Source organism: Canis lupus, chromosome 37 (genome assembly GCF_011100685.1).
Source record: "Canis lupus familiaris isolate Mischka breed German Shepherd chromosome 37, alternate assembly UU_Cfam_GSD_1.0, whole genome shotgun sequence".
NCBI lineage: Eukaryota > Metazoa > Chordata > Mammalia > Carnivora > Canidae > Canis > Canis lupus.
In genome coordinates, this window is record NC_049258.1 from 2,949,726 (window position 1) to 3,021,814 (window position 72,089).

The 72,089-nt window shown below is 35.0% G+C and overlaps 1 long non-coding RNA gene across 1 annotated transcript; it reads right to left on the reverse strand.

Annotated features, from left to right (window-relative positions):
- Positions 1-10,049: 10,049 nt before the first annotated feature.
- Positions 10,050-36,876, reverse strand: LOC119867893. The gene is made up of 3 exons (XR_005384942.1): positions 36,667-36,876; positions 11,223-11,322; positions 10,050-10,162 (listed from the first exon to the last, which is right to left on the reverse strand). It is a non-coding gene; the product is annotated as an uncharacterized LOC119867893 (long non-coding RNA).
- Between the last annotated feature and the right edge of the window lie 35,213 nt (positions 36,877-72,089).

Below are 72,089 nucleotides of genomic sequence, written 5' to 3' on the forward strand. Positions count from 1 at the left end.
TGTTTATCAGTAATGAACTCATTTTTAGCGAATAGTACCACATGGTATGGATGTACTATAGTTTGTTTAATGATGCATCTTTTGAAGGGCATCTGTGTAATTTTTGGGTTTTGGCTATTATGAATAAAGCTCCTATTCATCCATACCTGCATTTGCATGAAAACATGTTTTTATCTCTTTGGAAAAAATGTGCAAGAGTGCATTTTGCTTTATTGTGTGGTAGTTGTATGTTTAGTTTTTTAAGAAACTTCGAAATTGTTTCCAGGGTGGCCTTACCATTTTACATTTCTACCAGCAATATATGTATGAGTGATTCAGTTTTTCTATATCCTCATAACATTTGGTGTTGTTACTATATTTTTTATTTTAGCCATTTTGACAGGATTGAAATGATACGATGGTTTTAATTTGCATTTTACTAATAGCTATGGATGTTAAATATCTTTCCATGTGATGACTTGCCATCTGTATATCTTCTTCTGTGAAATCTTTATTCATGTCTTTTGCCCATTTCTAGTTGGATTTCATTTTTCATTTTACTGTTGACTTTTAAGAATTCTTTATGTTTTTTTGTTATGAATCCTTCATCAGATATGTGATTTGCAAATATTTTCTTTCAGTCTGTAAGTTGCCATTTCACCCTTTAGCAGGATATTTCTCAGAGCAAATTTTTAAAATTTTGAGGAGAACCAATGATCTTTTCTATTATTTATTTTTATGGATAATGCTTTTGGTGTCAAATCTGAAAACTTTTTGTCTAGCCTGAGATCCAGAAGATTTTCTCTAGGCTGGCAATTCCTCCTCCTCCTCCTCCTCCTCCTCCTCCTCCTCCTTTCTTCTTCTTCTTCCATTGTCACTTTAACTTAAATTTGGATGTATATATTTAGAGTCCTTATGAAAAATAAAAAAAATTCTATGGGCAGGGAGAGATGTAAGCCATTACTAGATGTATTGAATTAGTTGAGCAAATTATTGTTAGGATTCTAAGAAAATTAATCAAAAACAAATGTTTTGATGATATGATAAAGATAACCTAGTTGGAAAATCAGTTAAGCTCCTGAGAATGGCTTATAGCTTGTGAAGATAAAGTATGATAAAGGTCCTTTAGAAGAGGAGCATAGAATACTATCAAAATCAAACTTTTCTTTTTCTAGAGCTCATCCTGTCTATGTCTACTTGCCATTTCTCAGAAATCTATAAACAATATTCATTGCCAATGGGAAGAAGTATTGTACTGATAATGCATACACATTTTTATTCTTATTAAAATGAGACAGAAAAGTTAACTTTAGAACATTTTATTTCCTGTAACTCAAGTAAATCTATGAAATTTTTTAAATTGCATTTTTTAAACAAAATTTATTTATTTATTCCTCAGACACACACACACAGAGGCACAGACACAGGCAGAGGGAGAAGCAGGATCCATGCAGGGAGCCTGACGTGGGTCTCAATCCCAGGACCCCAGGATCACACCCTGGGCCGAAGGCAGGCACTAAACCGCTGAGCCACCCAGGCTGCCCCTAAATTGCATTTAATAACACATCAATCTACTAAATAAAATGATACTTTATTGTATCATTTTCCTGCTTATAATGGGAATGTCTCCAATGAATGATCATTAACCATTATGGTTACTTTTTATTGGAATAATTTTTAAAAAGATTTTAATTTTTTTATTCATGAGAGACATAAAGAGAGGCAGAGACACAGGCAGAGGGAGAAGTAGGCTCCCTGCAGGGACTTGATGCAGGACTTGGTCCCAGGACTCCAGGATCAGGCCCTGGGCCAAAGGGAGATGCTTAACCACTGAGCCACCCAGGTGCCCCAGAAACAGAAAATTTTTAAGCAATTCATACTATAATGGCATGACTTAAAACTCAAGAATGGATATAGGATATCATCAAATGTAATTTGGGCATATAAAAATCTACTTTTTAATATATATATAATATATGTCTTCTTTTATTATGACATTTCTTTAAAAAAAAAAGATTTTATTTATTTATTCATGAGAGACACAGAGAGAGAGGCAGAGACACAGGCAGAGGGAGAAGCAGGCTCCATGCACCGGGAGTCCGACGTGGGATTCGATCCCGTGTCTCCAGGATCGCCCCCTGGGCCAAAGGCAGGCGCTAAACCGCTGCGCCACCCAGGGATCCCCAAAATAACTTCTTATTATGAAGGCATATTTTCTTGAGATAATTACTTGAAAATATTCGCATTTGTCTTAGCAATTATTGACTTATTCAGACACATAACAAATTCTATGCTATTAGGTAGAATAGCGTACTACTTTTTTTTCTACTTTTTTTCTTTTTGAGAATTTAAATATGTCTTAGCACAAAATTATATATTTTATATCTTATTTTATTTTTATTATTAACATACCTTCATAAAATTCTGTTTATTCTATCTTCATCCTAGGTGTTTTAGTCTTGCAAGTGGACTTTAGAGTCAACATTTTATTATCAATGTATAGTTTATCACAATGCAGAGACTGTAGCCATGGACACTTATAATATATTTAAATTTTGATGTGCCTAGTGCATGATTTTTTTAATGCATTTTTAACCAACAATAAATGGGATGCCTTATTTACAATGCCCTGAATTCAGTGCACTTTATCTAAATGAAGAAAATCAATTAGATATTTAATTATTTAATACACTTTTAGTCTTCTATTGAATCAAAATTATATTAATTCTTACCATTTTAATAATCCAACTCTTCTACTGGTCTGGAGATTACACATTTGTTTTTAATCTTTTCAACCTTAATCAGACTATTAATTAAAATTCATATGTCAATAACTTCAAATGTTTTTAAAAATAGTTCCTTCTAGGAATATTACAAGGGTGGTATGGTAGTTCACTAGTTGCTTTTCAATATCCATACATCCTTTCTAAGGTTAGAGGAAGTTTTATTATAGTCAGAAATTTAGCCTAGACTGCATTCTCATCTGGAGGTTCACCTGAGGGTCCACTTCTAGACTTAATTAATATGTGATTCTTGAAAGGATTCAGCCCCTTGATTGTTGGTATAAAGCCCTTACTTTAGTATCTTCTCTGTTTAATCACAATGCTGGATTTTTGTCATGTTACACTACATGAATTGAACTATATCCTCCCCAAATTATGTCTACCCCAAAGTTATTTGTGAATATAACTTTATTTGGAAATAAAGTCTTTGCAGATGTGTAATCGAATTAAGAAGAGGTTATACTGGGTTACAATGGGCCCAAATTTAAGATGACTGTTGTCTTTATAGGAAAAAGGAGATTGGAACACAGACACAAGCAAGTAGGAGAATATCATGCTAATGTGGCAGCATAAATTTCTCAAGCCAAAGAATAACCAAAATTGCTACAACCACCAAAAGGTATAAGAGGCATACATTGACTATCTTAAAATTCTAAACAAGGGCACTTGGGTGGCTCAGTGGTTGAATGTTTGCCTTTGTCTCGGGTTGTGATCCCAGGGTCCTGGGATGGAGTCCTGCATAGGGCTCTCTGCAGGGAGCCTGCTTCTCTCTCTGCCTGAGTCTCTGACTCTCTCTTTCTCTCTCTCTCTCTCTCTGTCTCTGAGCCTGATGTGGGACTTGATCTTGATCCTGGATCCCGGGATCACGCCGGGAGCCAAATGCAGACACTCAACCTTTGAGCCACCCAGGGGTCCCTAAAAAAAAAAAAAAAAAAAGAAGAATTCTAAGCAAAATGTTTTACAAATGAGGAACTGAGTTTTTAGAAATTAAATTAAATTATTTGATTAATTAAATGATTTGTTCTAAGTTATATAGGTTTGTTAGGACAGAAACACTTTCTGAACAAAGCTCACAGAACCACTATTATGCTAGCTGGCTGATATTTTTGGAATACTTAAATTTATCATATAGAAGGAGAAAAGTTTATTCCTAGAATTTCCCTGAATGAAATTCATTGATAGAAATGCACACACACACACACACACACACACACACACTTTCAAACATGTCACTTCATACCTAATAAACATGAATTGTTTCATAGTCCTATTGAAGGACCAAGTTTTGTAATCACAAGACAAATCATTAGGACAAAGAATCCAGCATCATCAGACTGTAAAACCGCTGACATACATAATAGATTTTTGGATAGAGTGGGTGTTTAGAGCTATAAGAGAATGAAGCCAATACCAAAACTAAGTCATAACACAAGGGAATACCCAGAGTTGATATATTGGATTCACGTTTATTATAATTAATCTCAGAGTATGGTGGATTGGATGATATTCCTGCCCTTTCCAAGTAGCAACTTTCTTAGTAAGGTGCAGGAAGGAGAGAAAGAGAGAGAGAGAGAGAGAGAGAGAGAGAGAGAGAGAGAGAACAAGAACAGAGTTAAACTAGAATTGTGGGGGTGGCAAGTATCTTGGTAGAATTTGATCATCATCTTAGAACAATGCTTGGCATATGTTAGGTGCACAATTAGATAGTGTTGAACAATTTAATGAATGAAGGGCTCGGGTTTTGTGTTTGTTTAGTTTTTATTTAAAAATTCCAGTTCGTGTAATCTAACTTTCAGGTGTACAATTTAGTGATTCACACTTCTATACCACACCCAGTGTTCATCACAACAGGTGCACTGCTTAATCCTAAGTGTCTTGGTTCTTAAGGAGTATGCTACTCCAAATTAAAAGCAATAATCTTTTCTGGGCTTTATTATGTCACAAGCTGAAAGTACACATGTAGGTCCTCCCCCAATTATCTATATTTGAGGCCTGGTGTGCTGTCTGGTTTTTGCTCTAGTTCTCTCAGAATGTTTCTAGGAGTTTTAGAAGATTGGTGATCTCTAAGACCCACTGGGATAATGGCACTTGGGCATCAGCATAAGGAATGGGGCCTGACATCCTCTATTTCATGATTGACCAATCAGCAGTCAACAAAAACTAAGTTGTACTTTTTATTGAATTTGTACGTATAATAGATGTGAGAAATCTATTAAACAGATAAATAAGTTACAAAAGCTACATAGGCACAAGGATTCCTAAGGATTTCTTACTAGGATAAGTTCCTGCTCCACTATTCTCCTTTTTTTTATGTGACCAGGGCCTGCTTACCTCTTAGTAGACCAGTTTTTCTGACTATATCCATGTCTTATACTCTGAGACAACTACTCCTAGCCTCAGGTTGGTTGATTGTTTTTGTACTGTGTGATATATATGAAATTTTTAAAAAATAATGTAACAGATTGATGACATATTGCCTAAAATTTGCAGTTTTTAAAAACATCATCATGGGCAGTTTAAAAAATATTGTGTCACCAATAGCCTGTTTTTGGAACTGCACTAATATTTGTCCATATTTTTCAAGTTTTGCTCATGAAGAGTTAAAACAAATTAAAGAGTGCATGGTCTGTCTGGAAAAGTGAATTACAGTTGTTTTGGAAAACAAAATAAAATAAATAAAACTTGAAGCCTAAAAAGTAAAAACTCAACATTTACATTACTAGTAGAAGGTGACTGAATATCTATGGATAAGTTAAAGAGGTTGCTTGAGGAAAGCATATAAGGTGACTGCCAACAAATTGATGCAAACAGAGTGAAGTTGATGGAATTAGAGGTGAGAGGAAAAAGAAAACTGATATTTTTTTTTAAAGAAAATTGATATTGACTAAACAGCCATTATTTACATCCTTTGCTCACATACAGTACTTCATATAAATATGAGAATGATTCTGTGGATAAGCAAATATAGCTGTTGCATTGCAGAGATTAGGGAATGGAAAAGTTATGCATACCAAGCAACTAGTAAAGAGGAATTGTGATTTAAGCACAGGTCTCTCTAATACCAAAACACATAGTGGCAATTGAATGGGGGGGAAAAATGTTGGTGTAGATGAGGGGAAACATGGCTCAATGCCTGAGGCTTCCAGAAAGTCAAAGCTTTTCCAGAATAGATGGAATTAGAGATTTAAGAACATGAACTACCTTGTGCCACAGTTATTTGAGAGTCGCATCAGTAACATCTAGAAATGTGTGCATCAACAGTTATTTTCCAGGGTAGAGATGAGCACAGAGGAGGAATTAAGAGTTTCTGAAAGGACATGCAAATAAAAAAGTTAATGAATATTATGAGTTTGTGTTTGAAGGATGGGATGGAAGTCTCAGAGGTAAGTTCTAGAACTATACAAATTTTGGTATTATTTTAGCAGAACCTGTGACGGAAGAAACAATGAGATTGAGTAGTTAGGCAAGAGAGAGATGAGAAAAGCCCTTAAATAAACTATATTCTAGAATAACCTTGGCTAAAAGATGCAGAGTGATTATGAAATATTAATACCATTATATATTTTAAAAAGTAAGATTTATTCAACTAGTTTATATTGAATGGAGGAGTTTTATATTTAAACAACATGTCTGAATTAGCCTTATAATGAAGATTTGGCACCAGAAATAACCTTTGGAGAAAGTTTGAACTAGAGAGTGGTGTCTACCATTTGGGTAGTTTCAGAAATTATACATAGATATAAAAATTTGCTGGCCTGTAAAAAGGCAAGCAATATGTTTTTGTTGAGTGAGCGTTGAATTATCAGAAGAAAGAATTGCCATAGGAGTTAAATACCGATATCCCGAAGTTATTAAGTTCTGGGATACGAATATTTAATGTAGAGTCCATGGGTCTGCGTATACTTCTAATGATCTACAACATGCCCCCCGCCCCCCACTCATCAATTATATGCAGAAGTTTGAGAGGGAGTGCTTATTTGCATTTCCTTGTGGTGAGGGACATTTTCATCATAGTCTCAAAGAAGTTTATGACTTGAGACTTTGGAAGGAAAACTAAATGTAGAAAGTATAAAATTAGAATAGATCAGCATTTGATGCCATTTATATCTACAGAATTGTTGAAAGGTAATTTTTAAAAATTATTAAATTCGAATTTTAGGAGATAGATTACATACCATTCTCCCATTTTAAATCTGAAATCGAAGTAAGATTCTTCAAAATATGTTGATTTTTATTTTAAGATATAAGATATTCAGGCTTAATTGACTTCAGATTATTACAATATCAATTATCTCCTTAAATTAAGATAGCATTGCCATTTGTAATTGTGGTTGACATACTTATATTTGACTTTTGACAGAGACATATACATTTTTTTGAGATGCAGTAACATATTATCATTATTATTATTTTTAAAGATTTTATTTGTTTATTCATGAGAGACACAGAGAGAGGCAGAGACACAGGCAGAGGAAGAAGCAGGCTCCCTGTGGGGAGCCCCATGCAGGACTCAATCCCGGGACCCGGGATCACACCCTGGGCAGAAGGCAGACGCTCAGCCACTGAGCCACCCAGGTGTCCCTATAGCAACAAATTAAAGATCAAACTGAGAAACTTGATTTGTGATAATCTTTTCAGTGACAAATTGAAGCTTACACTAAAAATATTTTGTAAAGACAAAATATAGTTTTCATGATTATTGTTACTCTTACTTCCTACCTAAATAATTTATGCCACAATAATTTACACATTACGAATATGCAAACTTTTCATCTGGACATTTTTGTGTTCATGGGAATCCTTTGAATGGATTAATGAGCTTATTAACTCGATGATTTTCTATAATGCAGACATCTATTAGTATATTTACATTAGAATTATTTTCTTCATTATTTTACAATATCTATTTTTACCACAGGAAAAGGATTTTTAAAAAAGAATTCAGTTTTATACATATTACAATGCAAAATGCAATTTTAAGGACAAAAATGAAAGCCACTCTAGTAACCAGTTTGTCCTTCAGCTCAAAACAGATTGTCTTAGAAATTGTATCCAAATCCAAATAATTAAGCAATTGTTTTTTGTTCTAATATAATTTTTCATAGTATATTTCTTAGAGAATATAGTTACATCTGTAACATGGTATTTTTTTTTATTTTTTTAAAGATTCATTTATTATTCATGAGAGACACAGAGAGAGGCAGAGACACAGGCAGAGGGAGAATCAGGCTCCATGCAGGGAGCCCAACATGGGACTTGATCCCAGGTCCCCAGGATTAGGTCCTGGGCTGACGGCGGCTAAATCGCTGAGCCACCCGGGCTGCCCCTGTAACATAATATTTTTAATGTAGTAGAAGAGGCAACATCCCAGGTTGATTATATTGTGTATGTAGACTGTAACAGTATTTTCCTGTCTTCCCTATTTATCGCAGGGAAAAATGACTGAAGGTTGGTGGGAGCTAATAAATGAAAATGACCAGAAAGCTTTTATAGCAAATTGATTAAAGCTTGACTAGTACTATGGACACTTCCCAAAGACTAGTGATAGATTTTAGGGGTTCATGCAAACCAACTAAAGAAATTTAGACCAGTTAGAGGAGAAGAGAGAACATTCTAAGTACTAATCATAAGTAGTGATTAGGCTAACAAAAAGCAAGTATGTCTTGCTTTTTGAAAGTTCATGTCATACCATTTTGTTTTTATGAAAGACTTACATTTGTTCTTTTGTTGGTAACTGAAAGAAATCTGATAGGATTTTCACTTTTATGAGAAAAGGCAAAAAAGCAAAAATGGGGTTCCGCATGTGTTTTGCGGTGAACCTTTATAGAGGCAGTGCATATCCAGAAGGGAAAGAGGGGCCCCACCAGGTTCTTTCCGCAGCAACTATACTCAGCATCTCAGCAACAAGCTGCCATCGTGTTGAACTCTGTGAGCATCTGTGCTTTATCTCTGGGTTTTTAATTTGGTTTTGTTTTGTGCATCCATAGGAAGATGTGTCTTAAGGAATCAGAAAAGCCTAAGAGACATTATTTAGGGGGTCTGGAAAGGCTCAAGCATTTCCCCACATGAATGAATGGTAATTGCTTCTTTGCTTTGCTCCATTTCAGCATATGAAAGCTTTCATAGGATCGCTCTACTTTCAGACAGTGGGGGAAAGCTGTATTATATAGGTGGTTTTGAGCCTTGAAAAATGTGGGGTTGGCTATAGCTCTGCAAGCATGAAATTGCTTCCCATAGCACCCTGGGCAAGCTAAGGTAATGAAGTCTTCATAACTTAATATGAATTAAGTTAACTTCATAAGTTAATATGAATTCTAGAGTTCCTTAGTCATAAGTGTGCACATCAAGAAGGATGCTATTTATTTACTAGATATTTTTTTCTCAGGAGTTAGGATTAGATCAACACAGAACTAGTTAGCTGGTTAGACACAGGAATTGAGGCAAAGGGAAAAACACTGTGGGCATCCGAGTTTTGCTAAAAGCCAATTACTAGAATAGGAATCTAAATTTAGATTGCTAAGAAGGGGGTCAAGGAAATAAGTCAGGTGTTGACAGCTGAGATTCCATTTTCCTTAGTGATTTTCTGGCTTCCAGAAGCACCATCTGTCCTGGGTTTCCATGAAGTATGAGCTTCCATTTAATGTGTAGGCAATCTATCACTGATTTCGTAGGTATTCTGATTATCTCCATCCCTTGAAATTAAGTAAACACAAATAATGTCATGACCACATTCCACCACACTTTATGGTTGTGGGGTGAAAACAGGGGAGTATTCCATTAAACGCTGATGTCCTTGAGCAAACACTGCACTCAAGTCCAGAACTTGGTACATTACAACACATATTCATAACACGAATGTTAGAAATATAAGAAATAATACAGAATATGAAAGTGTGAAAAGGAAATAGAAAAACTGAGGATAAGGAAATGTAAAAAAATAATATTCACAGTAATAGACATAACATTAGGTGAATTTTGGATAACAGACCTTAAAAATATTTTATTTATTTATTTGAGAGAGAGAGAGTTGGGGGAGCAACAAGGGAGGAGCAGAGGGAGAGGGAGAAGCAGACTCCACATTGAGTGCAGAGCCCGATGCAGTGCCTGCCCACAACCTTGACATCACGACCTGAGCCGAAATCGCGTCACATGCTTAACCGATTGAGCCCTCCAGGCCCCTGGAGAGTTTTTTTTTTTTTTTTTTTTCTTTATGAACATTTGTAGATCTCTGATTATATTAAATAATAAAAGAAAGTTCAGCATTGAATTAAAAATGTTTAGAAATTCCTTAAGAATTGCATATTGAGAACCCTAGAAATTAAAGAAACAGATAGTGAAGTTCATATTTTTCTTCTTTTTCCATTGAGTTTATTTTTCCTCAGTTGCTTTATTAGTGGTATCTAGGAATAAATAAAGAGAGGCAGGTTTAACGAATCTGATGTTACAATACTTGTGAGTACTCCATTCAATCCATCAGCATGATTTATTGCAATAAATGAAATATTGTGCTAACTTTGACTATTGAGATTGTAAAATATGGAGGTTGTTAGGAAAGTCTGGAAAAATGAGAATACTTTTTTTAGGATAAAGGAATCAATATTCTTTCAGATGATATGTGTAAAGAATATGTTTATTCTTTAATTTTGAATATCGTTTTCAACTGAATATCTAACTTCTTTTTTTTCTTTTTTTGAATATCTACTTCTTAACAAGTCTGGATATGCGCCACAATTTCAAAGCTATTTATTTTTCATGAGTACTTTTAGTAATATTTGACAACCTTCCTTCTAACCACCCCCAGGAATGATATTTTAAATACCAATGTTGTTGATAGGGCTTGTTTCTGTGTGTAGGCTGAGAATTTATCATCAGCCAAAAGGTGATATTCCTAGGATCTTAATTATTATTTTTTTTCTTTTTCTTTTTCTTTGAGACTTCAGGCATAAAAATCTGTTTGGGAATTGATTCCTCTCTGTGTATTTGGATTTAATTGTTATATACTGCAAATTGCTTGCTGTTAACATCCATTATTTTATTTCCTTTAATTTGTAAAACTATATTAAATGTTCTTCTTGTGAATGCGTAGATCATAGACTTAGTACAAATGACCTCTAAAGTTTATATAAGTGAATTGCATGGCTTGAAGCCATTACTTTATCTTTGCATTACTTTGTCTCTTTAATTTTAGGAAATGATTGTAGCTCTATATATGTATATATACAATATATGTGTATATAATAAAGCTGTCAGTCATCGTCCTATGTCACACAATGGATTAAAAACCATGTGACAGTTTGTAATCCAAGTTGTGTATATATTGCACAGCTCCTAGGTGTGATGCCTCAGATCTCATTCAACATTTCTGAGTCTAATTGTCCTATTCTGAACAATACATATAAGTCTTGTAAAGGGAGACAATTCCACTGTTGACACATATTGAGACTGTATACATACTTTTACCTTGATTTAAATGAGATAATGCTGTTGAATCTGGTTCAAGATGAAAGTTTGAGAAAGCTTCTTCCCTGTCCTCCATTCCCACTCCACCTCTCAGTTTCTGCTGAAATAATTTAAGTTATATTTAAATTAGAGCAAAGATTCTTGGAAAACAAGAACAGATGCCAGATATTTGGAAGATTTTCTTTGCAATAGAAAGTAAATAAAATTAAATTGACTGAGACTTCCATAGCAAAAATTACCAGCTGTAGAACAAATTGGTTCTTCCCTAGACAGCTCTGAAAAGACCAGTTTAGAGCCAATAAATATAAAGCATAGAAATGAATTTTTAGAAGGTTATCAGGGTCATTAATACTGCACGGGAAACTGCTGGACATTTAATACCCTATCCTGTGGTCTGAATGTCTGTTTCTCCCCTCGCCCTCTTCATACCACTGAAATCCTAACCTCCAGTATGATGCTATTCAGAGGTGGGATCTTTGGGAGTGATTAGACTGTGAGGATGAAGCCATAATGAATGGGATTATTCCTCTATAAAAGAGACCTCAGAGAGATCCCTAACCTTTTCCACCACGTGCAAACACAAAAGCCAACAGTCTGTGATTTGGAATATACTCACCTGACAATGCTGGCACCCTGATCTTGGGCTTCCAGTTCCCAGAAATGTGAGGGGTAAATGTCTGTAGTTTATAAGCTACCCACTTTGTGATATTTTTATAGCAGCCCAAATAGACTAAGATACCCTTCTTCCTCATTCTATTTAGTTCTGTTAGCAACAGCTTCCTCTCTCTAATGTAAGGCACTTATTCTTCTTTCTCTAAAATAAGTGATCTACCCAGATAATTTTTTTAACATGAGATTCATTATATGATTTGAACACACTTTGAGGTTATCCTCTATCCTCACAATAGAAAGAGAGCAGGAAAAAAGGGGGAAAATGCGTCTTTGTTTAATATGGAAAAATACTAAGCAGATTCATTTCCAAATTAAATATTTCTTTACTTTGGACATTACAATGGTTCCCAGACTGCCCACTGGCCTCCTGATTACTCTACCATAGTAAAAAATAACATTAATCGTTCACTTGAGAGAAAGTGTTTAGAAAACAAACCCAGAGAACCACAGAGAAAAAGATGACTCCCTATAGTAGTAAAGTTAGTCCATCATTTTAAAAAAAAAAAAAAAAATATATATATATATATATATATGATATATGAGTGATAAGAATCACTAGTACAAAAGAGGACAAGGTGAAATCTCCACAAAATAATTATGAATGATTCAGTAGAGAAGAATTTTAAAATAAAACTCTACTACTATTATTATTTCAGAAGATATTTTAAGCTAAATATCTAAGAAAGTGATGCAAAGCAAAAAGAAAAATTCAACAAAATTACCTTTGGCAGTTAAAAATTATTTGCCAAATATAACTATATAATATGATAAAAATATTGTCAATATGGAAGCCTAGAAGATAAAGTCAAAGGAATTCTGAGTAAAGACTAAAGATGTAATATGTTTCAAAATATACCATAAATTTTGGGGTTTCAGCATCTTAATAAGGTAATTTCAGAGTGGAATAAGAAACAATGAGAAGGAAAGAAAATAGAGACTAATGAAATTTTTGAGATATTATATTATGATATAAAGAATATCTTAAAATCTCCCAGAGAAACTAACATAAAGAGGAATAAGAATTGCATTTGAAACAACCTGTCATGAGCAACACTGAATGTTGGAGGTCATAAAGCAATGCACTCATAGTTCCTTATGGCAAGTGCTTTTGAACATGGTATTAATATTTTATCAACCAGGTGTGACAGTAAATAAAGAAATGCATATACATACATATATTCAAGACCTTTACCAATACTTTCATCCCCACTTCATGAAATACCACACAACCCTCCCTCACATACAAATACACACACACACACACACACACACACACGAATGCTTTAAGGTGATAAAGCAAAGGGAACACTTAAGTGAAATATTTAGATTTATAAAAGTAACCAACTTTGTAAAAAATAAGTTCAAAGTTGTTATGTCTGAGAGAAGCATAAAGAGATTTAGAGAATATATTTAGCATTTCGTTTAACATTTCATTATATTTGTTTGATTCTTTTAAATTCATGAATATCTGTAATGATGATAACGATGGCAAAGATTCAAAAAGATTAAACACTGTATGTCTTTAGTTTATTGCATTTATTCAATACACATTTACTGAGTGCTTAGCTTGGGCTAGGCTTGGTGCTAGGTGTGAGGGGTGACAGTACTGTACTCACAATACTAGCATGGTGGGGAAGAATGCAAACTTTAAACTCAGATTGCACAGGTGTTTATTTCTATTTTAATATATATTCATTGTGTGATTTCAAAGTTTATTAATCTCTTTGTACCTCAGTTTCTTCCTCTGGAAAAGAGTAATAGTGGTACCTACTTCCTTAAGGTTGTCATGAGGATTAAATTAGTTTAATCTAATTTATTTTTTAAAATTTATAAGAGCGCTTGTCACATGGCAAATGCATAAAAATGCAACTATTATTCCTATCATTACACTTTAATGGGAAGAACATACGATTCTACAAATCCATACAATAAAATAAGATGGGCCTATTACTTTTATATATTGTATGTCATGGGAACATATATCTGTCTAATGGAAACATATGCCTTTATTTTAAAGCATTGTTTCTAAGAGAGAAATAACAGCTACTCTTTTAAAAACTAAACACTTAGGTGATGAAGAATGCTGTAAAACTACACTTATCCCGAAAGCTCAGAAACCTAGACTCCAGGCACCATTCACATTCTATGCAGTCATTTACATAAACCATCTGGAATCTGGCATCTGTATTCCAGATTTATGATTTAGAGCCTTAGGAGCTTTTTAAAAAGCATTAAACCTTCACTTTTTTTTTTCACTAAAGTCAATTTATTTTAGGATGTTATCTTCTGCAATATAATTATATATCCTCGTTTTGTATATTTTTTCCTGAGTAAATTAAATGTTTTCTTTTTTTATGACATAATTATTTTTTAAGATTGTCTTTCATTCTATAGCTCCTTACAAACATTAAGAATTGTAGTGATTGTTTCATAATTTATATTTGAGTATTCGATAGATGGGTTCTTTTTGAGATGATTTCTGTATTAACTTGGCACCAAGGAATTGATGTCTCTTTTCCTCCCAGATCCTTCAATTTGGACATTACCATACTTCCAGGAGAGGCTTAATCAGATGAGCTTGTCTTGAAAGGATAGTAATAAAATAACAGGTTCTTTAATCTAGTCACAGTAGTAGAGGAAAGATTTTACTAGGGAGGAGAACTAGGATATCAAGAAGAGCCTAGTTTGTAGTTTTAAGAGGGCATCAAATCTAACAGAAATGAAGATAAAACGGAAATAATGAACAATAGGGCATAGATGAGAATGAGGAGGTAAATAAAAGTAGATGAACAAAATGTTCCAAAGTGAATGGTTCAGTTTTAAAACAGTGAATTCCAAATATGTAACAGTGTTGAGATGATGGATTCCCAGAGACTCCATACAAAATTAGAGATGCCATTTTTAAACAGAAATTTCCTTACCTTGATTTTAATACCAATTTCTAACTATCAATTTTTTCCCTGACCTCTTCTTCACATCACTAATGAATCAATATTGATTAAAACATCACTTTTATGCTGAAGGAAAAATAACATGAAGCCTAATCTATTCTGCTCATTAATTTTATTATACCTAATATATGCAAATTCATTATATTTGGTAGCAATACTCTATACTATTTCGTACAGAAGTTCACCTTCCTTCCCCCCCAACAACATTGTGCTCACTTTTACATTTGAAGTTTTGCTTTCGCTCATATTCTTAGTTGGCATGCCCTCCATTACACCTGTTATATAACCAACTGCTATGCATCTCAACTCTTAACTCAAATATTCTCAGAAAACTTTTTAACTCCATTGAATTCTACTTATTTAATATTTTATTTTATTTAGTTTTTATTTATTTATTCATGAGAGACACACAGATGCAGAGACATAAGTAGAGGCAAAAGCAGGCTCCCTGCAGGTAGCCATATGTGGCACTCGATCCCGGGACCCCAGGATCCCACCCTGAGCCAAAAGCAGACACTCAACCATTGGTGTCCCTATTCTTTAAATATCTATTTATATATAATAAAAATTTATTTCCCACCTAGATTTTTTCCATTGAATTCAAATTCTTTTCTCTCATGTTTCTTGATAATTTTTCAGCACAAGGTAAGATTGGTTATACCCTGTCAATATTTAAATAAAAATTAATTTCATTTGCCTTTTTACCTCCCTTTTTCTTTGTTTTAATAATTAAGCAACAATTTTTTGGCAGGCAACTATTTTTCAATGCTTTATTGTGAGAGCTAAGACCTCACCATAATATTGATCAGTAATAGTGACAGTGGACCTCTTTGTCTTTTCACCTTAATGGAAATCATCCTACATTCACTATTAATATGATTTGCTTATTTAAAAAAAAATAGAGACTGTATTGTTTGTTTATATATTAAAAATTTCTCTGAGCTAAAATGTAACACTTTCATGTAGGAGATATTGCTTATTGAATTTTTAAGTGTAAATTCTATAGTTTAATGCAAAAGGCTCTTCATTTCCATATGGGAAAAGGGGGGAAATAACTGTAGAAAAAAATAAAAGATAAAACCTTTAATTTAGGAAAAGTTCAGTGCCATTGAATTTAATAAGAATTTACTTTCTAAGTGTTGATATTCCTGTCTTCTTCCTCTTTGAGCTTACAGGATACGATCAACCAGACTTAGACCCTTTAGGCAGGAGAGTGGAAGCATCTTTTTTAGGAAATCTGAATAGCTCAAGATGATACCGAAATATATTTAAATTGGTGTGTTTTCGGTGACAAAGCTCAGCCAGATCACCCTGTGCTAAACTCCATAGTTGGTAAGTCTTACTCATGGACAAAGAACTTTCAACCCACTTTTCAATGTCTTTCTTTTTTTTAAATATGAGCACACACGAAAGTGTCATCATCTATCTGTGGAATCAACCAGAAAGGCACCTGGAAGAAACAATAATTATGTAAGTATAGAAATCTGTAATATCTTTGAGAGATAAAATAATTTACTGCATCCCTGAACAAGAATAGGTTGCTATTGAAAAAGAGTATCTGGAACATAATAAAGTAAGCTCTTCAAAATTAAAATTAAAATGATATAAATTAAAAGCTCAAAAAAGTTTAGGAAAAAAATTGAGAAAAATCTCTTACAAAGAAGAATATGGAAAATAGGAAACAAAAGGTGTAGTAATTAGTTCTCTATCAATGTCCAACTAGTATGAGTTACAGAGAGAAAACAAGGAAAAATAGAAGGGAGGGAATCATTAATGACAAATCTGTAGTAATCAATAGAGTACTGGTACAAAAATAGACACATAGATCAATGGAACATAATAGAGACTTCAGAAATAAAACCACATTTATATGGTCAATTTATCTATGACAAAGGAGACAAGAAAAACAATGGGAGGAAAGACAGTCTTTTCAATAAACGGTCCTGGGAAAACTGGACAGCTACATGAAAAAGAATGAAACTGGAGCACTTTTTAACACCATGCACAAAAATAAACTTAAAATTGATTAAAGACCTTAATGTGAGACCTAAAACCATAAAAATCCTAGAAGAGAGAATCAGAACTGTAAATACACATTACAAACTGCTGGTTGCCAGAGGCAGGGCATAGGGTGAAAGGGCAGGGGAGATGCAGGCCTCCCGTTATGGAATCAGAGTCATAGGAATACAGTTAATGATATTATTATAGTGATTTAATGGGACAGATAGTAGCTATACTTATGCTGAATATAGTATCATGTATAAACTTGTCAAATCAGTAAATTGTACACCTGAAGCTAATGTAATATTGTGTGTAAACTATCCTAAAAATGTAGACAAAATAGTACAATGAAAAAGTCCAATTTGTATTTTTAAATAGATCTATAGTGAGTATTCATTCAGCTGGACTTACTAGAAAGAAGCTCTGCATTTTCCACAATCATGTATCTATTCTCTCAATGTATCTGCAAATATATGTCAATCAATAATTTTGGAATTGTCTGCATAATATTTATTTCACCAAAGAGAATCTCTTTGTTTCACTCTTGGATACTGGAAGAATTCACTTAAACTTTTTATTTTTTAAATTTTTGTTCATTTTTTTCAAAGTTCTGGTTGATGTGAGAATATATCTTTCCAAGGACTTGGTTCTAAATAACCTTTGTCTATTTCTTATAACTTCAATTACTCTGCCCATTTACTCCTCAGGAATAAAGGATCTATTCTTTTCTTAAGCTGTTATGAAAAAGCCAAGTCCAAAGTACAAATATTTTTTCCATGTAGTATTTCATATATTCCTTTTTAAATGCCCGATCAAAAAAAAAAAACCCAAAAAAAAACAACAACAACAACAGATAAATGCCCAATCAAATGAAAGTTCAATAGGACTAGATTATTCTCTCTCCAAAGAGCATTAGGAAATGATACATGTTCTTTGCTCAGATTTTAACTTTGCTCAATTCTCAGGGCTCTAAGAGTGATTAATCTTGCATTTCACATTGATAAAACTATTTTATATCCTATATAAATTCTAGTCTACTCGGCCCTTTTCTTTTCTCCAAGAGGAATAAATGCCAAATTTGAATTATTAAATTAATAATGATAAATATATAAACATATTTAATTCTCTGCTAATGTAAGAACAACTGACATTTCATCTTCCAGTAAGATATATTTGTTAATGAAGAGAATGTATTAAGCACAGTTCCTTGAAAACTTCTCCTATGTGGATTTTTTATTGTAAAAAAACAACTCATGGATGCATTGAAAAATACATCAACATAAATTTATTGTTACAATGTATGAGAAAGTATTCAAAATATGTAAAGATTTTAATAGAAAAAGTACAAGATTGAAAAATATTTTAAAATATGTTTCCTAAGTATGTTTCTATATCATATAATGTTATTCAATATTTTATTATATATACTCATTGTGTTCAACATTGAACACTCATCTTATTTTTATTACCATTTTATACGTGAAGATTCTAGATCCACAGATCTTCGATGAATTGTAAAAAGTCACATGATTAGTAACAGATCGGGTGTAGTACTGGGAAGATCATCCCCAGTTGCCATTCCCAAATTCAGTCACAATGTCTGTTGTTTGAAATATATATTATCTTCTCCCTCTCACTGTATCAATCCTTAACTCATCAATTATAGAGCTTGTCATCTATAGACAGAAGGGCAGTAATGGAAAAATAGACATAAATGTGCCGATGTTATGACTAACAATTAACATGAATCCAATGAATGGTTAATTTTACAAAAGAGCCTACAAAGAGGATAGTTACTTAATGACAGTCGCATTTTAACATGAATAGAACATTTTTTCCACTTTTCATTGTATTTTGCAGTTCAATCTGTGTCATGAATCCTTGATCTGAAATAAATTCACCATACTATTTGAAGATTAGAAAAATGTGTGTCTTCCCTCTAAAAACTCATAATTCTTCATGGAAGTGAAGGGAAATAGCTCAAATATGCCCCAAATATGTCCTTTTTCCACTAATTATCTTATACATTTCTATATGGTTCCTCACTCATCGCTCATTATTAGTGTTTTCCCTTCCTAATGGATAAGGTACACTAACATTGTTTACTTTTATTATTAACACAGAAAACTATTATATTTGTTATTCTGGATCATGCAAAAATGAAATCCTTTAAAAAAATCCTTGTGTAAAAGGATCAAATGACATTTCTAGTTCCTGACTTATAAACTTTAGTGATTACTAGAAAAACAGGTGGGTGATGGGAGGCTTAATCCTTGGGGAATCTACAGGTAAAATAAATCGACTTTCTCCACAGTACCTTCATAAAACTCAAGATGTCTTTCATTGATGTAAAAGAAAATTTTGAATGCCAGCCATTAATCAAAACAAATCAGTCATTTTGATTAGTTCAGTGTGAAACTAGAATAAATTTCTAGGCAAGTACATTCATTACATTATCAAAAGCCAACAAATATGTATGCCTAAGTCATGACCATGCCAGGTCATGACCCCGGAGCCCTAGGATCAAGTCTTGCATCAGGCTTCCCGCAGGGAGCCTGCTTCTCCCTCTGCCTGTGTCTCTGCCTCTCTCTCTCTCTCTCTCTGTCTCTCATGAATAAAAAAATAAAAAAAAATTAAAAAATACGGCTAGTATAAAAAATGACAAAAATTATTGTGGTAGATATTACAAAGCTAGTTATAGGGATGTCCAAAGCTGAATATTGTCAATTAAAATAGTCAAACTTTCTAACAAAGTAATTTTGGTGGTAGGATATTTTCTAACACAAGTAATGTTTCTATCTATTCTCTATCTATCATCTGTTTATCCACCTCTCTCGGTCATTTACCATCTATCATCCATCTATCTACCTATCATCTACATATCTATCCCCAAATAAACTGAAAATAATGGAGTAAATCCATCTATAAATTTTATCAAAAGAAACTCCATAAGTTTATTACTCATTTTCACTGCCTTGTAGTCCTGTAACATGTCAAATTATGCATATATAGATGACAGTAAATAGCAGAAATTGGTATTTGGTAACCACAACCACCAGGAAAACAACTAGAATTGTATTGGATTCTTGATTCCTTGCAACAAGGGAAGGTGCCACATGAGGTGTCTCAGCAGAAGAATGTTATAGAAATCGGAATTGTGTTAACAGATTTTGAACAGGATTCAAAAGAGAAGGGTTTTGCTTTCATTGGATGGCATTAAGAAGTAAAGGTAATTCTATTATTGAATATCTTAATTATTTAGAAAGTTATAAGAATTGAGCAAGTCTAAAGTGGCAATTTCTAAAGCAACAGTCTTTTACTTTAACCGAGTTGTTCGAACATTCCTGTGGTTTGTATAATGTATTGCTTATGTTTGTGTTCAGATTTGGATATAAAGTGGTCTTATTTTTGTCTTGCTCTGCCACAGTTAGATAATAATCTTGTCTGATGGTGTTTTATGAAGTTATGTTCCACAGGAGAACATCCTGGTTTAAGTTGGGAATGCCAGGTCAACTTGAAGCAAAAATAGTCATAGCTATTTGTTAGCTTCTGACCAGGAAAAGCTGCTCTCTTCTTTCTCACAGATTTTCTCAAATATTCTGCAAAGCTAATATCTCACTCACCTACTACTTTGTTAAAAATTTCACACAATAGGAGGAGGGGCAAGAGGGCGGAAGAGTAGGGTCCCTAAGTCACCTGTCCCCACCACATTACCTAGACAACCTTCAAATCACCCTGAAAATCTACGAATTCGGCCTGAGATTTAAAGAGAGACCAGCTGGAAGGCTACAGTGAGAAGAGTTCGCGCTTCTATCAGGTAGGAAGACGGGGGAAAAAGAAGGAAAGAAACAAAAGGCCTCCAAGGGGGAGGGGCCCACGAGTAGCCGGGCTGAGGCCCGGGCGAGTGTCCCCAGGACAGGAGAGCCCCGTCCCGGAGAAGCAGGAGCTGCACCGACCTTCCCGGGGGAAAGGGGCTCGCGGGGAGTTGGAGCAGGACCCAGGAGGGCGGGGATGCCCTCGGGCTCCCTGGGACAGTAACAGGCACCTGCGCCCCGGGAGAGTGCGCCGAGCTCCCTAAGGGCTGCAGCGCGCACGGCGGGGCCCGGAGCAGCTCGGCGGGCTCGGGGGCGGCTCCACCGAGGGGGCTGCGGGGCGGGAGCAGCTCCGGGGGCTCGGGGGCGGCTCCACGGAGGGGGCTGCCGGGCCGGAGCGCAAATCCAACAGCGCAGACCGGAGCACAGGGCGCTGGGACACAGCCCAGGATCCCGCCTCCCCCCGGGACAGGCAGAGGCCGGGAGGGCCCAGGACAGCAAGGACGCTCCTGCCCCGAGCTGAGCAGATCAGCGGCCCCGCCAGGAGCCTCCAGGCCCTGCAGACCGAGAGCTCCGTGGTGACTGTGGGGGCTGACTCCAGGGCTGCAGAGCTGCCGCCGCCACTGGGGCTGTTCCTCCTGGGCCCTCGCGGGGTAAACACCCCCCACTGAGCCCTGCACCAGGCGGGGGCAGAGCAGCTCCCCCACGTGCTCTCACCTGAGAATCAGCACAACAGGCCCCTCCCACAGAAGACCAGCTAGACGGACAAGTTCCAGGGGAAGCCAAGGGACTTAAAGTACACATTATCAGAAGATATTCCACCCTGGTTTTTTTTTTTTTTTTTTTCTTTTTGATTTCTGTTTGCTTCCCCCACCCGTTTTTCCCTTTCATTCTTTTTCTTTCTCTTTCTCTTTTTCTTCTTTTTTCTTTTTTCTTCCTTTTTTCTTTTTTCTTTTTCTCTTTTCTTTCCTTCTTTCTCTTTTTCTCCTTTTCCCAATACAACTTGTTTTTGGCCATTCTGCACTGAGCAAAATGACTAGAAAGAAAACCTCACCTCAAAAGAAAGAATCAGAAACAGTCCTCTCTCCCACAGAGTTACAAAATCTGGATTACAATTCAATGTCAGAAAGCCAATTCAGAAGCACTATTATACAGCTACTGGGGGCTCTAGAAAAAAGCATAAAGGACTCAAGAGACTTCATGACTGCAGAATTTAGATCCAATCAGGCAGAAATTAAAAATCAATTGAATGAGATGCAATCCAAACTAGAAGTCCTAACGACGAGGGTTAACGAGGTGGAAGAACGAGTGAGCGACATAGAAGACAAGTTGATGGAAAAGAGGGAAACTGAGGAAAAAAGAGACAGTGAAAAGACCATGAGGTTAGATTAAAGGAAATAAACGACAGCCTGAGGAAGAAGAACCTACGTGTAATTGGGGTTCCCGAGGGCACCGAAAGGGACAGAGGGCCAGAATATGTATTTGAACAAATCATAGCTGAAAACTTTCCTAATCTGGGAAGGGAAACAGGCATTCAGATCCAGGAAATAGAGAGATCCCCCCCTAAAATCAAGAAAAACCGTTCGACACCTCGACATTTAATAGTGAAGCTTGCAAATTCCAAAGATAAAGAGAAGATCCGTAAAGCAGCAAGACACAAGAAATCCCTGACTTTTATGGGGAGGAGTATTAGGGTAACAGCAGACCTCTCCACAGAGACCTGGCAGGCCAGAAAGGGCTGGCGGGATATATTCAGGGTCCTAAATGAGAAGAACATGCAACCAAGAATACTTTATCCAGCAAGGCTCTCATTCAAAATGGAAGGAGAGATAAAGAGCTCCCAAGACAGGCAGAAACTGAAAGAATATGTGACCTCCAAACCAGCTCTGCAAGAAATTTTAAGGGGGACTCTTAAAATTCCCCTTTAAAAAGAAGTTCAGTGCAACAATCCACAAAAACAAGGACTGAATAGATATCATGATGACACGAAACTCATATCTGTCATACTATCTGTCAATAGTAACTCTGAACGTGAACGGGCTTAATGACCCCATCAAAAGGCGCAGGATTTCAGACTGGATAAAAAAGCAGGACCCATCTATTTGCTGTCTACAAGAGACTCATTTTAGATAGATGGACACCTACGGCCTGAAAATAAAAGGTTGGAGAACCATTTACCATTCGAATGGTCCTCAAAAGAAAGCAGGGGTAGCCATCCTTATATCAGATAAACTAAAATTTACCCGGAAGACTATAGTGAGAGATGAAGAGGGACACTATCTCATCTATCCAACAAGAGGACTTAACAATCCTCAATATATATGCCCCGAATATTAAAACCAATTAATAACCAAAGTGAAGAAATACTTAGATAATAATACACTTATACTTGGTGACTTCAATCTAGCTCCTTCTACACTCAATAGGTCTTCTAAGCACAACATCTCCAAAGAAACGAGAGCTTTAAATGAAACAGATGGATTTCACAGATATCTACAGAACTTTACATCCAAACTCAACTGAATACACATTCTTCTCAAGTGCACATGGAACTTTCTCCAGAATAGACCACATAGTGGGTCACAAATTGGGTCTGAACCGATACCAAAAGATTGGGATCATCCCCTGCATATTCTCAGACCATAATGCCTTGAAATTAGAACTAAATCACAACAAGGAGTTTGGAAGGACCTCAAACACGTGGAGATTAAGGACCATCCTGCTAAAAGATGAAAGGGTCAACCAGGAAATTAAGGAAGAATTAAAAAGATTCATGGAAACTAATGAGAATGAAGATACAACCGTTCAAAATCTTTGGGATGCAGCAAAAGCAGTCCTGAGGGGGAAATACATCACAATACAAGCATCCATTCAAAAACTGGAAAGAACTCAAATACAAAAGCTAACCTTACACATAAAGGAGCTAGAGAAAAAACAGCAGATTGACCCCATGCCCAGCAGAAGAAGAGAGTTAATTAAAATTTGAGCAGAACTCAACGAAATCGAGACCAGAAGAACTGTAGAACAGATCAACAGAACCAGGAGTTGGTTCTTTTGAAATAATTAATAAGATAGATAAACCATTAGCCAACCTTATTTAAAAGAAGAGAGAGAAGACTCAAATTAATAAAATTATGAATGAGGAAGGAGAGATCACTACCAACACCAAGGAAATACAAACGATTTTAAAAACATATTATGAACAGCTCTACGCCAATAAATTAGGTAATCTGGAAGAAATGGACGCATTCCTGGAAAGCCACAAACTACCAAAACTGGAACAGGAAGAAATAGAAAACCTGAACAGGCCAATAACCAGGGAGGAAATTGAAGCAGTCATCAAAAACCTCCCAAGACACAAGAGTCCAGGGCCAGATGGCTTCCCAGGGGAATTCTATCAAACGTTTAAAGAAGAAACCATACCTATTCTACTAAAGCTGTTTGGAAAGATAGAAAGAGATGGAGTACTTCCAAATTCGTGCTATGAGGCCAGCCTCACCTTAATTCCAAAACCAGACAAAGACCCCACCAAAAAGGAGAATTACAGACCAATATCCCTGATGAACATGGATGCAAAAATTCTCAACAAGATACTGGCCAATAGGATCCAACAGCACATTAAGAAAATTATTCACCATGACCAAGTAGGATTTATCCCCGGGACACAAGGCTGGTTCAACACTCATAAAACAATCAATGTGATTCATCATATCAGCAAGAGAAAAACCAAGAACCATATGATCCTCTCATTAGATGCAGAGAAAGCATTTGACAACATACAGCATCCATTACTGATGAAAACTCTTCAGAGTGTAGGGATAGAGGGAACATTCCTCAATATCTTAAAAGCCATCTACGAAAAGCCCACAGCAAATATCATTCTCAATGGGGAAGCACTGGGAGCCTTTCCCCTAAGATCAGGAACAAGACAGGGATGTCCACTCTCACCACTGCTGTTCAACATAATACTGGAAGTCCTAGCCTTAGCAATCAGACAACAAAAAGACTAAAGGCATTCAAATTGGCAAAGAAGAAGTCAAACTCTCCCTCTTCGCCGATGACATGATACTCTACATAGAAAACCCAAAAGCCTCCACCCCAAGATTGCTAGAACTCATACAGCATTTGGTAGCATGGCAGGATACAAAATCAATGCCCAGAAATCAGTGGCATTTCTATACACTAACAATGAGACTGAAGAAGGAGAAATTAAGGAGTCAATCCCATTTACAATTGCACCCAAAAGCATAAGATACCTAGGAATAAACCTCACCAAAGAGGTAAAGGATCTATACCCTCAAAACTATAGAACACTTCTGAAAGAAATTGAGGAAGACACAAAGAGATGGAAAAATATTCCATGCTCATAGATTGGCAGAATTAACATTTTGAAAATGTCAATGTTACTCAGGGCAATTTACACATTTAATGCAATCCCTATCAAAATACCATGGACTTTCTTCAGAGAGTTAGAAAAAAATATTTTAAGATTTGTGTGGAATCAGAAAAGACCCCGAAGAGCCAGGGGAATTTTAAAAAAGAAAACCCTATCTGGGGGCATCACAATGCCAGATTTCAGGTTGTACTACAAAGCTGTGGTCATCAAGACAGTGTGGTCCTGGCACAAAAACAGACACATAGATCAGTGGAACAGAATAGAGAATCCAGAAGTGGACCCTGAACTTTATGGCCAACTAATATTCGATAAAGGAGGAAAGACTATCCATTGGAAGAAAGACAGTCTCTTCAATAAATGGTGCTGGGAAAATTGGACATCCACATGCAGAAGAATGAAACTAGACCATTCTCTTGCACCAGACACAAAGATAAACTCAAAATGGATGAAAGATCTAAATGTGAGACAAGATTCCATCAAAATCCTAGAGGAGAACACAGGTAACACCCTTTTTGAATTTGGCCACAGAAACTTCTTGCAAGATACATCCACGAAGGCAAAAGAAACAAAAGCAAAAATGATCTATTGGAACTTCATCAAGATAAGAAGCTTTTGCACAGCAAAGGATACAGTCAACAAAACTAAAAGACAACCTACAGAATGGGAGAAGATATTTGCAAATGACGTATCAGATAAAGGGCTAGTTTCCAAGATCTATAGAGAACTTCTTAAACTCAACACCAAAGAAACAAACAATCCAATCATGAAATGGGCAAAAGACATGAAGAGAAATCTCACAGAGGAAGACATAGACATGGCCAACACACACATGAGAAAATGCTCCGCATCACTTGCCATCAGGGAAATACAAATCAAAACCATGATGAGATACCACCTCACACCAGTGAGAATGGGGAAAATTAACAAGGCAGGAAACCACAAATGTTGGAGAGGATGCGGAGAAAAGGGAACCCTCTTACACTGTTGGTGGGAATCTGAACTGGTGCAGCCACTCTGGAAAACTGTGTGGAGGTTCCTCAAACAGTTAAAAATAGACCTGCCCTACGACCCAGCAATTGCACTGCTGGGGATTTACCCCAAAGATACAGATACAGTGAAATGCCAGAACACCTGCACCCCGATGTTTCTAGCAGCAATGTCCACAATAGTCAAACTGTGGAAGGAGCCTCGGTGTCCATCGAAGGATGAATGGATAAAGAAGATGTGGTTTATGTATACAATGGAATATTACTCAGCCATTAGAAACGACAAATACCCACCATTTGCTTCAACGTGGATAGAACTGGAGGGTATTATGCTGAGTGAAATAAGTCAATCGGAGAAGGACTAACATTATATGGTCCCATTCATTTGGGGAATATAAATAATAGTGAAAGGGAATATAAGGGAAGGGAGAAGAAATGTGTGGGAAATATCAGAAAGGGAGACAGAACATAAAGACTCCTATTTCTGGGAAACGAACTAGGGGTGGTGGAAGGGGAGGAGGGCGGAGGGTGGGGGTGAGTGGGTGATGGGCACTGAGGGGGACACTTGACGGGATGAGCACTGGGTGTTATTCTGTATGTTGGTAAATTGACCACCAATAAAAATTATTTTATTAAAAAATAAATAAAATAAAATCTCAAAAAAAATTTCACCCAATAAATGACTCAAATCACTGATATAAAATGCATACACCTACAGATCAGTAATACCTCTCTGAAACAGTACTTTCATGGGAGGACTGTGATAACTCAACAGCAGAAAAGTACAAGAGGATTAGAATATAGTGATAAATCTGTCTTGTTTTAAACTACTAAGTTTGTGGTAAGTTGCTATGACAGCAATAGGTAACTAATGCAATGGACTTTGTCCAACAATGTGAAATTAACATTTTCAAGTGAAAATTTTGAGGAGGACTCAGAGGAACAAGGTTCTGCTTTCATTGGATGGCATTAAAAAGTAAAGGTAATTCTATTGTTGAGTGTCTTAACTATTTCTTTTTTGTTGAGGAATAGAGCTATACAAATTGAATCGTCTTCTTTTTAAAAACAGGCATTTTTTGAGGAAAAAAAGGCATTTAGGACACAAAACCTAATATAATATATTCAACTTAGGGGAAACTAAATTTATGTTAATCGAGTGAAGGAAAACAGACATAAATGTAATTATGTGATATGGCCTATGTCTACTACCTTGAAGACAGCATGAATAAAAAGAAGTTTTGAGATCTCACTTAAGAAACAGTAAAATCTGAAGCATATCTATTCTGATCTTCTAACTGGGTCAATATAGCAAACTAAAGTTCATGCCACAATATTAGTGACACTTATTTATATATTATAAGTTAGAGGGAATGCAATCTTGAAAAATTATGTTTCTATTAATTTTAGCATAATTGACTAAGTTCAAATGTTGAATAAGTTTATATATTTAGATATATATAGTAGAAGGAATCAAGTGCCATTCTTGATTCATAATAACTTAATTTATTAAAAAGAAGCATCCAGATTCATTACTAGAAACTCTTTATTTTAAGATGAGAAAAAAATCAAAGTACATGGAGAATAAGGAAGTGCTTTGTGGTCAATGATTTTTGATTCACATTTCAAAGAAAATTAGAGGCAAATGTAAGAGAATAAGCAAAAAGGGACTTATTGTTGCAAAAATCCAGATGGTCTGACAGTCTGAAAAACATATACTTGTCTCCGGACACCTCTGTCTTACTTTCTCTTACATTCATCTCAATGTGGAGAGGGCTACTTAATGCTCAGAGAATATGGGTAACAACTATTATTTTATTCTAAAAAAAGTTATTTGATAAAATACAGATTTAGTTGAGTGAGTTGAATTTTTAAATTTTATCTTTGCTCTATGTTAGCACTACCAAAATAAGGTTTTGAAAATGTTATCAGTCTGTAAAATGTATGCTTATTTCATTGTTCTTTTCTTACTAAAGAAATCTGACTAATCACTATGTAGATTAATTTACATCGTGAGCCTTCAAGTTGGTGTAATTATCTCATTTTTCAAATTTGTTTATGGGCAAAACCAACTTCTCTAAAGGTCATGAAGACCTAGCAATATTGATGTGCCCTCAATACATTTTTTTTTTCGGTGATACTTCTACTAGCACACAGAAATGTAAAAGGTGAAATAATAATCTCAAATCTCCATTTCTCAAAGATAAAGAGAAGACAGTACTCAAAAAAGTTGGCATTTGAAGTATGCATCAATTATTGTAAAACATATCATGTATCTTATCTTTATTTACAATCATCAAATCAGATAAAACTGGGAATAGGGACTATGAAATAATTAGTTTAATTGAGCTAAATGATTTTTTTCTTACAAAAACAACGACAACAACATGAATTTCACCTCAATAAGATTTGGATTGACACCAGCTAAAGTGAATTCTGGGTAAATTTTCTCTGGATTATATGAGAAATAGAAATATCCCATGAGAGGGACTTCAGTCATTACCACTCTAGGCCATGGGCTTACCTTTAGATCGACTGGGTCTTTAGTGAGCTGATCAGTGAAAAGTTAGCTCTTGGTACTTTCTGACCCAATAGGTACAGCTTTCACTATATTTAATACAATTGTTATTTACTTTTCTCTCCTCTGTCAAGCCCTATCTTTTTTCCCTGTGAAAACTTAATATTTGACAAGGAATTTTTCTATGAGACAGACTTGGGATGAAAGAAAGCTTTATTATTGCAAACTGTGAAACCTCAGTAAGTGTCTAAGTTTCACTCTGAATTTCTGAGCCATTGGCTGGTTAAATATGAAGTGAGAAATATATGTTAAGAGCTTAGCAAAATGTGTGTTCTCCAGTAAGCATTTAATAAGCGAGAGGGGCCACTGTATTACAACTGTGCCCAGATAATTCCTTGGCTCTCTATCTAGACGATTTGGAACGCTCATGTTAGTCCTTCTAAGGTGGCATTATCTTGAATTTCAACTCGTGATCAGTTTTTTGAAAAATTATTCATATCACCTGCCTTCCACTCTTTGACAGTTTCTTGAGTGTATGCCTTATGCCAGAATGACAGAGGAATTGATATTTTTTTCATATAAAGTGGAAAATAGATGCATTTGACAATATATTGCATCAGATAATCAGTATTATAAGATAAATTCATAAAATTAAAAGATTGAAGTTAGTAACTAGTGGCAGCCTCGTGATATGACCTATGCTCATGACTATAACTCCCCTTATTGTGTGTCTGGTGCAGACCAATCTGTGTCTACCCTATCCTTTCAGGTCCTTATTTCTGGGTCTCAAACATAAAAAATCCATCAGGATCTATAAGTTTTAAATTTAATTATAACATTAGGATATCATTAGGATATTTTGGTTTGTCCTATTAAGCCTGTGGGTATTTCTTTCTTATAATATTTTACAGTTTTTGTTATGAGTTTTATTGAGATGCACACCTCCCTACAATATTCATTTAAAGTGTCCAATTAGGTGAATTTTAACATATTCACAGAATTGTGTTTCCATTACGTCAATTCTAGAACATTTTTCTTATCCCAAAAAGGAATTACACCCCTTAGCCATCACCCTCCAATTTTCCTATTCCCCCTAGCTGTAGGCTACCACTACTCTGTTTTCTGTCTCTACAGATTTTCCTATTCTAGGCATTTCATGTATAAATGGAATAATTCAATATGTGTTCCTTCGTTTCTTTCACTTAGCACAATATTTTCAAGTTTCATTCATGTTGTAGTATGTGTCAATATTTTATTCGTTTTTATTGGCAAATAATATTGCATCGTATGGTTATACTGCATTTTGATGATCTAGCTATCATTTGCTGGGTTTTCCATTGTTTCTACCTTCTGATTATTGTGAATAGTTCTTTTATAAACATTTGTGTACAAGTATTTTTTGTGCATTTTTATTCTCTTGAGAATATACTCAGGAGTGGAATCTATGATACTTATGTTCATATGCTTAAGGACTACCTAATGATCTTCCAAGGCAGCTGTACCATTTTACATTACCAGCAACAATTTATGAAAGTTCTAATTTCTTTACATCCTTACCAACACTTTATATCTCTCTATTTGATTACAGCTGTCCTAGTGAGTGTGAAGTATTTCATTATCTTTTTTTATTTTTTTATTTTTTTTAAATTTATTTTATTTTTTTTTATTTTTTATTTTTTGAAGTATTTCATTATCTTTTTTTATTACATTTTTCCTGCTGGCTAATGCTGGTGGCTATTTTTTTCTGGTCTTAATCATGTATCTTCTTTGGAGTCTTATCTATTCAGATAATTAGGTTGTTTGACTTCCCCGAGTTGTAATCTTTCTTCATATACTATAGATGCAAGCCCCTTATTTAATATATGATTTGGAAAAATGTACCCCCACTTGGTAGATTGTCTTTTCATTTTTTTAATTGTGCCTTTTTAAGCACAGAAGGTGTGAATTTTGATGATGCCCAGTTTATCTATTTTATCTCTTGTCACTTGCCTGTGCTTTGATGTAGTTGTTACGTTTTAATATAAAAGTCATATGTAATCAGGATGAAATATTTGGAAATAACAGAAAATTTTAAATAAAACCCACAATCCTTAACCACCATTCAAAGGCAACCACTATTAATATTTTAGTATCTTCTTTAGCTTTTCCATTTATTTGACAAGGTTGATATTGTTGTATATACCCTTCTTATAGTGCTTATCTTTTAAATTAATATTATAGTCAAGGTATTTTCCAACCCTTACAGCTCTTTTAAGCAATGTCTTTTAAAATGTTCAATTGCATTTATTGATCACAGTTTAGTCTAAAATTTCCCTCAGTATTGTACTGAACATTTAGATGTTCTCATTGTTTTATCATTTCCATATCTTAAATTATTTCATCAATCAAGATGCTCCAAAGCAGACTATTATGTAAAAGAGTTATGAATATATTTAAAGTCCTTGATATAAATTGGCCATTTGCTTTCCAGTATACCAATTATACTACCACTAGTGATAATTGAGCTCTCACTGCTTTCTCTTTATATTTATCTGATTTAAATTTTAGTAGATGAAAGGGTTTTGTATTTAACATGTGGATTTAAATTTCTGAATTTTTATTTCATATCATGGATTTTTATAAGAATAAAAATATTATTTCACAAAAGCAAATAAATGTGCTTTCAGAAGTTGAAGTTGGGCTACTTGAAAAATCTCTATCTTTTCTCTATATTTTTAATATTAGACTCTACTTATTAATTTCTCAAATGAAGCTTTTTTCTTCACTGCTAGCTTTTGCTTTTTATAACAGGGTACCAGAGTAAAAAGTATTGATTTCCTTGACAGAAAGAAAGAAAAGAAACACTTGTGTTTTATCTTCTATAATGTTCTCATTAACACTTTGTACAAAACAGTAATGGCTTAATACATTGAACGGAGAAAAATCCAGTGGAATATATCATTATAGTATGGTATAAAACAAGTTGAATGAGTGATCTGTAATTCTGAAATATGAAATCTACATTAGGAGACTGAATGACAAAAATGAAAGGCAAGATCTCTAGATAACTTGCTGCTAAAAATCTCCCAAAATTTGCTTCATTTAATTTCTTTATAACCTACTGACAAGGATGATATATTACTTATTATTTTAAAAGAGTCCTCAATAAACCAGAAAAGTGATGAAATGCTCTTTTGAGCCTAGACTCAGAAATAATTATAATTATCTGCACTATTTAGCTGGAAAAGAATCAGACACTGTGCATGGTCTGTTACTTCTACTATGATATTTGATAATCTATACATACAAGTCATTGAAGGTCACTCAACCTTAGAATGCTTCAAATGGACTTAGTTAGTCTTAAATGAATAGTCAAGTATATGTGCTACTTTTCAATTACCCACCTGTCTTAAAGCTACTTAAGTATGGATTTTTGAATCGTGAACACATTGATTTTATCTGCCATTGATAAAACTTAAAAAAACTCAGTTATTTTGGACTTGTAAATATACTTTATTGAATAGACTATTAGAATGGTAAATATATAGTTATTTCACACTGTAGATGTTTGCCACCAAATGAAGCTAGAATCATAATTCTTAATTAAGTGCAATGTGTTCTTTTATCTTGTTTTGAGTAAGCAATATGCCATCATTGTGAAAATAATAGACATTTTCCTGTGGCTTCCATAGCACTAATGTGGATGTTTAAAAATGTGAAAACAATTTTGAAATGTATAAGCATATGCTTACACATGGATTCGCAAAAACTGTATTATATAACCTTGTTAAGAGAGTCCTAACATAATAACAATTTTACATATTAGACCCACAATTATCTTTAGTCCTATGGGATCTGTTTCCTGGGTATTTTCTATAATTGATCCAGTTCTCACTGCCAGCAAAAGCATGAAGGTTAAAAACTGCATCTCCAGATTCTAAAGTTACTGTAGGATTTTATCTATGTTTATTACATTTCAGTATATCAGATCTTTATTTCATTTCTAATTGAGGGAGAACTCATGAAAAATTTTCTATTGTAAACATATTTTATTTTATTTTTTAATTTTTTTACATTTTTTCTCCCAAGATTTTATTTAAATTCAAGTTAGTTAACATATAATGCAGTATTGATTTCAGGAGTAGAATTTAGTGATTCATCACTGACATATAACACCCAGTGCTCATCCCCACAAGTGCCCTCCATAGTGCCCATCACCCATTTAGCCCATATCCCCACCCAGCAACCCTTAGTTTGTTTGTTTTCTAAATTTAAGAATCTTTTTGGGTTTACCTCCCTCTGTGTTCTAATCTTATTTTATTTTTCCTTCCCTTCCCATATGTTGACCTGTTTTGTTTATTAAATTCCACATTATGAATGAAATCACTTGATATTTGTCTTTCTTTGACTTATTTCATTTATACACTCTGGCTCCATCCACATCATTGCAAATGGCAAGATTTCATTCTTTTTGATGGCCGAGCAATATTCCATTATATATATATATAAATATATAATATATAATAAATATATATAATACATATTTTATATGTTAATATATATAATATGTTTATATTATATATAATGTGTACTGCATCTTCTTTATTCATTCATTACATTGTGGACACATTTTAATTGATATCAGTAGAAAGAGGTGGTGATGAGTGTGGTATATCCATGTTTTAACTATCAAGTACTAATGAAACAATCCTTTGCCTATTATCCATGTGTCTAGGCCCAGCCGATTGTGTCTTATAGCATTCTCCAAATTGTACAGAATGAAGCAAAACACAGTATACATCAGGATGTTTAAAACTAAACACCAAAATTATCTCCTGAGATCTATTTTCAGTTAGTAACATATCCATAAGGAGTTGGATCATTTCCCAATTCTTAGTTATCAAATAGGGATGTAATTTGATAAATAGATTGTGGATGGGAAAAGTGGCTTTAACAAAAAAAGAGATATTGTACTATAATCTTCAGCTAGATGCAATAAATGGTCAACAAGGAAGCTCCTGACCACCATTGTGGTTAGATATGTATGTACAATGCATAGAATTGTGCCTGGCATATAATATACTCCCACACGTGTTGTCATTATTCAAATATGAGTTATTTGTGGGTTTGGTGCTTTCATTGAGATAATATTGAGAGTCTCAGATATAAAATTAGAGATAGGTTTGTTAGTAAAATTGATAATTTTCTTAATAAAAGGCAAAGTTAGTGAGAAAAAGTATTGAGTCATTCATAAGCCTTTTAAGACTGAGAATTAGTATATATACATCCTCCACTGAACTTTTCAGGGTAAGTTTTTCCAAGTACCTTTTGATGAACTTCCAAGTTATTGATCTATGCACCTTATGCATGAAAAATAAATAAAATGTTATGTCCTCATTGTGAGACTGGGTGGATACTGGGAAGGCAGAAAATGTGACATGTGATATTTGCAATATTTCACTAAGGCAGAATTATCACTGGCAGAGGATACAATGCTAAAAGCAAAAATTTATGACAGTTAAGGTAAACATATACGTTTGAGAGTTGACTCATAGATGAGTCAGTATTCTTTAAGTACAGCAGGAATTTTGAACCAATCAAAACTTATATTTTTATGCCATTAGAAAATAACATGACAAATGGCACTGAAAATCAGTGAACTTATAAAATATCTTAAAACAGGAGAGTATATCTTTCTCTATCTTTTTAGTTTCTTTCGTTTTAAACTTAACATATATTAAAAATTCCACACGCTGTGGGGAAAAACAAAAGGTAATGTATTCATTTGAACTAAAGATTTAAGATGGCTATTTTATGTAGTTAAATCAAAATAAATCGATAAACAATTATTTTTATACAACCTCATCCTCCTTTGAATACCACTATTAATCTTGAATTAATTTTCTCATACAATTGTTATAACAAGTAACAACATTATTGGTTTTTATATCCCAAATCCTATTTTTTTAAAAAAATATAAAGGGCAAGGAGAAATATATTCTCTACAAATCAATATTAAAGAAACAAATTAAAGCTATATTTCATTTATATAACCAAGTCACAAGATTGACTATTCCCTGTTAGGGTACAAACAAATCTTTTATAATGGGTAACAAAAATAGTAAATTTTGCTTTTTTTCATTCTCACATCCATAACTCCTTTTATAATATGTTTAATCACTAGCTTTCATTACCAAAAATTGCTTATGTGCACCATGAAGTCTAAATGCAAGGAGACTATTATCCTACAAAGGATTCTGGTCAATACATGCGTTTTCCTAAGACTTCACTACCGTATAATATTCATCCTTCTCTTAGACCCTAACTATACACTAGATGCCAGGCTCTCTAACCTAATTTCTGTTATGACTTTATCTTGACTTATTTCACCTATTAGTTTTCTGTTGCCTCAACTCAACTGTAAACTACAGGTCCCTATCTTCAGTCCAGTGAGAGAACTACGTCATCTCACTAGAAGACCTTACTGTAAGTTCAGTTTGCACATGTTCAAAATGAAGCTCATGTGCTTTCTAATATAACATTAACCTTTACTTGAGACCCCATGAAAGATAAACTCCTTGCCATCTACACAATAATTTCTCAGTAGTTTCCTATTTCTGTAGAAACTTAACAAACTTATTTTTTAAAATAGAAGTTTTTTTTTTTTTTCTCTCTCTCTTTTGGCTAGAATTGTATGTCTTGCTTCTGAAAATTTGCTATTTCCCATTCACTGGCACTCATTTTCATCATAATTGAGCTTAATATTAAGGCTAAAAGGTCATAATATATTCTTACCCCACCAAGGCAAGGGGCAAAATTTTATTAAGGAAGAATGGACACTATATTTCTTATTTCATTTAAATTAATTGCTAATCCTATTAGCCTATGCAAAATTGTGAGAGTTCTACATAAGAGAGAGCTCCAAGGCCCATCTTATAGTAGATCTGTGTGAAAAGAAAGAACAGTGTGGACCACGAGGGAGAATGTTCCAAGTGAGCCAAGATAATTGAGCTGTTCTATTTCTAATTCCCTTAACTTGGTCACTACAAGCTACTTCTTCTAGCATGGAAATCCACTTATGCACCTGATGTTGAGCCACAGTTTGGGAATCCTGTAAAATATGAATTTGAACAAAAGAAATTAATCTTGAGCTTCCCCTAGAGGGTAGACCATGTAACTATCTCATATTGTTGGTGACATAATTGTTAAAGAAATGATTTGAGGTGGATGATGTTATTTATCTCTCTTCCATATGTCTATTCTTTGATTATATGGAGCCATTTTATATAGTTTAATAATATTTGTGTTTCATATTGTTTTCATGAAGAGAGTTTAGTATTTGTAGGCATCCAGAAATAAATTTTGACCTACTTTAAATTCCTTTTATTTAAAGAAATTATTTGATAAATAATTTTCCTCAGGAGTTTGAATTTCCTTTATGCTTTATCTTCAAATTGTTTTTTTAAATATCAGTAGACATCCTTTTATTTTATTTGTATCACATTAATAATCAGTGCTTACCAGAGTGATCTCTTTAAATCCACTTTTTAAAACTTGGCCCATGTTACTAATTTGAAAATATTTAGGTATTTCTCTGAATTCTCAATAATCACTTTATGTTTCACATATTCTTTTGAAGTTGGAGACCCTGTGTAATTTACCTCCCTAGAAAGAGCATGGCAAATGAGAAATGAGACAAGACAGTAATTAAGACAGACTTTCATTTTACTGTCATTGGCAGTTAAATGTGACAGTTACAGTGAATATTTCATAACAAGCCATTCCCTAGACAATGAGACTGACATTTGTAAACAGTTTAAAGATAGTGAGTAGAGATTTCATGATTGGATGAGTGATAAAATAGAAGTAAAACTCATCCTAATGATACCCTTGTGCCCTCAATGTTATCCACTACAGCACGACTCCTAATTCTGATTGAAGAAGGCCAGTGAAGTTCACATGAAACAATGAATGATTTAATGATGAACTACCTGAGTATACTATAGTCTACAGAACTTATTTATTTGTTCTTAGTATTTTGTAATTGTCTGAGAATGAAAGCCAACTCAACCACTATATGTGGTTTCTAATATTCAGAGCATAAAAGGATATTGTGGGCAGTCCCTACTTACCTTGTTTTCATACTTTCAGTTTTCATTTCTTTACCCAGAAGTTGGTTTTCCTCTCTTATGCCACCATACACTAGCATGATTTAATCATAACTCTGAAATCATAATGAAAAAGAATATTGCATAGAAAAGGAAAAAGCTTCAAGCCTACTCTGACAGTGCCAGGGGATTATGGGAAAGAGGAAGACAGAGATTGAAGGGGGGCGTTTGCAGAATTTGTAATCAAGAGTAGCAAGAAGAGGAAATAAGAGCTCTGGAGTATTTACCATAAGAGGTAGAGTTACTTGAAGGAACTATTTAAATTATTAAACTGAGATGAGTTAACATATCAATTCATTCAGCAAATACATATTAAGGATCTACTGTGTGTCAGGTACTGTTTGGGTGCTAAGGATACGGTATTTGTTAAACAAACTCTGCCTCGATGGGACCTACAATGCATGTGGGAAGAGAGCCAATAAAAAAATTCAGAAACATAATTAGTACATTTTCAAATGGTAATAAGGGCTCTATAGAATCATAAAATTGGTTATAGCAGTAAGGAAATGATAGTGTCTCAGGAGGAGACAGGGAACATGTTCTACATATAACCACGTGGTGGGAGCCAGTCCCCTTGACACTGTGTGTGTGTGTGTGTGTATGTGTGTGTGTGTGTGTGTGTGAACATCTCATGGAGAGCATGATAGCATGTGAGCCCCCACTTCAGTTCTGCGTAGGGTAGATGAGGAGGTGTGGTCGTATCAGAAACTCCATGCCTGACTCGAATTTAGCTTTGAGGCTAGGAAATAGCAAGCTTGCTAGGAACACCTGTGTCTCTGTGTCCTGCCCCCTTATACACACACCCACACACACATACACCCACACACTTTAATTCCTCTCAGGACAATTTCCAGACTCGGGGAGAGGCACTCTTGTCAGGTGCACAATGGGAAAATAGTCTTAGGAAGAAGTCAGTCTCCCATTGAATTTAGGAGCATGTAAGGCCTGAAAGAACTCTTCTGTGGTAGGCCCAAGTGGAGAAGATTGCGGCTTTCTGCTGGTACCTCAGCAGCATAGACAAACCCCACAAGACTTTATAGCTTGGGCAACAGGTCCTTCCTTAAAGGGCGGTCTATGTGTCCACCATATCAAAGTCACAAAATTACATTTCCTTAGCAAATAACCTCCAATTCTACCTCTTAATTCCTAGACTCACAAAACTTTGCAATATGATAAGTAATGTCACATATTATTTGCTGCTTAGGAACATTTATTAGTGATTTGGAGCTTCCCAACAGCTTAAAGGTTTAGTTACCTAGATTTTCAGTTGAAAATTCTCTCATTCTCAGGGTTCCTGGGTGGCTCAGTCAGTAAAGTATCTGCTTTTTGGCTCAGGTCATGACCCCAGGGTCTGGGTTGGAGCCCCAACTCTGGCTCACTGATCAGTGGGGAATCAGCTTGTCCCCATCCCACTGTCCCTCCCCCCACTTGTGCCCTCTCTCTCTCTCAGAAAAATAACATCTTTAAAAAAAGAAAACCCTCTCATTCTCTAAAGCATCATATTCCTGAATGATGAGATATGTGTCAAAACTAGAAAATTCCATGAACATCTGCCCCATTGTCCCTTTTCACCGTAAAATAAATGTTTCTTTCAGAGGAAATGTAGTGAGAAGCCAAAGTAAAAGTAATTCAGTGAATAAGTGGAAGATGTAAATGAAAGCATGGTGGGTAAGAAATAACATGGATGGGGACAAATCACTACCTTCTCCATAGCCTAAATATTTAACTTAACATGATTTTTGATTAACATGATTTTTTGTTACTACTGGTGTTAATAATTCTATGACTGCACTGATGTTCTCTCAGCTTCTGCTATCAAGACTACATTCTTTCTTAAATTTTTGTTTGAATATGGTTGACACAAGGTGTTATATTTGTTTCAGATGGACAACACAGTGCTTCAACTTCTATGCACGTTACTCTATGCTAAGGCAAGTGTAGCTGCCATCTGTCTCTATGCTACGCTACTTAACTATCATTGACTGTATTCCCTAGGCTTTGCCTTTTATTTCTAGGACTTCCTTGGTCCATAACGTCCTCGGTCCATAGTAGAGTGTATGTCCCACTCCACTTCACCTATTTTGGCCCCATCTCCCAACCCTCTTCCTTCTGACAACCAACCACCAGTTTGTTGTCTATAAGTCACTTAAGTTCAAATACATTCCAAAAAGTAATAATAATTATAAAACAAAAAAAACTTTTTTACTCTCTCCTCCATGTGTTATGTATATGCTGTGATATTTACATCTTTTTATTCATAACTTTCTTACATATAATTATGGCCATTTTCTTTCCACTTAAAGAAGTCCCTTTAACATCTCTTATAACTCTGATTTGGTGGTGATAAATTCCTTTAATTTTTGTTGTCTGGAAAATTCTGTCTTGCCTTCAATTTTAAATGATAACTTTGTTGGATACAATATTCTTGATTGTAGAGTTTTATTTTTTATTTTTTTTCCCTTTAAGTACTTTGAATATGTCATGTCATTGTCTTCTGTTCTGCAAAGTTTCTGGTGATAAATCCAGCTGATAACTTTATGGGGTTTTCCTTGTGTGTGACTTATTGCTTCCTTATTGTTGCTTTCCAAATTCTCTCTTTATCTTTAACCTTTGACATTTTAATGACCATATGTCATGGTGTGGATCTTCTTGGGTCCATCTTATTTGGAACTTTTGTGGTTCTTGAACTTGAATATCTACTTTCTTTTCTAGGTTGTATAAGATTTCAGCTGCTATTTCTTAAATAAATTTTCTGCCCTTTTCACTCTCTTCTTCTGAGACCCCTTATTGTACATGTTTATTCATTTGGTATTGTCCAAGAGATCCCTTCACCTATATTGTGTTTATTTTGTTATTGTTGTTGTTTTCTCCTTTTGATGTTCAGCTTTGGTGTTTTCCATTACCCTGTCTTTACTAACCTACCATTTATTCTCTCTTGTGTATTTTTTGATTTAGTATTGTTTTCTTCAACACTGATTGGTTCTATTTTATATTTTCTGTTTCAATCGAAGGTCTCACTGAGTTTTTCTGCTCTTCTTTGCAGTCCAATAATCATCTTTATTCATTACTTTAAACTCTTTATCATACACATTGCTTGTTTCCTTTTAATTTAATTTTAATTTTTTTCCTGAGTTTATGTCTTGTTCTTTCTTTTGGAGCATATTTCTCTGTCTCCTTATTTTGCTTGAATTTCTGTGTTTCTATGAATTAGATAGCACACCTACTTCTCTTTTAAATTTGAAGGAATGGTCTTATGTATAGTTATCCCTATGTAGATTGTGTGTGCTTGGTGACTTTGCTGACTGACTGGAACTGCAGTTGGTGTTGACTGGGGGTTCCAGGACTCTCCATTCAGTGGGTGCCCAGGCAGGACATCTAAAGCTGAGGTGAACATAAGCTGATGTGTTCCTGGGATCTCCAGGTGCCTTAGCATGACAGTTAAAGTTTAAGTGAGTGCTAGCCAGGAGACTATCCTTGGCAGGATAGCCGAGGCTGAAGTGGCTGTTATCTGGAGTGTTTCTGAGGTTTCTACACAGTGGCTCTCCTGGCAATACAGCTAAAGCCGATGCAGACTGAGGGGTCCTGGAGTTCTACATGCAAAGAGTACCCTGGCAGGACAGCTGACTCTGAAGAGGGTGCAAGCCAGGGACCCCATGATTGCCAGGTGACTAGAGCTGAAGCTGGCATGGATGGGGTGTTCTGGGGCACATCAAGTAGGGAGCACCCTGGTAGGGTGGCTTGATCCAAAGCAGACTACAACAGAGTACTCTGTGCCAGGATTCTCTAGCAGGCTGTCTGAAAGCAAAGTGATATGGGTCTGGCATATCCTAGGCTGCTTTGCTCCTGTGTCACCTTGGCACAAAGGCTGAAACTATAGTGAGTGCTAATCCGTGGTGTCCTGGTATATACCTCCCTATGGTCACCTTGCTAGGATGACTGGTGTGAGCTAGGGACCTGGGATTTGCATAAGAGGCAAGCCAGCTACGGCATCTAGACCCTGCTCTGGTCTGCACTTTCAAGGTGGAAGGAGAGCAAAACCGTATCACTCTCCAATCTCTCTGACCCCGAGAGATTTCTGGTAGTTCTCTCTGAGTTCTAGGGCTGGATCTTTTATTACCTAGTTGCTTTTTTAAAACACTGTTTTTCCTCTATGCTCAAGGACACACACATCTGCTCCCTGTCCCTTAGTACTATAGCAGCATTGGAGGTGGGGGTTCCCTTCACTACCATGTCTTCATCTCTCCTGCTATTCTCTTGCCATTTTCTATGATTTATTGGGCAGAAGCTGTATAGTTGGCCCTCGGTTCTTCTTCAGGAGGAATTGCTCTAAAAATAGGTGTAATTTGATGTATCTGTGGAAGAGGTGAGTTTAGAGTCTTCCTATGATGCCATCATAGACTGAACCCCCCCCCCCCCCGCCATGGCCACATTCTTTATAACTCCTTGAGCAAACACTGACTAGTTAGTGGAGGAAGTTGACTCCTCCTGTAGAGCAGTTTTTATAGACTACATGTTTAAAAAACCTTAAATTCGTTGTCCATTCTAAGAAGCCTATTCATAAATCCTGTTCTTGTTTATTTCCCTAGTCTCTGACTGTCTTAGCCTATTAGTCTCTCCCAGGAAATCAGTGTAAGCCTTGGCATCAGGTCATCCTTCTCTCCAGACAAAGTGAATAAAGTACCCTGCTCTAAGTTCTGCAGGCTTGGGGGATTTCCATCTTTTACTCTCCTTCAGGACAAAATGTGAGAGGCATTATAAGACTGAAATGCTCTACCCAAGACTATGGCATACTGCACCATAGCATCTAAAATCAGGTCTGAGTTTTTTTAGTTTCTGTTAAGTGATCATAGAAAATTCTTTTTGAGGCCATCCTATGGGTAGAAGGAAGATCAGCAGTTTGGAAGAAGCAGGTGCATTGTTAGTTTGGCAAATTATTCATGCAACATATCTATGCATTTAAGACCTGATCAGCCTGAGAGCATGACTGAACACTAGAGGTTGAGCTGCTGAGAAAATGTAATCATATGATTAAGTGGATGAGATAGAATGGCTATGGAGGTGAACTAGGTTGTGTGGTCCCTTGGTAACCATTTGTCATTTTGTCTTCATTAGAGCCTCGTGGTAAACTGATACCAGTTTCTTTTTTCTTTCTTTTTTTTTTTTAAGATTTTATTTATTTATTCATGAGAGACACAGACACAGGCAGAGGGAGAAGCAGGCTCCATGCAGGGATCCTGATGCGGGACTCGATCCCGGGTCTCCAGAATCACGCCCTGGGCCAAAGGCAGGTGCTAACCTGCTGAGCCACCCAGGGAATCCCTGATAGCAGTTTCTTAAAAGGAGAATAATTATTTGCTAGGGCTGACATTCTCTGCTAGCTCTGCATCAAAAGTCCAGAGGCCTCTTATTGTTTTAGAATGTGCTTCAGAAACTTCAAATTCCATTGTTTTCTCTTGGTCATAATAGCCATTGTTAGAGGTGCTTGTGCCATGAGCTAGCTAGTTTTATATCTCACTAAAATATTGCAGCTTTGGGGTTATCTGGTAAATAGAACAGATCAAAATAGTCAGGTATAGACAATGTGCCTTCTCAAGTTAAAGTGGTCCATCTGGTAGTTTTCCTTCTTAATGGCAGGGGGTTCAGGGTGCAGCAAAAGTGTTTATTGTTATGGTCATAATCAGGCTTCTGAAATATTATGTATTCTGTTTTATACTATCCTCTGTCGTACATCTGTCTTATTAAAATGTAAAAATAATTGCTACTACCTCCTTTCCAGGTGTTTTGAGCTAACAGTCATAAATTTAGTGGCAATCAAATCCCATGTGGTGTGGAGACAGAGGATGAGCTATCCACAAAACAGAAGCAAGAATATCGGTGTTTTCACCAGGAAGCAACTGCTTTTGGTATTCCTGATGTTTCAGATGGTGAAACTTGCCTTTGGAAGATAAAGTGCATTACAAACATTAGAACTTGTAAATTTTCTCCAGCAAGGAGAGTACAAATGGAACAAAAAGTCCCTGAGATGCTCCACTTGATTAAATTTAAGTAAGCACTCCTAACATCTAGAAGTCTTTGTTATTTGTTAAAATGGAAAACTGAGCCTAATGAAAGATATCATACTTGTATATGTTAAGTGTTCAATGCTAGCATTAATCTCAGTAGTTTCTTCAAGAGGGTAATGCATTTTATTTTTCTAATTTGGTAGTAATTGAGATTTAGAGCATTTTAAACTTATTATAATAGCCCTAATTTCTTAAATATAGAATGAAATAGGATTAAGGAAAGACCGTATTCAGGGAAACTCAGGGGAGCTAATGAACATGCTGCCTGCATTTCTCTTGTGAAACAATTCACCTCCAACAAATGTTTCTTCCTCTGTGCATCTCCTTTTTAATTTTAAAATTCCCAAAGTAGATAATCCCATTGATCCGAGTTTGGTCAGTTTTCTCTACTTGAATCGATTAGCCATGGCCAAAGGGCAAGAGGAATAAGAATGAGAAATGCCAGATAAGAGTCATTGCTAGTCTGGCAGCCAAACAAATTTAAACCCAAATTTGTAGTTAGCTCACTACACCAAGGAAGAGAAAATAGATGCTTTGAAATCCTAGGTGCATTTTTAAGTCACGCAGTTAACATACCTTCTGAAGCAGGGCATTAGTTTCTATACAAATGGGAAAATGGTAAATACAGATAATGCAATTATCTTCTCTAGTAAAACTCATCAAATTTTAGACAGCAGAGCAGAGGATCTAGGAATCTGGATTCCAAACTCAGATCACCCTTTTGAATGAGGCCCTTGTGCCACATCACTTACCCCTCTGTTCCTCTGGTTCTTCAACTGAAAATGAAAATACTAGTAGACTCTAACTTATAGAATTGTTTTGAGGGAGAAATGAGTTAATGTTGGAGTGCGTTTACGTTTTTTTGCCTGACACATAGCAAGAACTGTGTGAGGTTAGTCAAATAAATACACAGCGCTGCATTTACGGTAAGAGAAGTGAAAAAGTTCAGCTAAAAGTTTTGAAGGAATCTTGTTAAATTCTGAATTCAGCAAGACCACGTGTGTATGTGGAGATATTCTTTCAAAGTAATATAATGCAAAACATAACGTAAGAGGAAAAATTAGAAAAGAAGTCATGAACAAAATGGCTAAATAGGTAGATTCCAGTGAGGAAAGAATATTGGATATTTAAAGGACATGCAAAAATTATAACTGAGAAAGGATTTAGGAGGTCTAGACTAAATGATAGGTATTTCGCGAAGCATTAATGTATAACCTAGCCCCTTGCTCCATCTCCCTTTAAGAATTCTCTTTTTCACGCTGCCATGTTATAACAGGTGGCTCTGATCTTTCCTAGGTGAGCAAATACATCTGAGTCTAGAGTGAAGTGTTTAAAACACCATTGTTGCCACACAATCAAACCATGATTACCAATATTTAAACTCCATCTGTTCAAACACTTTGTCTATCTTTATATTGCCTCTGATATCAGGCTGTGAAAGGGGTTATTATTTATTCCTGACATGAAAACAAGAGGGGAAAGATCTTCCCTTTCACCACAAGGTAACTGTCAACACAAAATCACTCTTCGTGTGCCTAAGGCCACCCTACGCTTGCACCTGAGATTTGGCTCTTAGGCACGTGAAACAGCAATGCAGACAAAGGGAGGGTGATGGCGGGGTGGTGGGGTGACCACCTAGTGTGGTCGGGTCGGTGATGGCTCGGGGGGTGTACACTGGTCGACGAGATGCACGCTTGGGTTGGTGGTTTGCTTCCAAGCCCTTCTGTTAATGCCCTTTTCCTGGGTTTGGATCTTGAGCTTTGCCATGTTCTTATTCTTTGTTTTCAATATCTCTTTCTAGTGATGTTGAGTTTAAACAATCCCATGCTGACACAAATAGGACAGAATGCCAGTGATTCATGAAGAAACTACAATCTTTTAAAAAATACAAATATAGTATATGTTAGACAATATAATAGAAAATATTCACATATTAGTAATTATCTGTGAAATTTCAATTAAAGCAGTTAATCACGGAGAACAAAGGGAATTTAAAAATTAGTGGGGATTTTGACCTAATTATCTCCTCACTGAAATTAATCTCAAGAGAGAAATAGAACTAGATAAGTAAATTTGATAATTCACTCTTAAACCAAGCGTATTTGGTATGTTTCAAGGAATTTAGTCATAGAAATTATTCAATCTCTGACAGTTGCTACAAATGCACCTAGAGCCCTTTTATTGGTAATAATTTAACTAGGATAAAACATAAGTGGGAACACATAAGGCAAGTATCATTTCACATTGTTTGAATACACAGCACTTTGAAAATCAGAATATGCTCTAGTGTCAGGGATCAAGCATACGACTTTGTTCAATGTCGCCTTCAGCATGTGTAAACAAATATACCTGGAACTTAATATTTTCACTTATTGATCACATTTGTACCTGATTATGTATCTACCACCCTCAAATAATGCAACAGAATATCAGGAAGAGGCGTTTTCAAACTCATAATAAATTTTTCAGAAGAAAGTGAAATGGTCCCTTGTTTAATTCATAACGATGAAATATGAGGTGAAGTTTCAAAGGCGGTGGCAAACAATGCACGGAAAATATAAAGAATATTCTAGGCTTTGACTTTGAAAATGTCCAGGTAACACACCATATAAAATGATTCATAAACAGTACCTTAGTTTTATGGTACCACACACATCATGCAATGCATACCACACCTCATGTAGTGCACGCTGTATTTATCAAAGCATATTTAATTCTAAACTGTAGCTTAGCATTTCAATTTTTCTAGACACCAAATGTAGAAAAAAATTTTAAAGCTTTTATTTATTGATTCATGAGAGACCCAGAGAGAGAGAGAGAGGCAGAGACACAGGCAGAGGGAGAAACAGGCTCCATGCAGGGAGCCCGACGTGGGATTCGATCCCAGGACCCCGGGGTCACGCCCTGGGCTGAAGGCAGGCTCTCAACTGCTGAGCCACCTGGGCATCCCTAGACTCCAAATGTATACCGAATTTAAACAAACACACACCTATACTTGCAATTCATAAAACATTGGATAACAAAGAAATCCCCACTAGTAAGATACAGATAGGACGCATCCTTTTTATATATATAAAACATTCATATGTGAAAAATGTCAAAATTTGAATCAGCGATAAAGGCAAAAAGCATATTGAGAACTCCCCCCTTAAAATAAAAGTAAAAGTGAAGAAGTAAGGGAACGACGTTAAGTGATTCCCAACTCTGTTAACTCTAGAACAAATAAGCAGCTCAGCCCTAATTTACCCATATGGAGATGTCCCCGACATACAATGTATGCTGTGTTCCAGATCGACCCTCCTAAGAAGTCAATATAATCAGTGCTGATGTGCACATTGGAGCAGGCTGTGCTGTGCATAAAAATAATAAATAAATAAATAAATAAATAAATAAATAAATAAATAAATAAGTACAGCAAGGGATTGAAGTCTAACCTGTGCTCCTCTCACCAAACCATGAACCTTTGCCACACAGCCCCATCTCTGTAGACTTGAGGGGCTGTCTCTGTAGAATCACCTCCAGGCACAGTGCAAGCCAGCAGCGCCTCTGGTATCCTTTGTCACGGTCTGTCTGACCAGCAGTTTTGATGCTGACCTTTGGATTCCTGTGAAGGACAGACTGGGCGTACAACTCAATAGTAATTACTTCTGGGTTAAGTTATCATTGAAGAATGCACCTTATGAGAAAATGAGTCGCACACACACTGAGGTTCTACTCTGCATAGACAAATAGAAAACATGGATACTTTGACCAATGCAAGTACAGCAGAGATCTATCTTTGGTGTTGGAATTACTTTTGTAATGCAGAATGGGGTTAAGGCTTACGAGAACTTGTTTGCAACCCTCCACCTCCAGAAGCCACACGCTCTAAAGTTCTGGGGTAATAGAAAATAAGATAACATGTGACTGGTACAGTTTTGTGCCATGGGTATCAAACCTGATACAGGCACATCGAAGCAATTCCCCATGTCTTCTCTCTGAGTTTCATACCCTTGTCAGTTTGATACCACTACTCACCCTGGCCACGGTGGACCTTCAGTCTCAACAACTTCCTAGCCCTGAATTACCATAGCAACTGGAAATCACTAGCCAAAGCTATCTCTATACATCACCAAAATGTTATTGATGGTCCCATATGTGTCAATATAGAAATAGCCAAAAGATAGAAAATAGAATATGATTTCTTATCTAATACCCACCATGTTAGTGGAGAGGATATTTCTCCAGCAAAAATGCAACTATCCACTCTACCTTATGAATGTGTGCCTAAAAATACTTCTTTCTCCCATTTTAGAGTGCTAGTACCTTTAGAAATAACAGTTCTGCTGTTATTTCTTCCTAATTGTGTGTAGCTTATCTCATCGTACTTGCATGTTGAACATTTCTCAATGCATATATTCATTTGTAATATAAAGGTGAAGTTGGGAGGAAGAAGTTAGCAACCTCTTTCTTCTAACACTACCTGTGTAATAATGAAGATCCAGGAAGTTTAACAAGGCTGAAACTGTCATCTTTGTGCTCCTTGAGGCAATTGCAGCTCACACATGTAATTGTGGAAGATAGGCAATAGGAGCTAGCTATTAAGAATTGAGGCCTCTGTTTTGTGATTTCTTTAGTTGAAATGATATGATCTTTAAGAATGGACAAGTTTGAAAAAAAAAAAAAAAGACCTGTATATTCCTGGTGAAATTAATCAATACCTAATTATTTAGAAGCTGTAAATGCTATCTTTGGCTGACATGTTCACAGAATGTGTTTTCTTCTGTCAATAAAGGCCAACAAATCAGAAATCTAGCATAAAGGGGGTTATTACAGAGGACAAAAGACTCACCCTCATTTTTGTACTTAGCTATTTCATCAATTTAATGGTATTTGTGCCACTTTAATAAGAAAAAGAAAGAGCTTGGGCCTTACTAATATAATTGGAAAATAGTGATAATACCGGAGACCCTAGAAAACATACTACTTTCAAAAGAACTTTAGAGTTCACAGCATTAGCCAGGCAACTCCCGAGAAAAAGTTAAGTATCACCATGTTAACCCTGAGAATATTTTTAAAGTGTCCTGCACTGGTCTGCTTTTTTATTTAAATGTTTTTTTTTTTTTTTTTAATCTGAAAATCAAGTTTCATTGACTGTAGTGGATAACAGAGGGCTTCTTGTATTTATTTTTTTATTTTTTAGCAGTATTTTTATTTTATTTTCTTTATTTTTATCGGTGTTCAATTTGCCAACATATAGCATAACACCGAGTGCTCATCCCATCAAGTGCCCACCTCAGTGCCTGGTCACCCAGTCATCCCCACCCCCCGCCCACCTCCCCTTCCACCACTCCTAGTTCGTTTCCCAGAGTTAGCAGTCTCTCATGTTCTGTCTCCCTTTCTGATATTTCCCACTCATTGTTTTCTCCTTTCCCCTTTATTCCCTTTCACTATCCTTTATATTCCCCAAATGAATGAGACCATACAATGTGCTTCCCCGATTGACTTACTTCACTCAGCATAATACCCTCCAGTTCCATCCACATCAAAGCAAATGGTGGGTATTTGTTGTTTCTTTTTTTTTTTTTAAGTTTTTTTTTAATTTTTTATTTATTTATGATAGTCACAGAGAGAGAGAGAGAGAGAGAGAGAGGCAGAGACACAGGCAGAGGGAGAAGCAGGCTCCATGCACCAGGAGCCCGATGTGGGACTTGATCCGGGGTCTCCAGGATCAAGCCCTTGGCCAAAGGCAGGCGCCAAACCGCTGCGACACCCAGGGATCCCATATTTGTTGTTTCTAATGGCTGAGTTATAACGCATTGTGTATACATAGACCACATCTTCTTTATCCATTCATCTGTCGATGGACACCGAGGCTCCTTCCACAGTTTGGCTACTGTGGATATTGCTGGTATAAACCTTGGGGTGCAGGTGTCCCAGCGTTTCACTGCATCTGTATCTTTGGGGTAAATCCCCAGCAGTGCAATTGCTGGGTGGTAGGGCAGGTCTATTTTTAACTGTTTGAGGAACCTCCACACAGTTTTCCAGAGTGGCTGCACCAGTTCACATTCCCACCAACAGTGGAAGAGGGTTCCCCTTTCTCCGCATCCTCTCCAACATTTGTTGTTTCCTGCCTTGTTAATTTTCCCCATTCTCACTGGTGTGAGGTGGTATCTCATGGTGGTTTTGATTTGTATTTCTCTGATGGCAAGATTCCATCAAAATCCTAGAGGAGAACACAGGCAACACCCTTTTTGAACTCGGCCACAGTAATTTCTTGCAAGACACATCCATGAAGGCAAGAGAAACAAAAGCAAAAATGAACTACTGGGACTTCATCAACATAAGAAGCTTTTGCTCAGCAAAAGAAACAGTCAACAAAACTCAAAGCCAACCTACAGAATGGGAGAAGATATTTGCAAATGACATATCAGATAAAGGGCTAGTATCCAAGATCTATAAAGAACTTCTTAAACTCAACACCAAAGAAACAAACAATCCAATCATGAAATGGGCAAAAGACATGAACAGAAATCTCACAGAGGAAGACATAGACATGGCCAACACGCACACGAGGCAGGCTTCTTTTAGATCTGAGACATGGTCACTCAGTTGCTGGGAAGTTTGACTGTTGATGGCCCAGAGCCAAATCCCTCAGACTAAGGGAACCATCTCCCTTTGTCAAATCCCTTCCCCAAGAGCAGCACTTCCAATGGCTGTTCAATGCTGAGAAATGTAGCTTCTGTTGGCCTCCTGTCTGGAGAGACAACTCTGAAGGACCACCCCGGCTCCAGATCTCCCCCGTGGGATTGTCTGCTGTGGAATTTTTGTTGTGACTGTATCTAAAATTAACAGATTAACTCCTCCCCCTTCCCAATCCTATTATCTTTATTTCCTTACTAGATTTGATTTTAGGTTACTCACCAATTAACTTCTTGCAAGAAAATCTCCTTCTCAGTTTGTCTCCCATGGCACCAGACCTATGGTAGTGATCAAGCAAAACTAGGTGCCCAGGTGTTAAATGGTATAATTTAAGCAAAAATTTTAAGTGGTGAAGCTACATGACAAAATGACACCCTCCCTTTATACTATTCCCCACCAGTTCCTTACTGTAAACTCCAAAACTCTGCCTTAGATTTAGATTTTTCCACATAAGTAAGACCAGCCTCTTGTGATTAGTTCATCATCAATATTTATTGCTTCTAATATCACTGAGTTTGTATTGTTGGCATTATTAGGACTTAATCTTTAGAGACTTAGTTAAATTCAACCTACACTTGGGAAGAGTCACCAGTAAAGGTAGGTTAACTTTTTATCTATCTATCATCTATCTATCTATCTATCTATCTATCTATCTATCTATCTATCAATCATCTATCTATCTACCATCTATATTTATGTATCTGGACACTAAATAATATTTGCATTATATTGCTTTTCTATTAACCCTGTTCATTGTAAAGCCATGATTATACAATATCTTTCTTCAAATCTTTCTTTTCCTATATCCATCATAGTATTTTCTGGATTCTATTAGTTGTTACACTTCAAACAAACAAAATCACATCTATACCACTAGAAATCACGTATAAAACATGCACCTACAAAAGAACATCAGCATAAAAATGTACATGTATCAGGATGAAACCAGGCTTTTTAAACTCCTAACTTATAAAGGTCACCCACGCACAACTCATCAGCAAATAATATAATTTTAACTTCATCTTTAAAACTTTTCATCATGGCAAATATAATGCATAAACTAAAAAAATGCATAAGCATAAATACATAATGTGGCACACCTGTGCAATCTATAATGTAAGCCAAGAAATGGAATGATGTCAGAGACTCAGAAAAACTGGCTGGTATCCTTTCCTGAAGTTGCACACTTCCCTTTATCGTAGAAATAACTACTGTCTTTGCTTTATAATTTTACCTCTATGTACATGTAATGATCTAATGATTGATGGGTTGCTCATGTCTTATATACCCTAAAACTAACATGCTACCTAATTTTATCTCCTTGTATATTCTGGACTTCTTGTTTAACCGCCCATCGGATGTTGGATTTTTGATGCCCTTGTGAACCTAAAACTCAGTATGTTCCAATATAAACTTATTAAATCCTACCCAGTCCAGACTATTCTCTTGTAATCCATTGACACATCTTGTATTTTAATTGAAAGCATCAACTCTCACATTTCAAATCCTAAAAACTGAAGTTGATTCTTTACTTCTCTCTTTCTCTTATATACTTGTAGGTAAGCCAAGTCATGTTCTTTATTTTCTTTTTTATTTCAAAATATTTTCTTTTGTATTTTTGTTTCAAAATATTCATAGTTTTTTTTTTTTTTTTCTTTTCATTTCCATTGCCTGCTAAGCCCTTCCCTATATGTCTACTGGCATATTGGGATAGCTATCTATCTCCTCCCTCTTTTCCAGACTCAAAACTTTGGTTCCTTGCCTACTCTCCAAAGTAATGTAATGAATCATAATTCTAAGTGTATGTTTTTTTTCTTTTTATATTTGTACTGTCTTGCCTCTCTTTCACTGAAGGAGCAAAGTCTTAGACTTTCATGTGTCATATAGATAAATTCATATGCTGCCCCTATCTACTCTCTCCCTCCTTATCTCTCGCCATTTCCTCTCCCTCATGTTTACTAAAACAATTCCAGCAGCATTATATTTCCCTGGGCAAACCATAGTGTTTGCTGATCATACTTAATCTTTCTCTTCACTAGCCCATATTTCCTTCTCATAAACAATTACATTTTTAGAAAAAAATAATCATTTACCAGGCAACAATTTATCTCATCCTGGTATAACCTTCATCCTAGAAGAGTCAATGTTCTCTCCACACTATCTCTGTAACCTGGATACATACTTCTGTTTTATCACAATATTACAACTTGTTTCAATGCATTCCAGTGACATGTTTGTCATTCCTACCAGCTGTAAACTTGAAATTAAAAGAATATGTGATATATCTTTACACTCAGAAGCAAGTAGAGTTCCTGTTACACAGAAGGTCATTTCTCAGCACTTGTTCAATTGACTCTTTCCTTAAACTCTCTGTTTTTGTGTCATATTAATTCCTATTTCTTGTGACAGCACATGAGTGTTTTTGCTGAGCTTAATTTCTGGGCTGCTCTGTTGTTTCCTTAAAACACTTGACACTGATTCAAGGGACCCTTGCAAGGTTGCAAGTGCCAGGTCTACAAGCTCAAACAAACACTGAATAACCAATCAGATCACACCCTTCTACATGACTACTGCCACCTAAGCCTATATTTACAAGCAAACTTATTTTCATGTTGTGCATTATACTAAAAATCATTTGGGAAACAACAGTCCACTTTGTCAACTTCAAAATTTCCCTAGTGCCTATTAACCACTGGTTTTTATCTAAGAAGTAAATAAATATATTTATTATATATATATTTATACTATATATAGTATATGCAGATCATTGATATTTGCAAAATTGAGATGGCAAAGTCACATTTCCTTTGAACTTTCTTCATTTTTGTGTAATTTATTTTCCAAAATGACTCTTTGAAATGTGCTATTAAAGATAGAAAATTTGAGAAACTAAGTTCTCTGTATCCAATTTCTACTCTTTTTCTATCCTAATGGGAAAGAAGAACAAACCTCCTTATTTTCTATATGCTAAAGGTAAGAAAGCAATGTTTATTTGTGTTTTGGGGCTAAATTTCTTTAACACAGAGATCATTCTTCTAGAGGGATATTTTTTCTCATTTATGAATTATCATGTATGCTACTGCTTTTCCTTAGCTCCTTTCACTAAATTCGATGGTGTAAAATGTCTATTTTATTGTGAAAATTATGATCAAAGCTTGCTAATTTGTAAATTGTTTTTGCTAGTTTGATGTAATTATGAAAATAATAAAACTCCTAGAAACAATAAAACAGCCTTTCAACATCTTTCCTTGGCATTTTTTCTCCCAATAAGATGCATTGTTAATATTTTATGAAAGTAACTGTGATATTCTAGTGTCAGTTTTACTGCTGCACAACTGGTAAATACCTGGGAATTACATATCCAATAGTGTTAAAAGATTGCAATTTGTAGCTTGAGAATGGTTTATATTTAACGATACTTGTGTGGTAAAGGGAAGAGAGATATAGAGCAATAGATGTTGCAACACATTTTGTGAATTCATAGTCACCTAAGGGGAGATTTTAGGCAAATGTGAAAGATAAATAGCAACCTTTGCTAGAGTTTAAATAGTGCATGAAGGTTACAGAAGTTGGCACTGTGGGAAAATATAGTAACCTTTATTTTGCTTTTGTTTATTTTATATTTTTATATAGCACTTCATATATTTTGGATTGCAGTGTCAGAATGTATGAGGCTGTTCTTTGGTGGTCATTTTGTATCACTGGTCCATCCTTCCTTCCTTCCTTTTCTGTCTCCCTTCCACCTTGCTCCATCCCTCCCTCTGACTCTTATTTGTTTGTTTATCTTTGTTTGCTTAAATTATTTTCCTAGAAATTAGGGCTAAATACTTATAAACTTGGACTTCAGTTAATAGATGCTTATGACTTGATATATGATCAAATATGAAAAATTGAAATGCTTAATAAATATGTAGATAAGTATGCTAGTCCTTTTGATTGTACTTTAGTAAACATAATGACATCTAATAAATAATTTATCATGGTGTACTTTATTATTAAAGTAAAAACTTGAAGACAAGCTTTATGATGTGGTCAGATTAATCTTCCAAATGCACAATTCAAATCATATCCTTTTAATGAAAATAAATATTCATTGGTGTTCTACTCACTGCAAACAATGTACTACTCTGACATTCAAGGCTTTCAAACAATAAATTGAACCAGCTTTATCTTCTGTTTACGATTCCTTTCTCCCTGCTTCAATCAAATGGAGCACACACTTCCAGATAATGCTACATATATATTTTTTAAATTGTGGTAAAATATACATAACTTAAAATTTATCATTGTAAACACTTTTGAAGGTACAATTCAGTACCAGTAAGTACATTCACAATGTCATATAATCATCATGACTATTCATTTGTAGAAATTTTTCATTATCCAAATGAAAATTCCTTACTCATTAAACAGTAACTCCCACATTCCTCCCACCTTCCCCAGCCTCTGACAACTACTTTTTGTCTCTACAAATTTGACTAGACTAGGTACTGTATATAAGCAGAATCATACAAGATTTGTCTTTTGTGTGTGGCTGACTTTATTTAGCATGTTGACTTTAGGGTTCATCCATGTTCTAACATGTGTCAGATTTTTATTTTTCTTTTACTTCTGAAACTATCTCACTGTATATATGTACTACATTCTGTTTATCCACTCATCTGTTTATGGACATTTCGGTTTCTGTCTTTCCCAAAGAGTGAACCAAGCTCCATTTCCTGACCTAAAATAGCCTCTTGAACACCTCCACCTGGAATCTCTTGCCTAGAAGTCTGGGTTATAATCCTCTTAGAGCATTTATAAGCAATCTCCCCCAGATTCCCCACCTGCATTTGAATTTTGTAAGCCAGAGGATCCCTGAGTGGCAAGCGTTTTAGCGCCTGCCTTCAGCCCAGGGCCTGATCCTGGAGGCCTGGGATCGAATCCCATGTCAGGTTCCCTGCATGGAGCCTGCTTCTCCCTCTGCCTGTGTCTCTGCCCCTCTCTCTCTCTCTCTTTGTAGATCTCTCATAAATAAATAAATAAATAAATAAATAAATAAATAAATAAATAAATAAAATAAATGAATTTTGTGAGCCAGAGATGAGCAAATCTATCCTACAGGTATTCCCCAGATAAGCTAAAATGAATATATACAATAATTTGCAAATAAAGTCTTCTTTCTTGCCTCCTACTAGGAGGAAACTGGGGGCCATGGACTGCCACCATTCAGGGCCAAGACCGAGATTGCCACTACAGTGAGGAGGGAGGGCCAAGATCAGTAAAATGACACAAAAAATTTCTAACACTTCTATATATATATATTTTTTTTCTTGATTTGGTGTTCTCTTGCTTGCTATAAATTCTTTGATTTTTTTTTCCAGAGCTCCAATAAAGTTGGATAAATTCTGTGGTTTTTTCCTAATGTTTCTTCCTTTCATCAAACAAGAGCTTGGAGCTTTCTAGTCTGCTATTTTGCTCTGTTTTACATATTTTTTTCTTCACTGTAATTTACCTGGAAACAACTTCCTTATTCTTTTTTTTTTTTTTTTCAACTTCCTTATTCTACACACTGTCCAAAGCCTTACATAAAAATCAGGTCATCTCTTCCTGAACATGTTACATATTCTCTTTCCACTGACTTTTATTTCAAGTCCTTCAGTTGGAAGTGACCTTGACCTCCTGAAATAATGTTTTTCAAGCTTGAATAACATATTTTTAAGAAAAATCAAATCCTTCATGATTCTCAGTTTTGCATTTGTATAAATTACTCCCATATTTTAATTTTAACTATACTTAATATGTGCAAACATAAAATATATTTCTTTAGTACAATATTCATAAAATTATTATACCTGAAACATAAATAAAATAAAAGAGCTATAAAAATTACTATGTTTCAGATTAAAGTTACTGCTATATTATAAGGAATAGGATTATTTTGCTTGAAATCCTTAGTTTAATAAGAGAAATAAATATGTATGTTTTCATTGACTTAAAGATTCAACTTAATGCCCATCAAAATTCCCACTTTTTTTTTTTGATAGAAATTGACAAATCAATGCTAAAGTTTATATGGAAATGAAATAGACCCAAAATATCTTTAAAAATCTTGAAAAAGAACAAGTTGGAAGGACTCAAGTTGTCCCATTTCAAAACTTACTACACAGCTATAGTAATAAATATAGTATGGTAGTGGCATAGGGATAAACATATAAATCAATGAAGTGGAATTGAAATTCCAGAATTACACCCCTATATCTTTGTTCAATTTATTTTTTTATAAGATTGCTGAGACAATTTGACGGGACAACAATAAACTTTTTGACAAATGACACTAGGACTACCAGATATCCACATGAAAAAAAAATGAAATTGAAATTCTTATACTATCTACAAACATTTTTTCAAAAAGGATTCTAGGCCTAAATTTAAGAGCTAAAACTGTGAGATTCTTAGAAAAATGGAAAGAATAAGTGTTTGTGACCTTAGGTGAGGCAATGGGTTCTTAGATATGAGAGTGCAGCAATAGTCATAATGAAGAGGGAGGAGAAGGAAGAAGAAGAAGAAGAAGAAGAAGAAGAAGAAGAAGAAGAAGAAGAAGAAGAAGACGACAGAGAAAGAGAGATAGAGACATAGGGAGACAGAAAGAAAAAAAAAGAAAGAAAGAAGGAAGGACGCATTCCTTCCTGGGTGGCTCAGTGGTTGAGCATCTGCCTTTGGTTCAGGGTATGATCCTGGTGGGATCGACTCCCATGTCAATCTCCCTGTGCCTGCTTCTCTCTCTGCCTGTGTCTCTGCCTCTCTCTCTGTGTGTCTCTCATGAATAAATTCATAAAATCCTAAAAAAAAAGAAGGAAGGAAAGGGGGAAAATTGGACATCAAAATAAAAAAATTATATGCTGCAAATTATACTATTAAAAGAGTGAAAAGACAACAGAAATATTGTCAGATCACAAATAGGATAAAATTATCCAGAATATATTAAGAACTCTTTCAAATCAATAATAAAAAGACAAAATGCCCAATTAAAAATTTTGAATAGATATTTCTTTGAAGTAGTTAACCAATGACCTATAAGGGTAAGAAAATATGTTCAACACTATTATTCATAGGATAGTGTAAATGAAAGCCACAGTAAAATACTTTCTCATTAGTATTGCTTTAGTAAAAGAAAAATAGACAATAACAAGTGTTGATGAGAATGTGGTGAAATTGGAACTCTCTTTCAATGTTAATGGAGTATAAAATGGTACAGGTATTTTGGAAAACAATGTGGCATTTCCCCAGATTATGAAATGTAGAGTTACCATATGTCCCAGTAATTTCACACATACATGCATATGCACACACACACAGAGAACAGAACAAAACAAAACAAAAACCACAAGGCTGGTTAAGTCTAACTGCTTTACACAGGGTGGTTTAAGAGATTTTTCCTTTTTCTTTAAAGATTTTATTTATTTATTCATAAGAGACATAGAGAGGCAGAGACACAGACAGAGGGAGAAGCAGGCTCCATGCAGGGAGCCCGACATGGGACTTGATCCCAAGCCCCCGGGGTCATGCTCTGAGCCAAAGTCTCAACCAATGAGCCACCCAGGCGTCCCTAAGAGATTTTTCTTTCTTTCTTTTTTTTTTTTTAATTTATTTTTTATTGGTGTTCAATTTACTAACATACAGAATAATCCCCAGTGCCCATCACCCATTCACTCCCACCCCCCGCCCTCCTAAGAGATTTTTCTAAGGAGCTAGTGATAAAGTGAGAAACAACACATCATATTTTTAGGGTAGAGTGTTGCAGAGTAAGTTTAGTAAAATTAAATGACTCATGATTGTATGGCTTCTAAAAATTTTTGATAGGAAAAACAAACAGTGCTATGCTAATACGAAATAATTTAATCCACATAGCAAACAAATGAATAAATACTATTCACTCAAACCAATGAATATATACTATTATTTTCCATTTTTCTATTTTCAACTGAGGATACTATAGTACACGGGGGTTAATTAAGTTTTCCAAAAATTACATGGTTTGCAGATTATTCCCAGAGTGCATCATAGTACAAAGGAGTATGCTTCTGTTGTGTAACTGGCCACTGCCATCCTCTGAAAATTTACTGACCGGCTAAATAAATAAGATATAAAGAAAAGAGGTTCTCAGCACTTCTAACACCTCCAACTATGACATTACTAAAAGGATATTATTATTAATATGTATAAGATAGAAAAAATTTGCAAGCCTTGTATTTACCTATACATAGTGATGTGCTTATTTTGCAAAAATGTCTAATAAAAGCAATATGGAGGTATTTAAAGAGTGAATTAAGAAGCCCTTGTATAATAGCATCCCTTTAAAGAAACAAGTGCCATTGTATATACTGCAAATGCCTGAAGCATGAACCCTGCTACAAAAGGCATTTACTCTCAGGAGTCAGGTGAAAAACATTACCCTTTCATTTTCGAGGTATCTATAAAGGTAACCCATCCTTGAAAATGAAACAGGGAGCAGAATATATATACAAGAGGTCGAAATGCACAAAAGGACCATTCCAATTTCCAAAGAACAAAATTATTTCCTTGGAAAAGTTGCAAATACCTACGCTAGTTTTAAATGCAAATTAAAATCTTATAAATATCAATATCATTATCTAGCATTATTTTTCTGATAGCATGCCCTAAATAAATAAAGGGTATGAAAAAGGTAATAAAGAATACGAATTGATAGTTGAAAGGCATGGAGTTTATTTGGAATAATAAATTTCACAAAACATTAGTGATAGAAAAGGGAGGGGGGCAGATGAACACTGCTATCCACTAAATAATGGCAAAATATTTCAAAAGTTTTCTCTTAATAAAAATATCAAAATTAGAGGAAATGGTTACTATAAACATCAGAGCAATGATAAAGGTTTATTTTTATACTACATATTACTATTAAATTCAATTAAATATGTACCTTTATTAGAATTTAGCTTAACTCCATCTTAGTTTCTATATGAGTACACTAAATATAGATAAATTTCAAAAAGAGGAAAGAAGAAAGCCTTCTCCCATATATGCTATTGGTAGTTGAGAATGAACATCATTTAGTAAATTAAGGTATACCTGAAAATTTAAAAAAAAAAAATTGAATCCATTTTTCCATCTATCTTGTTTCAGGAAATTTAATTTTACTTATTCTCAGGGCTACCCCTCAGAGTTATGCAAAGTTCTCCTGTTTTAACCAGCACTAAAGGATTTAGATGATCCCCTTCATTTTGTCCATACTACTGTCTATGCTGGTTGCCATGAAACTCCCATTGTCTTCTAGAATTTTTCCCAGTTTTAGAGGAAAAGATGACTTCAGGTGAGTGATTACTTTTCCCTGCTGTGAACCTAACACAATTTTTGCGTGTAGTTTAAATTTTTATCTAAGGAAGAAAAAGAAAAGTCTAGAAAGGACATTTTTGTTTGTTTGTTTTCCAACATTAATACTTAAATTTACCACATATTTAAAAGATTCCTGAGATGTCTAAAATATCCTACAGAGAGGTAGGGTATTAAAAAGTATTTTAGGAAAATTTTAGAAATTAGTGGCTATATGGATACCAAAATGTGAATGTGACTGACTTCAGTTTGTAAAGCAAAATAAGTGATCCTATTAAATGCATTCATACATACACATATAATCAAAACTGCACTACTAGAATTTAGAAAAAAATAAGTATTAGAAACGTGTATTTGCCATTCAAGATGATAAATCATTTTGTTTTATTTTTAGAAGACAAGTTAGTTTTATAATAGGGAAGATAAAATGATTTAGCTAAGTCTCCTTAAGAGCTTTAGACTTGTGTCCCTTATTTGATTTGCTTTTCAAATAAAAAATAAAATTTCCTGATATTTACAAATATATATAGCAAAGTCAAGAATGATTTTAAAATAGGCATTTGATAGTGATATATCAAAGCTACTCCTACACATTTTTGGTATAAACTGAATTGAAAGGAGCACTTGGGTGGCTTAGTTGGTTAAGAGTCTGACTCTTGATTTCAGCTCAGGTCATGATCTCAGGGTTATGAGAGCGAGCCCTGTGTTAGGCTCTGCAGTGGGTGTAGCATCTGCTTAACATTCTCTCTCTCTCCCTCATCCTCTGCTCCTGTTCCCCTCTCTCCCTCTAAAAAAAAAAAAAAAAAGTTTTTAAAATTAAACTGAAAGATGATATTTAAATAGAATCAAATACACATGAATATTAAATATTAATGACAATACTATTAAAAATTACTTGATTCTTTACACTTCAAAATAGTAGAGGAAAAACAAAATTAAGAAAATGATAAAACACAATGTAACTAATATTAAAGAAAATATTTAGGCTAATTACTACATTTTAATTAGACAAAGTAATTTTAGAGAAATTTAAAAGACATCAAAATGATAATAAAAAATAATGACACTTTGAAGAAAAATATTTCATGAAAACTTTTTTTAAAATCACGAAATAAGATCTATATTACTCTTTTACTACAAAATTCCTCAGTGTTCATTTTGCTCTTCTTTTTCTATTTTCTTAAGGTAGATGACTAGAATTTAGAATTTGAGATCTTTCTTGTAATATAATTCTTTTATGCTACAAATTTTTAAAAGCTTTTATAAATCAAAATTATAAAAGCACTGCTTTCATCCCACAAACCCCACTTTTTCTTACCTCATTTTCAAAAATCCTAAATAGATACTAAATTTTATGGATTTTTTTTTGTATTTAACTCCCATTATTTTGCTTTGTAATGTATCCTCTGACAGTCTCTTTTCTTCCCCTAGCTAGTTGATCCTCTCCTTTATGCTATTTTAGGACTTACCTCAATAGTATTATCCTAATATATTTAAGCTTTTGCTATATTTTTCACCCTTATTGGATAGATTGTTAGTTCTATATAATGTATTATGTCTTGTTTTGTTTTCTTTAGAGCTAATGCAGTGCCTGGTACAGAGTTAATCTGAATAACTGTAACTAATAGGACTGACCTAAATATTTTTAGAAAACAAATTCTTCATATAACAACTAATACAAAAAAAAATTAAAAAACAAACAAACAAAAAATCAACTAATACATATGAATAAAAATTATTATTTAAGTGTATTCTATCCAAATAAGGGGTGTGTTTGCACCTACCAATAACTGGGAAAAATTAAGTCTACCTTTTTGGATAAATGTCAGCCAAATTTGTAGAGTCTTTGGAGATTGTTAAATATTGGTTTTGCAGCATGAATAAAGTTTACTAATAAAACTTGATGGAGGAGAAGCCTAAAGATATGGTTATAACTACCACAGTGGAGAGAAATCCTGTGTGTGTTTAAGTGTCTTAGAGAAAGAAAATAAGTTTTTGAGGGAGTGCAAAATCAAAACTTAACATATTTGGCCATGTGAAATTGATAAGCACAGGTCTGTATTAAAGCCGTTACTAATGGGCCATGCCATGTGATAGTCATGGATTAGCAGCAAGTATTTTTTTTTTTTAAATAATTTTAATGATCATTGATAGGCAAGCTGAACAGACCCACCAAATATGTCCATGGCTGAATCCTCAGAATCTGTATGTTATCTTACTTGGCAAAAGAAATTCTGCAGGTATGATGAAGTTAAGCATCTTGAGCAATTATAATTGCTTGAGGGCAATCATATCAGGTAGGCCTGATGAAATTACAAAGGTCATTTTCAAAAGGGGCTGGAGGTCTGAGAGGAGAAAAAAATGCTATCCTGCTGGCTTTCAGGACTGAAGAAAGGGCATGAGCAAAGGAATGTAGGTGATGTCTAGAAGCTGAAGAAGGCAAGAAAAGAAAGAAGGAGAAAGGGAAGAGGAAAGGACCAAAATAAGAAAGAAAGAAAGACATCAAGACCGAAATACAATAAAGACAGAAAGACAGAAATCACTGAAAGAAAGCAGAAGAAGACAATCAACCCTCTCACCGACACTAGATAGCTCTCTCGATCCTCTACATCAATCACGACCCATCCCTCCCTCCTGACAGCCCCTCCCTCCTCATCTCCTCCCTCCCCCTCCATCCCTCCCGCCCTCCCTCTCCCGAAAGAAAGAAAGAAGAATCTGACAACTCTCCAGAAGGAAAGCATCTCTGAGGAACACATGTTGATTTCTGACTTCCAAAACTCTCTAACATAATAATTTTTTACTGTTTAGTAATTAAATTTAGAAATTTGTAATAACAATAATAGGAAACTGAAACAATTCTCCTGAGTGGAGAACAGTTAACTTATCAATACATTTCTACTTAGCTTTAAAAACTGTGTAGTTAGGAGAGCAAAAGGACTTGGCTTACAAAGTGAGTGAACATAAGCTACAAATAAAATGTTAGAATTGTTCTTTATATAACTGTTTATCTCTGAGGGAATTAGAAACAAGTATTCACTTGGGAACCTCTTCAACCAGTAAAGCAGTTTTGATATCCTAAATTATCTCCTGAAATCCTTCCTATGTCTTAGTGGTTTTTTTAATGTAATTTTTATATCTATGCCTATATTTTTTAACATCCAGATTCTTAGAACTTCAGTTTTTGTATTTTTTGATCATCATATAACCCGCCAAAGGCTAAATAATACAATAGAACAAAATGGTTCACAAAGCATAGCTCTTTAGCAATTTTTTTCTTTAATAAAATTGGTTTAGACATTTTTCTGAATCTTAAAGAACCCTAAATAACTATCAAAACTTAATGGTTATTTAAACTTATGCACACAGCTCAAAATCAAATAATGGAGTTAAATTAAAAAAATAGATTTATAGAAGCAATGTGATTAAATTTAGATGGAATCATAGCAGGGCTACTTCTATCATAATATCATTCAAAACTGTGATAACACTTATACCTCTAAGTATCACACATACAAATATTTTCCTCCTCCCTTCCTTTGAAAAAACTTCAAAGCAAGAGCAGAAACAACTTTAAAGTTTCCCTAGCAGCACAATTAGCACTTTCAAAATTTCTTCTAATTAATCACTAGGGAGACTTGACTAATTTGGATTTAGCTCCGAATTCAAAAAAAAAAAAAAAGTTTTTTTTATGCTTTGGTAAAACTTTAATATTTAAATAGTCACTTAGTTGCACATAGTCCATATTACTGAAATTATCTTTGAAGAGGGGAATTCATGCGGACATTTTACCAGGTAAAAATTCAACAACTGTCAGAGTTGTTGTGGTTACATCAATGTTCGCTTTCTTGAGTCATTTTAAAGCTCAGAGTTATAATTAATACTAATCAAACATTTTTAAAGGATGTAAAAGAACATGCTAATTGATATTTAATTATTTTTCCTTGCAGAAATATTTTGGGGAAAAGTCTAAAATGAGGCTATATTTGTGAAAGAGTGTCATTTAAAACACACGCTAAAACATTTAGCAGACAATTTATTTGTAAAAAAGATAAAAAGAATGCATATAGAAAAATATTTCTGAAAATATAATCTATGTAATTACAGAATATGATTTAATATATACTTTCCATTATTACACATAGCATAGCTGAGTGTAATTAGACCAATGTACTTTTGTAATTAAGAACTTTAAAAAAGTATTATTGAAATATAATAGATATACAATATTATATTAGTTTCAGATATACAACATAGTGATATTATTATTGACTATAATATGATTATAATTATATAATATGCTGTGCTTTTCCCTATGCCATACTTTTCATCTCTGTGGATTATTTATTATATAACCAGAAGTTTATACCTCTTAATCCCCTTCACCCATTTTACTTATCTCACCTCACACCCCTTCCTTAAAGCAACCACCATTTTGTCATCTGTATTTAAAAGTCCATTTGATTATCTGTTCATTTTCTTTTTTTTAGATTCCATATATAAGTGCAATCATATGGTATTTGTCTTTGACTTATTTCACTTAGCATCACACCCTCTAGGTCCATCCATCTGGTCACAAATGGCAAGATCTCATCATTTTTTTTGTGGTTGAGTAATATTCCATTATAAATACATATCACTTCTTTATCCATTTATCTATTGGTGGACACTTAGGTTGCTTCCATATTTTGTCAGTTGTAAATAATGTTGCAATAAACATCATGTTTTCATCTTTTCATATTCATGTTTTTATTTTCTTTGAGAATTACTGGATCATAGTGTTATTTTTAACTTTTTGAGGAATCTCCATACTGTTTCCTATAGTAGCTATGCCAATTCACATTCCTACCAATAATGTGCCGGGGTTTACTTTTTCCTGCATCCTTGCCAATACTTGTTAATTCTTGTGTTTTTGAAGCTGGCCATTCTGACAGGAGTGAGGTGATATCTCATTGTGTTTTTGATTTGCATTTCCCTGATGATGAGTGATTTTGAACATCTTTTCATGTGTCTGTTGGACATCTGTGTAGGGTGTCTTCTTTGAAAAAAAAATGTCTATTTAGGACCTCTGCCTATTTCTTAGATTGTGTTGTTGTTTCTTAGCATTGGGCTATATGAGTTTATTATATATTTTTGATATTAACTCCTTATTAGATATATCATTGCAAATATCTTCTCCCATTCAATAGGATGCCTTCTCATTTTGTTTCTGGTTTCCTTCTGAGTGAAGGATTTTTTTGTCTTATTTTTTTTTATTATTTTAATGTAGTCTTTTTTTTTTTTTAAGATTTTATTTATTTATTCATGAGGGACACAGAGAGAAGGAGAGGCAGAGAGACACAGGCAGAGGGAGAAGCAGGCTCCACGCAGGGAGCCCGATGTGGGACTCGATCCCGGGGCTCCAGGATCAGGCCCTGGGCTGAAGGCGGCGCTAAACCGCTGAGCCACCCGGGCTGCCCTTATTATTTTAATGTAGTCTTAATAATTTATTTTTGCTTTTGTTCCCCTAATCTTAAAAGACGTATCTAGAAAAATGTTGCTAACCTGTTGTCCAAGTGATTATTACTTGTTTTTCTTTTAGGAGTTTCATTGTTCCAGGCCTCACATGTAAATTTGTAATCCATTTTTAGTTTGGGTTTGCATATGATATGAGAAAGCGGCCCAGTTTCTGTCTTTTGCATTAGCTGTCCAGTTTTTCCAGCACCATTTATTATATATAATGGAGATTGTATTGTGTAATCTATAATATACAATATTATACAATATTGTATTTTATAATCTCCATTGTATATCCTTGCCTCCTTTGTCATAGATAAACTGATCACATAAGTGCGGGGATGGAAGTAGATACATGGGGAATTTTTTAAAGTAGACTCCACTCTGGGCTTGAATTCATGACCCTGAGATTAAGACCTGAGCTGAGATCCGGGTGCCTGGGTGGCTCATTTGGTGAAGACTCCAATACTTGATTTTGGCTCAGGTCATGATTTCAGGGTCCTGGATTTAGCCCAGCTTCTTCAGGCTCCCCACTCAGCAGGGAGTCTGTTTATCTCCCTCGGCCCCTCCCCCTGCTTGTGCTCTCTCTTTCTAAAATCAGTAAATCTTAAAAAAAAAAAAAAGACCTGAGCTAAAATCAAGAGTCAGACACTTAACCTACTGAGCTACCCAAGTGCCCCAGATTTCTGTATTATAAATTTGCATCACACAAGTTTGGTAAATTAATTTATTCATCTAAAAAAAAGTATTCAAATTAGTAAGGAATAAGTAAAACTGTCACGACTTGCAGGTGGCATGACCCATATACGGAAAACCCAAATACCACCAAAAACACTGTTAGAACTAATAAATACACATAAGGATTTTTAATCTCTTATTTAAATAAGTTTATATAAGCAATTAAGAGATTGATCTTTCATATCCAGAAATTGTACGTCTTTGAACATTGATTGATCATGTTTAGACCTTTATTTCAATAGTGTCCTTTTAAGTATACATACTAATCCTTAGGATTTAAGGGCTAGGAGTAAGCAGAAATAGATGTAAGTTTGTAGCAACAAGATTGCTATAACTGGAGAGTAGATAATGAATCCATCCATTCAACAAAATCTTACGGAGCACCTACTATGTGATGGGTGACTCTTCTGAAGTTTGGAAAACAATGGTAAGAAAATCACACAGATCGTTTGTGGATCTTACATTTTAGGAATGCGTCATCAAGAGGAATCTGTTAGGATAGATTTGAAGAGAGCTGCGACATCTTGATTTTTGTTTGTTGTTTTGTGTTTTTTGTTTTTTCATAGAACTGAGCATATTAGGGCAGATCTTGCTCAGACTGCACATAGTCGATGGATTATATAAATCTGTACTGTTAATAGCATTTGTTTACATTTCAAAATAAGTTGTAAGGTAATTTGTATAAAACAAAATTGCAGAAACAATCACCTGTATGAAGTACTTCAGGAATAGTAGAGTAAAACAATGCAATTACTGTAAATTAGAACAATAACTACTATAGTACTTATACACCACTGCGAATATAAAAACCAAGAAGAAAACTGTTATTTATGATTGGAGTCTGCATTACTCATTACTCTTATATCGCTGCACTATTTTACAGAGATTCAGAAGTAGAGAAATTAGTTCTACTTTGTACATAAGGAATGAAATGTTTTAAGCTAGTTGTATAAAACAATAATCAAGTCATAGGCATTTATTTATCTTCCTCATGCATAGCCCGAGGTTTTAAGTAAGTAATATTATAGAATGATAAAAAATATGGTCTTCAGAATCATCCAGGTCCTTAATTTTGCCACTTACAAGCTCTATTACCTTGAACATAATATTTATCCTCTCTGAGTTGTTGAGGTCTTTACATATGAAATGAGGCTCATTTTACTTTGTTTTAAGGATAAGATACAATAGGATATTATATATGAAAATATCTATGGCTTATGGTATATAGTAATTACTCAATAAATATTAGCTTCTTTTTTTCTCATGTTTAAACTGTATTTTTTATTAGGAAGATGCTACTATTACAGATAAAGTAAATAGAGTGCTATTATTACAAAATACCATCATTATTGTAGGAGCCAATGGCAGGCCACCCCCAGATGGGCCACTTTGACATGAAGATAATTTTGACTTTAAAGCAAACAAAATCCAGCAGATTTAGGGGGAAAAAAAAGTATTTGCTTCCCCATCAATTGCTTGCTTGTACTGAATAAGGGACAGGGAGGGCTAGGTGGGGAGATATAGGTAGGGGTTATGGACTCAGGCTCACAAAAATCCCACAAAATGTGGAGGTGAAAGGAAACCAGATATAAAGAAACAACCAGACCATCCTGTCCCAGGTGTCAGGTGGGCTCTTGTTGTAACAGCTACTTGTGACCCTCAAAGAATGACCCGACCCTAAAAAAGAAGTAAGCCATTGAAGGTGCTATCACTCACTAGTCCTTACTCAATGGTGATATTAAGATGTTAAAAGGATTTAGGTTCCCAGGTTGGCTTTCAGTAAAAGACCAAACCTACAAGCTCCCAGTGGCAACACAGTGGGGACCCCTCTCACTCCTGAGAGCTTTCTCTGTGTGCTTGCTTAATCACCTTCTATCGCTTTATTCACTCTCCTGTCCCCAAGATCCATTCTTCAACTCTGTAAGATAAGAACCTTGCTCTCCCGCTTCAGTACCAGGATGACAGCTGATAACAGTTTTCTTTTTACCTAAGAAAGCTATCTACATAATAGGGCAACCTTTTTTATCCACCCAGGACATCTCTCACCTTCCTGAAGAAGTTTTTCTCCCCCTTGTATCATCAGGTCCCTACCCCTCTCCTTAGCTCATATAAGCAACATGTCGCCTCCTTGTCTTTGGAATTTCATGTTTATGCGGACTCCTCTTATGCACACTAGTAAATCTGGTTTTCTCCTGTGAATCTGTCTCCTGTCATCTGATTCTCAGTCCATCTGGAAAGACTGGCTGGAAATCCTTCTTCTCCAACAGTATTAGGTAAAATGAACTATAAAGTAATGATCATTATTTTTCCAGGAATACAGTTACATTAAAAAAAAATACTTCAAATGTATATTAGCAACAGCACAAATTATCTGGAAAAACCCTGCTACAGTTCCAATTTACTCATAAAAAGGACTTTATCAGTTGTTTCGCTGTGAACAATTAGTGTAACGGTACAATTAAAAATAAAATACTTGAGGGAATCTTAGATCATAATGATACAGGAGAGCTTGGTTCTTGTCTCACAGAGTTGAAGAATGAATCTCGAGGACACAGCAGAGTGGGTTAATAAATAGAAGTTTATTAAAGAAAGATACAGAGAAAGCTCTCAGGAGTGAGAGGGATCCCAACAGGGTTGCCACTGAGGCCTTGTAGGGTTGGCCTTGTAGGGTTGGCCTTGTAGGGTTGGCCTTCTATCGGAAGGCACCAGGGAACCTACATCCTTTTAACATTATCTACTGATATCACCATTGAGTAAGGCTTAGTGATAACACCTTTAATGGCTTACTTCCCTTTTTAGAGTCTGGTGATTTTTGTTGGCTACAAGTAGCTGTTATCACAAGACACCCTCCCCGCCCACACCTAGGGCAGGGTGGTCTGGTTTGTTCCCTCATCTCTGGTTTCCTTACACCTCAGCATTTTTGGGGATTTTTGTGAGCCTGCTTCCGTGGCCCCCTACCTAGCCCTGCCTAGCCCCATTTATTCTTAACTCAATAAAGTGAAAGGGTAATCTTTCTTTTATTAGCTTTTTTTTTTTCTTGCAGTGACTCAACTAAGGACATTCTGTGCTTGCTGTCTATGAAAAAAGTGACACAGTAGAAATTTGAGGGCAAACAGAGAGAACATTGTGCATAAGAGCAAAGCTCTCACCTGTGATATGTGATAATGAAAAAGAATTCCTGGGGCTTGGGATTGAGATGAAAATAGGAGAACATAATGAAAGAGAGAGACTTGTAGGATATGAAAAAAGGCAACTAACCCCAGGGGGACACTGCCATACATAATGAAGGGAGCACTTAGAGACTACCTGCCACCAAAACAATGTTCATGCCAGTGATCCATCTTAGGACAACCTGCCCTTGGTCCCTATAAGTAAAAAAAAAAAAAAAAAAAAAAAAATTGAATACTACAACTAAAATCTATTATTTTAAAAGTCTAAAACAAGTAAAGTTTTATATTCTTATGAAGATATATGATAAAACAAAATTTTTAAAAAGAAAAAAATTAAAAATTCAGTAAAGATGTTTGCAATAAGGAACTCCAAGTAGATGATGGATTCATAGGCAGTATGTTGAGATGATGATGATGATGATGATGAATATTCAAAATATTCATTAGAATAATTCTTTTATATTTTTAAATATTTTGTAATCAGAAAAGCAAGCTTCTGTATTTTTCTCATTCTGTTCTCACTAACATACTCAGAAGTGGTTAATCCCCATATTAATGAAGAATAAGTAAATGCACAGAATCACTTACCCATGTCACACATCTAATTAGAATTAAAATTAAGATTATTAACTTTTCCGGTGCTCATATCACTTTGCAGAGAGCATCTTTTTTTGAAAAACAGTAGAACTTAAGAGGGGAATCTGATAACATGGACACTTTTCTAAACAAGTTGGTATTGGTTTAGTGTTAATGTGAACTCATAACATTTTAATTAATTTTGGACATGAGTCTGAAGGGGAACAGAACTAGCCACCCAAAACATGCCTCTTTGAATAAAAATTATCTTGAGCTGGTTATCTTTACAAAAAAAAAAAAAAAAAATTCAACACAAGAGAAGCTTTGAAAACCTAGTAGAAGTTATCCTTTTATAAGAGACATTGCATTTGTAAAGGTGTCTCCCCGTCCGGACCAGGAAGAGGAGGAGGGTGTTATTCTGTATGTTGCCAAATTGAACACCAATAAAAAATAAATTTATTATAAAAAAAAAAATCTCTAGAAACTCTCATCTGCAGAGAAAGCAACCGACTTAAGTCTGTATAGCAGTCACACTCTTGTTTACTGTGTTTTGCTTGATTACCTCCCAAACTGGTTTCCCTCCTCCTTGGCATTTTCTCTTATCTTAAGCTGCAGTGGGTATTCAATTTAAAGTGATGATTTGGGCCATTTCAGAGAATTGGTCAAGTTTTTTTGTAATTATTGTCATTAATTTTACCTTTATCTGTGTTATAAAATACAATACTTTGTTTTTGATTTAGACAGTTCCTTCTCATACAGAGCTACTATAAATAAGACAAAAAAAGTCTCTGATTTTAGTTTTTACTATATTTGACGAACTTTATTTATATAGATAAAAATACTCATCTGATATCATCCTTTTCCTACATGAAGGCACCTCATTTTAAAATAAGATATAGTAAAAAAAATACACAATATAAAATTGACCATTTTAATCATTTTCAAGTGTACAATTATGTGGCATTAAGTACTTTCACATTATTGAACAACCAGCACCATCATCCATCTTTAGAATTTTTTCTGTTTTCAAACTAGAGGTTGAACCCATTAGTTACTCCTCATTCCCCCTTCCCTCTCAGCCCTCAGCAACCATCATTCTACCTTTTGTCCCAAAAAATTTAACTATCTAGACACCTCCAGTAAATGGAATATTATAATATCTACCTTTTGTGTTTGGCTCATATCACTTTGTACCTTCCTGTTTAAATTTATCCTTTAATATTTTATCCTTTTTATTGCTATTGTAAATAGAACTGTTTCCTTAAATTTCTTTTTGGATTATTCCTTGCTTTCAAAGAATGCTTTTTTTCCATAAATAAATAAGAATATATCAAATTCTTTTTCTACATGTGTTGAGGTGATCATCTATTTTTTATTTTATTTTATTTTTTTATTATTATTTTTTAAATATTTTATTTATTTATTCATGAGAGACACAGAGAGAGAGGCAGAGACACAGGCAGAGGGAGAAGCAGGCTCCCTGCAGGGAGCCTGATGCGGGACTCGATCCCAGGACTCGATTCCAGGACCCCAGGATCATGCCCTGGGCCAAAGGCAGAGGCTCAACTGCTGAGCCACCCAGGTGTCCCTCCTTTATCTATTAATATGGTGATTTATCTTTATCAATATTTTAATTGGAAAAGTCTTTTATACAAAGCATAAGACCAACATTTTTGTGATGTATTATCTTTTTAATGTACCACTGGATTTAATTTGCAGGTATTTTGTTTAGGAGTTTTACATCTGTAGTTATGAGAAGTTTGTCTGGATTTTGTTTTTCTGCCTTTGTCTTTCATTTATATATTACATGTATGCAGTCAAAGTCATTATAAATAACTTAATAAAATCCACTCACTAAAATAAATTGTCAAATTTTCTTATTTTATTCCTTAATTGTGTTGTAGAATTTGTTGGTGAATGTATCTGGACATGAAATGGGTCTTTTGGGGGAGGAGGGAGAGGATAAAAAAAGGTAGATTTAAATACTGATTCAAAATCTTTAATGGCATGGAAATATTTAGAAATTCCTTTTTGGGGGGATCCCTGGGTGGCGCAGCGGTTTGGCGCCTGCCTTTGGCCCAGGGTGCGATCCTGGAGACCCGGGATCGAATCCCACGTCGGGCTCCCAGTGCATGGAGCCTGCTTCTCCCTCTGCCTGTGTCTCTGCCTCTCTCTCTCTCTCTCTGTGACTATCATAAATTAAAAAAAAAAAAAGAAATTCTTTTTTTTTGTATCAGCTTCATTATGTTTTTATTTCTAGGATTTTGCACTTTTAAATAAATGTTCAAATTTGCTGCCATAAAGTTGTTCATAACCTCATCATATTTTGGTCTCTGCATATTACATATGCACATTTTTGTCTGATACTTCCAATCAACACATACTTTAAAAAAATCAAGGTGACTTTCTAATGATCAAAAAGACCTTAATGTTTTCATATGATTTTTGTTTTTTTTGTTTGTTTGTTTATTTTTTTAATTTTTTAATTTTTAATTTTTGTAAATTTATTTTTTATTGGTGTTCAACTTGCCAACATATAGAATAACACCCAGTGCTCATCCCATCAAGTGCCCCCCTCAGTTCCCATCACCCAGTCGCCCCCCCCACCTCCTCTTTCCCCACCCTTAGCTCGTTTCCCAGAGTTAGGAGTCTCTCATGTTCTGTCTCCCTTTCTGATATTTCCCACTCATTTTTCCTCCTTTCCCCTTTATTCCCTGTCACTATTTTTTATATTCATATGATTTTTGAAAGTGTCCAATTTTGTGGCATTCAAAATACTTTCCCTTAATGCTGAAAATAGCAGGATTCTGGAGTGGTGATTAGAAAGTTTAGGCGGTTACAAAATTTCAGTTACAGTATGCCATTTTAATTAGCTTAAAATAATATTATCATCTTATTTGTCAATAAATCTTATTTGAGAATCAGTCTAAAGTTCTCAAATATGAAAGTATAACAGAAAAAACGCAGAAAATAACTTTAGAAATTCTTTGTTGAGGTGCATTTAATCTGGTCTTTGGTATTAGTGTTGTGTTTCCATGAGCAGCAAATTTAGTATTAACTCTGATAATAAGCTATAATGTGAATCCAGAAATAATTATGTGCTAGTTTGAGTTATTACTTATCAGTAAAAAATAAAGTAATATAAAATGAATTAATTTCCATTAGTAACAAATATAAGCTAGGTAGGTGAACAAATACAATAAGTTGAACCTTAAAATGAATATAATGGTTAAAATTTAAAATCTTAAGTCATTATATTACTATTATTTCTTAAGCAATGAAATGTTCATAGCATCAATGTTTGGTTTTCAGTAAA